At 35.2% G+C, this 72,089-nt stretch overlaps 8 protein-coding genes across 8 annotated transcripts; 3 read left to right on the top strand and 5 right to left on the bottom strand.

Moving 5' to 3' along the window:
* Nucleotides 1-1,554: 1,554 nt before the first annotated feature.
* Nucleotides 1,555-2,570, bottom strand: LOC145600169 (putative receptor-like protein kinase At3g47110). Its single transcript, XM_081656068.1, has 2 exons — nt 2,289-2,570; nt 1,555-2,156 (listed from the first exon to the last, which is right to left on the bottom strand). Exons 1-2 carry the CDS (start codon nt 2,395-2,397, stop codon nt 1,747-1,749), a joined length of 519 nt encoding a protein of 172 aa, XP_081512194.1. The 5' UTR covers nt 2,398-2,570; the 3' UTR covers nt 1,555-1,746.
* LOC145600324 (wall-associated receptor kinase-like 14) lies at nt 2,406-4,410 on the bottom strand. The gene is made up of 3 exons (XM_081656239.1): nt 3,693-4,410; nt 2,509-2,945; nt 2,406-2,420 (listed from the first exon to the last, which is right to left on the bottom strand). The coding sequence occupies exons 1-3, from the start codon at nt 4,408-4,410 to the stop codon at nt 2,406-2,408; spliced, it is 1,170 nt and encodes a 389-aa protein (XP_081512365.1).
* Nucleotides 4,411-5,852: 1,442 nt separating this feature from the next.
* On the top strand, nt 5,853-8,996 carry LOC145600323 (uncharacterized). The gene is made up of 2 exons (XM_081656238.1): nt 5,853-8,502; nt 8,602-8,996. Exons 1-2 carry the CDS (start codon nt 5,853-5,855, stop codon nt 8,994-8,996), a joined length of 3,045 nt encoding a protein of 1,014 aa, XP_081512364.1.
* Nucleotides 8,997-9,955: 959 nt separating this feature from the next.
* On the top strand, nt 9,956-19,759 carry LOC145600322 (uncharacterized). The gene is made up of 9 exons (XM_081656236.1): nt 9,956-9,961; nt 12,367-12,423; nt 12,527-12,574; nt 12,951-13,915; nt 14,954-15,025; nt 15,125-15,214; nt 15,289-15,338; nt 15,438-16,319; nt 16,422-19,759. The coding sequence occupies exons 1-9, from the start codon at nt 9,956-9,958 to the stop codon at nt 19,757-19,759; spliced, it is 5,508 nt and encodes a 1,835-aa protein (XP_081512362.1).
* A 14,083-nt stretch (nt 19,760-33,842) lies between these two features.
* On the bottom strand, nt 33,843-34,866 carry LOC145602597 (E3 ubiquitin-protein ligase ATL6-like). The gene has a single exon (XM_081658779.1). The coding sequence runs from the start codon at nt 34,857-34,859 to the stop codon at nt 33,858-33,860; it is 1,002 nt and encodes a 333-aa protein (XP_081514905.1). The 5' UTR covers nt 34,860-34,866; the 3' UTR covers nt 33,843-33,857.
* Nucleotides 34,867-42,700: 7,834 nt separating this feature from the next.
* On the top strand, nt 42,701-43,961 carry LOC145603139 (protein MIZU-KUSSEI 1-like). The gene has a single exon (XM_081659271.1). It carries the CDS (start codon nt 42,701-42,703, stop codon nt 43,481-43,483), a length of 783 nt encoding a protein of 260 aa, XP_081515397.1. The 3' UTR covers nt 43,484-43,961.
* A 5,968-nt stretch (nt 43,962-49,929) lies between these two features.
* LOC145602608 (putative glucan 1,3-beta-glucosidase A) lies at nt 49,930-53,840 on the bottom strand. The gene is made up of 10 exons (XM_081658789.1): nt 53,348-53,840; nt 53,135-53,250; nt 52,916-53,035; nt 52,163-52,351; nt 51,692-51,850; nt 51,261-51,430; nt 51,003-51,158; nt 50,471-50,823; nt 50,195-50,374; nt 49,930-50,100 (listed from the first exon to the last, which is right to left on the bottom strand). Exons 1-10 carry the CDS (start codon nt 53,439-53,441, stop codon nt 50,015-50,017), a joined length of 1,623 nt encoding a protein of 540 aa, XP_081514915.1. The 5' UTR covers nt 53,442-53,840; the 3' UTR covers nt 49,930-50,014.
* A 2,346-nt stretch (nt 53,841-56,186) lies between these two features.
* On the bottom strand, nt 56,187-57,928 carry LOC145601802 (uncharacterized). Its single transcript, XM_081657879.1, has one exon. It carries the CDS (start codon nt 57,750-57,752, stop codon nt 56,541-56,543), a length of 1,212 nt encoding a protein of 403 aa, XP_081514005.1. The 5' UTR covers nt 57,753-57,928; the 3' UTR covers nt 56,187-56,540.
* Nucleotides 57,929-72,089: the final 14,161 nt, after the last annotated feature.

The following is a 72,089-nucleotide window of genomic DNA, read 5'->3' as shown; positions in this document are numbered from 1 at the left end:
ATCGTTTCAAATATTTTGAATTGAATAGCAACATGTTAGATATTTTCAAATGTATAACTAACCAAACAAAGACCATTGTATTTATGATTTACTGGAATGTTCACCTTAGGCCTTAAAGCCGTCAATTCATTATTCATCTATCATTAGTGCTGTCAAATTTCAAACCGAAACCGTATTACTGTCCGAAACCGACCGACCCAAATGAGAACCGAACCGATTAAAAATCGATTTTTTTGAAACCGAAAACCGACCCGAACCGTATTTTAGTAAACCCGAAATCGAATCAACCCGAATAATGTTAAACCGTATAAGAACCGAACCCGTTAACAAACCGAACCAAATATAAACCGAACTGAAAGAAAACCGAACCGAAAAGAACCGAACCGTATCAAACCCGAAACCGGTTCCAACCCGAAACCGTTCAAACTGGCAAAAAAAACCGCTTACACCGAACTGTTAGCAAACTGCTACCCGTTTGCACCGAACCATTTAAAACCGAACTGGTTATAAACCGAACCGTTTATGAACCAAACCGCTTCTAAATCGAACCGTTTACAAACTTTTTTATATAATTAAATGGATTTTTTTTTGACGGGAATATAATTAAATCGAACCGTTTACAAACTTTATTTTTTGACGGGAATATAACTAGTAAGATCAGTATGACTAAACTTGAAACTGAACATAATATGTATTTATAAAATCAATGAGAATTTGTTTATAATATGATGCCTAAATATGAAATGATTAGCGACTTTATATAAAACTTGTGAACGCAAAAGGTTAGCAAGTACTATCAAATTTCAAACCAAAACCATTTAACTGCTTGAATCCAAACAACTCGATAAACAATTTATTTTTTGAAACCGAAAATCGACCCGAACCGTAATTTAGTAAACTTGAAATGGAACTGATATGAATAACGTTAAAGTGGTTAAACCATCGAAGAACCGAACAAGTTATAAAATGAACCGAAAAAGAACCGAACAAGTTAAAAACTGAACCGAAAAAGAACCGAACCAGTTAAAAACTGAACCGAAAAAAAACCGAACCAGTTAGAAACTGAACCAAAAAAGAACCGAACTGTTTCTAACCCGAAACCGTTTCCAACCCGAAACTGTTTGAACCGGGATAAAAACCGTTTACACCGCACCGTTAACAAACCGCAACCCGTCTGCACCGAACCGTTTACTACCCGGACTGTTTACAACCCGAACCGAATTTAAACCTCTTAAGAATAAACCGAAACCGAATCAAACCAATAACCATTTAAACCGAACCAAAACCGACCCGTGAGACAATTAAACCGATTCCAAACCGACCCGATTAAATACCGAACCGATTTCAAACCGAACTGTCAAATCGTTTTGACAGTGCTATCTATCATGCATCCGTGTGTATGTGATGCATAACCTCTAAGTAGCATATACAAGTAACTAACTAATCTTCTTGAAAAATGAAAGTGATATTAATAAGAAATATATTAATATTTCTAACGAATTATTCTATAACAAATACCTCCAATTGATGCATATAGAATTTTGAAAAAAAAAAAAAAAAAAATTCATCAAAATCTTGTGGGAAACTGATAAATTAACTACTAACAACAACCGGATAATCATTGATTGATCACTTATAATTGGTTGATCTAAGACATTTCATTTGCTTTCGTACTAGGCAATACTTACGAAACAATCTCAGAGGTGATTGCATTTCTAATAAAACACCTCATAGCTGCTCCAAATTTTAATACATGTATCGTTTGATGATGCGCAACTCTTCAAGAAAAGTATCCTTTGTTACTTTTAGCTCTTTGATGGCATCTTCGATTTTTATTCGATTTTGTGGTGAATCTACAGAACATTTTAGTCCTACCTTAATGAGAGATTTTATGCACTTCATTTTACAGACATAAGTTGCCGAATTTTCATCTTGATTCCCATTTCCTTCACCATCATCACTATCATCTAGAAGCCTAGGGTCAACTACCCTGGACAATCGGTCAGTCGATAATGCTTTCTTTGCATACTTGTGAAGGTCTAAACCTTCCTCGAACATGTCAGCTGTGGGAGATTCAGCAACCATCATTTCTATCAACACAATGCCGAAACTATAAATGTCACCTTCCTTAGACACTCTGCTTCCTAGGCCGTACTCTGTCCCAATATATGAAGAACATAAGAAAATGTGACATTATTTTGTTAAATAATATGTACTACGTATTAATAATGATGCATCGTTTAAGAAACAGAAGTACGAATTAGTTAATAAGTAAGTCATGGAGTTACCGGGAGCAGCATATCCAACAGTCCCTTTAATCGCAACTGAACTACTAATACGTGAACTTGATTGTGAATGAAACCTTGCTAACCCGAAGTCTCCAACATGAGCAACCATGTCATTGTCTAGGAGAATGTTGGCTGGTTTGAGGTCGCAATGAATTATTGGAATGTTACAACAGTTATGCAAATAATCCAGTGCACATGCTACATCAATCGCAATGCTTACTCTTTGAAGGAGGCTTAAGATATTCTCAGTATGTTGAACATTGTGAATCCATTGTTGAAGATTTCCATTTGGCATGAACTCGTAAACTAATGCCTTAAAATCATTGCCTTGAAAGTCAGTACTCGAGCAAGCAGTAATGATCCTTAAAAGGTTCCTGTGACGAATATTTCTCAACACTTTACACTCTGCCATAAAGCTTTTTGTAGCTCCTTTGAGATCAATGCTGATGACTTTAACAGCTACAATCACGTTTTTATTGTGTTCGAGGTCAAGGACTCCTTTATAAACCGAACCAAAATGACCTGCACCAACTAAGTTTTCTTCCGAGAATCTATCTGTTGCTTTCAAAAGCATGTCATAAGATACTTTTAAGAAGGGCAACTTCAAGTTCAACATTGATCCTTGAGATATCTTGTTCTGTTTTCTCCTATATTGAACTAGGAAATATATTAATGAAAGTACCACACCAACCAAAGAAGCTACCATGATAATTAAGGTGACTACCGAATGTAACTTGTGCCGCCTTTTGGACTTGTTGGTTTGGCTATCCGGCAAATGAAGCTTATCCCCACTATAACTTTCTTCATTTCCAAAATATTTCTCTCCATTCAAATCCACAAAAATTACCATATATTATATTAGAACCTATCCTAGACTACCAATTTCTTAGTACTAGCAACATTTCTAATAGACTACGGGTCTGTTCTCATACGTTGAAATTCAGTTCTGTTCAGTTCACTTCAACTCCTAATTTCTTCTCTTATAAAATATTCATTTCAGTTCAGTTCAGTGCAGTTTAGTTCAGCCGAGTTCAATCAATGAGAACAAGACCTACCATTTGTTTTTTAGTACTCAAACGCACTGACTTACATTATGGGACTATGTGTGTTGACTTGCAATCTTGTATTATGGACTACTTAAAAAGTATTCCTTATTTGATTGGCTGTCTATCCAACCACTTGACAATATTTAATGTCAAATTATGATTAATCAATAAGACGGATGTTAACTCATTAACAACTTCACATCCTCATCAAGCACTTTATAAACTTTAAATTGTTTTTAAATTTAATCACAATGTATTAGCGATTTAACGTTGATAATAATTCAAGGAATTGAACTATTGACCAAAGTAACATGAAAACATGATCGAAATCTTAATAGCAAAAGATATTAGCACTAACCGTTACGGCAACCCTCTCCGTCGATAAATCCATCACCAATGAAACCCTCACCACACTGACACCGGAAACCGGAAGCTCCGGCAACTTGAATACAACGAGCCTTTTCATGACACCGGCACTTCCCATTAATCCACCAACTAACCTGAACCGCCTCGAACTCAAGCCATGTATCAGGGTTACCTCCAGAGACAAAACTGTCAACAACAATCGACGAATACAATAAATCACATTGACTGTCAGTGACATCCTCGTACCTCAGAATTTCACCTTTTAAAGTACCGTTCTTCGAATCAAAGCAGCTCATACTCTCTATCTTCGAACCACACAATGCAAACCTGCTTTCCAACAAGCTCGGTGGTATCATGCACCCTGTAAACGGCTTGACGCAGTTCTGTAGAAGTATACCGTTGAGATTGGTTAAAGCGTAGTTTTTCCCGAAAAGATGTCGGATTTCTGATATCGGACGGCTGCAATTTGGAGGGAAATTGAGTATGATGGAATTCCATGTTATGCTTCGGATATCATAACCTTTGAAAAACATTCTACCGTTGGATTTGCAGTCCAACTGAAACTCGCAATTTTCGGAGAATCCGAAAGGGTACTGTACTTTTGTTCCTAAACATGATCTGCTACTGCAGTTTCTTGAAATCTCAATTGCTTTTATTGCTGATATGAAAGTCGTCAAAAGGATCACCAAATTGTAGATTATAATCTTCATTTTAATTCTATCTACATTTTTTTTTTTTTGCGGTGGTTTGCATTTTTCTAATTTTTGTCAAAAGAACAAAGACTTGATTTTGCTATGGTGTTTTGAAACTTCCAAAATAAAATAATTTTGTCCCTATTATCATTTTATACGTGTATTTTAAAATTTTGATCAAGACAAGTTAATCGTTATTGTTTGCCATAAGATTTGTTCTCTCTTTATTTATTTATTTCTATTTTATTTTGTTTATTTATTTATTTTTTTTTTTTTTTTTTTTTTTTTGAAAAATATCTCTTTGATTTTGTTTTACTTAAAGTGGGGTTGATGAGTGAAAAAATAATCGAATTATTAATGACGAGTATTATGGTGGTTAATATATGCATTTGTAACATAGAACAAATCCAAAATTTTCCTTAAAAAAAAAAAAATAGAACAAATCCAAAATAACAAATTATAAAAACTACTCTATTATTATCCCATATATCAAGAAAAAATATCGAACTAATATAGTTGAAATCAGAAACCTTAAAGCTAGGTCGATCTTAACGAAGATAGGATTAGAAAATTACTTCTCTAAGTGAATGATTAAAAAAACACTCAAATTAATTGAAATGGTAATGTAGCAATAAATAGGTATTCCCTTTGCAATTTACTAGTCAATATTCATCATCAATAAGAATTTGCGATCATATTGGATATACTTAATACAAGATGCATGGCACATGGCCCATAAAAGAATATTTAGAATGGTCTGAACAGATGGGCCTTTTGGGGAATGGACCTTAATCAGTGATTAATACCACCCAATGGTCCCAATGTTAAAATGTCCATAGCCAATTACTATCGCAGCCAGTCAAAGTCTTCGGTATCATCCCAAAACTAAACTTACCTTATATCACTAGCTAACAAATAAAAATGTTACTTCGTATTAATTTAATTATATTATCAACCAATGTATGATATGATACAAGTACAAAAATTACTATTGGCAATCTCAACCCGGTGTGTAACGGCAGCTAGGGGAGAAGAAAAAAGAAAAGAAACTAAACTTACTTTTCAATCTCTCATATTAGTCGTATACTAAAGAAAATTTTAGGATCATGATTTCTCTATGTCCATACAATGAAAACGAAGTTATTCTGTACATTTATTATAAATTATAATCCAATAATGTGAATTGTATTACCTTCCTTTTATAAAGTCATCTTTGTTAATTAACAATAACAATAAAGTGTTGTTGCATTTACTTTACTAACCACGTCCTAGTCTACATTCTGTTAATTAGTAGTTGTCGTGTTTGATTGCTCTTTGAATTTCGTCCATTGTATAACATCCAATATGCATTTTACTACTGTAAAAGCTGAATATTTTAAATTCATTTTGATACCATAAAACACCAAGCTAGGCACTATAAAAATCCATCAAATAGCCTTCATTTGTGATATATTAGAGCCATGAATATCATCTGCCCATCTATATTCATTTTAATCACCCATTGCTTAAGCCTTTTCGGCTCGGTCTTGTCAAGTAGTAGTGACGACCTTGTTGCACTCTTAGCCATTAAGTCTCGAATTACTCATGACCCTCATGGAGTTTTAAACTCTTGGAACGACTCTCTTTCGATTTGTGAGTGGCAGGGTGTCGCTTGTGCCACCAAGCTTCCACATCGAGTCATTGGCTTAAATCTTCAACACAACGATTTGGTGGGAACTTTATCACCTTATATAGGAAACTTAAGCTTCCTAAACAATATTTCCTTAGCCAATAATACTATTGGAGGGTATATACCGCCTCAAATAGGTCATCTCACAAATTTAAGGTACCTATCTTTAGAGAACAACACCTTTGAAGGCCAAATACCGGCCAACTTATCGCGATGCTTGAACCTCAAGACACTTCGTCTAGGAGGCAACCGGCTTACAGGAATCATTCCATCTCAACTGAGCCACTTATCTAGCTTAAAGGTTTTATCACTTCATAAAAACCAACTCATGGGTGATCTTCTCAACACAGTCGTTATGAATTTGACATCTTTGCGACAACTGTCTGCATCATTCAATTCCTTTGAAGGAAGCATTCCACACAATATTGGAGCAATGCTAAAAAATTTAACTTTTCTTAGTATTGGAGAAAATAAAATGTCAGGTACTATTCCTCCTTCCTTTTACAATCTTTCTAACCTTCAAGTCCTAGATTTGAGCCTTAATCAATTTCATGGAACTCTTCTCCCGGATATCGGGTTTCGACTTCCTCAGCTCACCATATTCCACATAGGTAATAATTCCTTCCATGGAAATCTCCCATCTTCTCTCTCAAACCTTACTCAGCTTGTGGACTTAAGTGTCTACTCTAACAACTTCACAGGAAAATTCATATTTAGTGCTATAAATATGCCTAATTTGGAAAGTTTAGATGTCTCCTCCAACTATTTAGGGACAGGAGAAGTGGGGGACTTAAGTTTTCTACAAACTCTTGTTAATTGTAGTCAATTACATTTTTTACAATTAAGTTCCAATAATTTTGGTGGGATTTTGCCAGATTTTCTTGGTAACTTGTCCTCTAATTTGACCGAGTTAGATTTTGAACTTAACCAAATCTACGGAACCATTCCTATAGGATTGTACAACCTCGTAAACTTAGAGCGACTAAGTCTCCAAGGAAATCGACTAACCGGACATCTTTCTCCTCTAATAGGAACAAAGTTAACAAAATTACAAGCCTTTAATTGTATGAATAATAATCTCCATGGACCTATCCCTTACTCATTAGGAAATTTATCGCGATTGAGTTGGTTGTACATGGGCTATAATAACTTTGTAGGTATGATACCCTCAAGTCTAGGAAACAGTACAAATTTATTATATGTGTCACTTAACCAAAACAACCTCACTGGAGCTCTGCCTCCTCATCTATTCCATGCTTCGATGATAGTTGAACTAAATTTGCACCAAAACCGCCTACAAGGAGGTATCCCGGTGGATATTGCTCAACTGACAAATTTAGTGGCATTCGACGTATCAGAAAATGACTTATCCGGCGAGCTCCCTAGTAGCCTCGGTAGTTGCATTAGCCTTGTTGGACTATTTATGGGAGGGAACAATTTCACTGGGCCTATCCCTCAATCCTTCAAGTCTTTAACTAGTTTGAATTACTTGCAACTATCTCATAACAGATTATCTGGCCTAATTCTGAATTTTTTGGCTAACCTTTCATTGATGACATTAGACTTATCTTATAATGAATTTGAAGGAGAGGTCCCTAGAATTGGGGTTTTTGCCAACTTAAGTGTCATTCTAGTTGATGGGAATAGCAAACTTTGTGGTGGGATTTCTGAGCTTCATTTGCCTAGATGTCCGAAAACAAATGGAAGAGGTAGATTGTCCGTTGCTGTGATCTTGATTATTGCAGTGGCTTCGTTGATTGTTGGTGTATCGATAGTGGCATTAGTATACTTCCTGCTTTGTACGAGGAGGAAATCCGATAAACTGTCTCAGAGATCACTGTTTAACATGGAGCACTTCTCAAAAGTATCATACGCCATGCTTCTACAAGCAACAGACAATTTCTCGGAAGCAAATTTACTTGGTGTTGGCCATTTTGGTTCTGTTTATAAAGGAGTTGTTGATATCGACGGTACTATGGTTGTGGCTATTAAAGTTATCAATCTTGAAAGGGAAGCAGCTACAAAGAGTTTCATGGCCGAATGTGAAACATTGAGAAATATTCGTCATAGGAACCTTCTTAAGATTGTCACTGCTTGCTCGAGTACTGACTTTCAAGGTAATGATTTCAAGGCATTGGTTTACGAGTTCATGCCAAATGGGAATCTTCAACAATGGATTCACACCGATCAACATGAGAGAACTTTAAGCCTCCTACAAAGAGTAAACATCGCGATTGATGTGGCATGTGCACTAGATTATTTACATAACAGCTACGACGTGCCTATAATTCATTGTGATCTAAAACCAAGCAATATTCTTCTCGACAGTGATATGGTTGCTCATATCGGAGACTTTGGATTAGCAAGATTTTATTTAGATACAACTGCAAATAATAGTAGTTCAATTGCTGTTAAAGGGACTACTGGTTATGTTGCTCCAGGTAATAACACAACCATAATGCTTAAGTAGTGAAGTACTAAATTTTATGTGTTAATTGTTGGACATGTTTCTCACCTTAAAATGTTCTGTTTTTGGACAGAGTATGGCCTAGGAAGCATAGTATCTAAGGAAGGTGACGTTTACAGTTACGGCATTATATTGTTAGAGATGATGACCGCAAAAACTCCTACTGATATGATGTTTGAGGGAGGTTTTGACCTGCATAATTATTCAAAATCGGCATTATCTGAGCAACTAATAAACATAATTGATCCAAGGCTGCTGGATGATGGTGCTAGTGCAAGAAATGAGAACAAAGATCAAAAGTTGGTAGGAAATGACAGCAGTAAAATGAAGTGCTTGAAATATCTCATTGAAATCGGAGTAAAATGCTCGGTGGAAACACCACAAGATCGAATGAGAATCGAAGATGCTATCAGAGAGTTACAATTGATAAGGGACATCCTTCTTACAAACTATGCGTCCCCTGCCTAATAAACTTCAAGTTACATTGTATTTTATTCTTAATCTCGATAGTCTTCTTTTTTTTTTTCAACCACAAATTAAACATTCAATGCATGGTTCGTGCAGACGGATGCACGATCCACATGGTGCATCTCTTCAAAAAAAAAAAAAAAAGCGGAAAGAACTTGCATAGAAATATAAAGAACATTTTGTTTAAGTGAAAAGAACATATCATAGAATTAAAGAACATTGTATAGAAATGTAAAGAACATTTAGTTAAAGTGCAAAGAACATGTTATAAAATTGTAAAGAACATAATGTGCAGTTAAATAATGTTCTTTATCTTCATGTTCTTTGATTGTCAGAATAATGTACTTTTATTTGTGACATATGTTAATTGTTTATTTTGAAATGTTTTTTGTATTTTGTCTTTAGATTATGGTGGTTGAATAAAAATAATATTATTACATTATGTTATCATAAGAGGTGATAAAAAATTTGGGTCGGGCTGGGCCTTAACATAATATCTTGTGACCATAAAACCCGGAAAATGTAGTGGGCTTTTCGGGTTTTTTTCGGGCCGAGTTTGGATTTTTTTAACTAAAAATGCATTTTTTTTTTTTAGGCTTGTCTAAACCCGCCCTATTTTCAGGCTGGATCGGGTCGGGCCAAAGTTGATCACCTCTAATTATCATATTTTTAATTAATACTACGGATGTTCTTTAGATATATATAAAGAACATGAAGTTAAATGTTCTTTTTTTTTATATAATATAGGTATTGTTCTTTAGAAAACAACTATATGTTCATTACAATACAACTATATGTGATGTTCTTTATAAAATAGCTATGTGTTTTTTACAAAAGAGATGTATGTTTTTTACTGAACAACGGAATGTTCATTCTGCGCAATTTTAAAGAGAAAACGGATGCACGGAGCATCGTGCATCCGCCTCCATAGAAAAAATTTCATTAAACATATAGGTCAAATGCAGGTAGGTCATGTATTGTATTACAAAACATTGACAATATATTCCATAAAATCAGATTGTGTGCACGTTTTTTTTTTTTGTTTTTTTTTTTTTAATAAATATGCTGTAAGCAATCTAATATATATATATAAAGGGGAGTTTTTTCCCGAGTTTTTAGAGAGCCACGTAGGATCTAATTTTCTTAGTGCGCCACGTAGGAGTATAAATCTTAGTATTAGCCAATTAAATAAGAGATTATTATAATATTTTATAATTAAATAATTCAAATGCCACGTAAGCAAAATTGGCAAATGAGATTTTTAAATTTTTTTCCGAGTTTTTAGAGAGCCACGTAGGATCTAATTTTCTTAGTGTGCCACGTAGGATTATAAATCTTAGTATTAGCCAATTAAATAAGAGATTATTATAATCTTTTATAATTAAATAATTCAAATGCCACGTAAGCAAAATTGGCAAATGAGATTTTTAAATTTAAATTAATTAAATATAAAATATTATCTTTAGATATTAGGAATTTTATCTAGATATATAACCAATTTTAGCACATAAATTAAAAAAAAAAAATCAAAAAACCCGTACATTGCACGGGTTTTATCTAGTATAATTATATAAATACAAACTTCCGTGAGGTGGAGAGTTGGTGGCGGTGTACATAATTTTCAATTTAACTGAAAATTTAATGTCATTTGTTTGGGGTGCTTTTTTTAAAAATCATCTCAAAGTTAATGTCTGATTATTTAATAAATGACTAACCAATTATATCAAAACATGTCAAGTTAGGGGCGGATCCAAGGGAGCTTACCCGGGACTTGGCTTGCTCTTTGCCAAAAATGAGTAGTATTAATTGTTGTGATAGATAATCCATATTATGAGTTGTTGAGTTGATTTTATATCTTGAAAATGACATTGCAGATTTCGTAACGGACGTTTCAACAACAATTACAATTCTAATAAGAAAAAGGTTGATACTCGTACTATCAATCTCAACATAATCATATAGTGTTACCATATATATAATCTATAAACCATATAAAAGTTCAACTCAGGCATCACTGTTCACTAGCAACAGTGCCTTCTCAATGAACAGTGAAAACGTGAGCTATTACACTCTTGCCCCCGATGTGAAAAACTTCCCAGTTTTGCCCTTGGTTGTGTTGACTGGAATTTACTTGCCTTGGTGGTTTTCCTTTTACTTGCATGGGTGGGTTTATGTGTCTTGTCGTGTCTGACTGTCAGGGAAGTTGAATTTTTAGGTTTTTTTTTTTTTTTTTTTTTTTTTTTTTTTTTGTGTTTTTTCCCTTTTTTTTGTTTAAATTTTAAAAAAAAACAATAAGAAAGTACATTATTTTTTCCACTAAATGGCTATTAAGAGTTGACTGATTTGTGATTTTGGTTTTTTAATTTCGGTAATACATGATTAATTTATGTGTGTCATGTCACTCAATATGATTATGTTAGTGTAATTGAGTTTTGGGTGTGTTGCATGTACGGGCAGTTGGGTGTACTTGCTATTACTGTTTCACTGTTTGGACTGCCTAGGTCGGTGATATTGAGATTATTAGCTTAGTTCATTTCTCGTTTATATATATAGTTAGATATAGAAATTTCCATTTATTTGTGGTTTGTGTGGAGGATTTTGAAGTAGCTGTGATCATCAGCTTTGTCTCTGTAAGTGCAATTTGCTCTGTTGTTTTGTTTCTTTTTAATGTTCTTTTTTAAATCTCGTTTATTTTATGCACTGGTACTTTATTTTGTGTTTTCCTTTTTTCTCTTTTTTTCTCTTTTTTTTGTTTGCCACAATTAATCGTGAAATTATAATTATATAATGGCTTGAAAGAATTGCTTGATTTTATCGTGGGAATACGTTGGTGTGCATTGTTGGTCGTGCATTAATGTTTTTGGGTAGTGTTTTGGTTCTTTTTAGAGGATCCTTACTTTGAGATTTGTATGTTTCTTGCTTCTTATATATGTTGTATGGCATTTTAAGTCTATTTCATCTGTGTATGCTTTTTGTTTTTTGTTTTGTAAAAAAAAAAGGGAAAGGTTTCTCCGGGTTTTCTCTCTTTGCTTCGTATTGATTGGAGTTATGAAAAGTAATTTGGCTTGACAGATTGTATTTATATGGTGATGTGTATTGTTAGTTGAATGTTTTTGGGTTAGTTTGGGTAGTGGATGCATTTTTTTTTATTAGTTAGTTGCTTAGTTTGTTTCTTGTATTTGTTTCTTGTAATTTTTCAAGAATTGACATATGCTTGCATGATCTGTCTGTGATTGAATCCAACTGTAGTACTTAATTGTGTGTTGTCTTTTAACTTTGTTTTTTCTTTTTTTTTCTGTTTTTTTTTTGTGGGTTTGGGGTTGGGGGTGGGGTTTGGGGTTTTTCCTGTGTTTCTTGGTGTGTGTTTCAGGTGCGTTGGAAGCATTGTGGATCTTTTTGTCGGTTTTGGGTGCTGATCGTTTTCCAGGTGATGTGTTCTCTGGTGCATATTTTTTTTACAGTCTTCTGTTCTTACCTGCTATTTAGTTTGTGCATTGCAGTGTGTACTTCTGTGTTTGTGGTGTATGTAGGACTGCTGGCGTTCTGGTTTTAATAGCTTTGTGTTTGTTGGTTGGAAGGTATTATGGTTGCCTTTCATTCTGTTTTTGGTGTGCTGTGTGTTGTTGGGGTGTTTATGCTTGCTTTTTAGATAAGAGTTTGACTTTTTTTATTGAGTAGGTAGAGACATTGAATGAGAAAAGTAGATGAGGCCAAAAAAAAGGGTGTATAGCTGTTCTATGGCATTTTATCAGGTTTGAACAAGCAAAAGAATGGCATATAGTTCATTCTGTTTGATATAGACTTTTATGAAGGATGTTGAATAGTTTTTAAGGCTGTGTGTCTTGGAAGTAGTGCCTGCCATGGTTTTGCTATTTGATTGTATGTACTTGGGGAATGTCTGCTGTTGCTATGCTGCAGTGATTGCATGTCTAAATGTGGATGTTGCCATTACAGGTTATGGCTGCAAAACTCAACAAGGTTTATATCCCTTTTGAGCCCCTGTTGCTAAAGATAACTGCTTGGCTGCAGTTCCCAGCACCAGTTTATGGCTTCATAGATAGTGCTAGGAATAATGTCTGGGTGCAGGTTGTTCGACCAAACAGTCGATCACGTTTAACGTTCTTTGGTGGTGTTGCAACTACAGCCCAGGAATCCCGTGAAAGGGCAGCTCATAAAGCTGTTAAAAAATTGATGTTCCTTTTTGGTGTTAAGGTAGCTGACTTTACATATGACCAGATTAGGCTCCATGAGTTATGTATGAAGCTGTTTAAGAACAAATGTGCTGAATTGTTGCAAGAGAAAGGGAAATCTGTTAGGGCAGTTGCAGGGGAGAGCTCTGGACATAGCCTAAGCTTGGCCAATGTACATGTATCTATTGATTATGCAGAAGTGTTAGTGATCGTTGTGCGAAAAACGGGTGCATCTGTAACAACAATTGAGACTACTTGGGTGGAGGGACATGGCTTTGTCTCATGGGTTATGGTTAGTTGCCCCCGTAGTAATAGTGCAATGGAATGCATTTTTAGTGAGTTCTGTGCTTTAGCAAGCGCTGCTGAGCAGATGGCTTCGAAAAAGGCTGTGTTTTATTTAGCTTGTAAGTATAACATTGAGATAGTAGATGCTAATCATGGAGCTACAGCAAAGATGAGTAGAGAGTGCTACTTGCTAAGGGAGAGGTACTTAGTTCTAAAGGCACATCTTCGACGCCTGGAAGATGTTTCTCCACAAGGTGCTGTTACACCGTTGGTAGTTCGTGAGGAGAATGCAGCCCCAGTTGATGAAGGAACCTGTGATCCTGTTAGAAGCGCTCTGCCAGCTACTCCAGCTAAGCGTAAGAAGTTATTGCAAATGGCTCATGAAAAAGAGTTAGAGGTGGGAACCTCAGAACAGGCAGTATCTGGTTTGCTGGAATTAGGACGGTTGTTTGGCAGTTCTAAGTCTACTTAGTTGGATATGCTAGGGAATAGGGGATGACGTGTTTCATGTTCTTTTGTTGTGTATGGTTAGGATCGGTTGATTATTCCTTTTGTTTTGTATTATATTTTTGTATATACAGCGTTGTTAGGCCATGGGAGTTGTTGGTACTGTTCCTAATGCTGTTAGGATGGACACGGAGTGCTATACCCATGTCTGTAATGTAGGGTGTCTAAGGCAGCATATATAAGATTGCTGCTTCTTTTGGTGTAATGGGACTGAGGTTTTAAATATGTATGTAATATTCCTATATATGTAGTGAATTGTTACATTTTGAATTATATTATTTGTCGCAATGAGCATGTTGGATCATGTGTATTTATTACTGTTGTTGTTATGCTAATACTGAATATTTCTTGTGAGCTTTATGATCTATAAATGGAATTAAATGCATATTATTGTTCTTGGGATGCAGATTTCTAGCGTATATACTGTGGTACGAAATATCAGTGTCCTTGTTATTTCGTCTGGAAGTTGACGGCAATTGGTGGTGGCTTTGGTTATGGGTATTACTGTCTTCTCGTCTAGATTATGGTTTGAAATATTTTGTGTGATGCAGTTGGGTTCTGTTAGTGTATTTGTTAGTATGTGCTTCTAGCGCTTGTAGTTTATTCATTACACAAACATATTATGAACTTCGTAGATTGTCGGTATGGTATTCCACGTTTATCCCGTAAAAGTTGCAGCAGAATGAACAAGGCTTCCAGGGCATCTCAATTTGCAACATATAGGTAGCTTCTTTATGCATTGTTGAGACTTGTATGTATAGAGCCTTTTTTGATGTACGATGTGTTCTAAATAGTAAATCGAATTTGTTTCATGGTCAAATGCAAGTGGTCAACAAGTAGGACAACCTTCTTCTTCCCGGATTTCAAAACGAAATCGGCTTCTCAATGGGTCCTTGGAGTTGCAGTCTGATAGGTATTGTTATATATTTAGAGATGTTTGTCTTTTGTGTCTGAAGTTTTTCTAAATGCGCCTAGGTATGTGTGCAGACTACAGTCACCTTGTATACCTATTGTGTCTGCCAGTGAACTCACGCAGGAATCATTAAGGTACTGGCCAGTGTTTTGGAGAGTATATATGTTGTCTCTGCTTTAAAGGCAGATGGTTGTTTTGTTTGGTGTTTATTGTAATATTTTCACTGCATTCAGTAAACAGCAGGGACTTGAGAGGCTACCGAAATCACGTATGACTAGAAAAAAACGTAGTCTTGATGAAATGGCGGAGATACTGCCAAAGAGGTACATGATTTGTTAACTGGTGCTGTGTTTTGTCTACTTGATATTAGTTGTAATGTTGTTTTCCTTTTATGCAGTGGCCCAATGCACAAGAGAAAAAAAACACATTCTAAACCCAAGCCTCAGTGTAGGTTGCTGAGAGAACTGCTGTTTTTTCTTTATAACACATCCTGTATTATTCTGGGTTGGTTGCTCATTCATATGTATGGACTTTATATTTATGCAGTTGTTCCTGCTGCTATGTCTGGCCAGCCTGTTCCAATTGCACCTCTGAAATTACCGTCTCCTTCACAGTGTGTAAAATGTGGCGCTAAGAAGTTTGCTTTTGAAACTTTGAAGTTCTGCTGTGGTGATGGAGATATTAAAATTGCAGCAAATGAATACCCTTCAGAACTGAGACGATTGTTTACATCAAAGGATGAAGATGCGATTCACTTTCGAACTTATGCTAGGCTGTACAATAATCTATTTGCATTTAGTTCCTTGGGAGGGAAGTTCGGTGCAGGAACATATAAAGGCATTTATGTATTTAAGATGCATGGGCAGATGTATCATTTTGTTCCAAATTTAGTGCCTGATAATGGTGCTGCACGATATTTGCAGTTGTATTTTTATGATGGACAGAATGAGTCTAAAAATAGACTTAAATGTTTTACAGAAGTGAGACAAGACATAATTGATATCCTTATGCATGTTTCTCGGCAGAATCCATATGCAGTATTTTTCCGATCTCTGAGAGAAAGGCAGCTTACTGTAGACACGCGTATTGTTTTGAATCAGAGTACAGTGCTAGATCAGCGTGTCTATAATGCTCCTGCTGTGGATGATGTTGCGGTTATATGGCCTGAAGATGCATCATCCAGTCAGAGTTCTGGTCCTCATATCTTAGTATATGGAGACGGTGAAGAATCCCATAGGATATATCATAACTATGGCTGTTATGATCCACTGCAGTATCCCTTATTATTTCCTCGTGGAGAATGTGGTTGGACTCAGGGATTAAAGAAGTTGTCTCATGGTACTGTGAGACGAACTGTTCCATTGCCAGATCCTATAATGTCCTGTGCTGTACATAATGCTGAGGATTTGCTGAATGAAGAGGATAAGAGTAAGTGTCCATTTAGTAGCCTAAATGTACTATATGCTATATGTTATTGTCTATTGTTTAATTGATAGGTTATGAATAATTATGAGTGATTTTATTATGCAGGAGCATCTAAGAAGAACACTAGAGCAGATAAGTTCATCTCTGCAAGAGAGTACTACGCCTACAAGTTGCAAATTCGTCCTGAAAACCTGTTGTTGAGGGCTGGTCGGTGTTTCCAGCAATATATAGTTGACATGTATGTAAAAATTGAAAACACGCGCCTGGATTATTTCCGGAATAATCAGCAAAGTATACGGGCTGACTTATATCAGGGCATTTTAGACTCATTAGACTGTGGAGAAACTATTGCTCGTAATGTAGGACGTAGGGTTATATTACCCCCAACATTTATTGGAGGACCTCGGGATATGAAGAAACGGTACCTTAACGCTATGGCTTTGGTTCAGCGGTATGGCAAACCTGATTTCTTTATAACTATCACCTGTAATGCTAACTGGGCTGAAATAAAAGCAAAGTTGGCTCCTGGTGAAACAGCACAGGATCGTCCTGACTTAGTAGCAAGGATTTTCAGAGCAAAATTATTACTTCTGAAGAAAGAAATAATGGAAAAACAGATATTTGGTGAGGTTTCTGCAATGGTGTATGTAGTTGAGTTCCAGAAAAGAGGGCTGCCACATGCTCATTTCTTAGTCATATTGAAATCAGAGTGGAAAATGAAATGTCCTGCTGACTATGATAAGTTTGTGTGTGCTGAGATACCATCTGTTGGTGATAGCAGCTTGCGTAAAACTGTGCTTGCACATATGATGCATGGTCCTTGTGGTGCATTAAACCCAGAGTGCCCATGTATGCGCACCAAAGCTGGTACATTGGTCTGTAAAAATAAATATCCAAAACAGTTTTCAGATGAGACTACTAACAATAAAGATGGTTATCCTATCTACCGAAGGCGTGATACTAGAGATATGGTAAAGATACGCGGCACATATCTTGATAACCAATGGGTTATTCCATATAATCCTTATCTTTTAGCACTGTTTGATTGTCACTTAAATGTTGAGGTATGCTCAACTATTAAAGCAGTGAAGTACCTATATAAGTACGTATATAAGGGCCATGACAGAGTGTCATTTAATATAGTTCCTGGTGAGGACTCCTCTGTTGATGAAATTAAGCAGTTCCAATCGGGTAGATGGGTATCTCCTTGTGAAGCTGCCTGGAGAATATTTAGCTTTGACTTATTTGAAATGCACCCTCCAGTTCTACCATTGCAGGTACATTTGCCAAATGCACAGACTGTGCACTTGCATCCTCATGAGAGATTACGTGCTGTTGTTGCTAATTCTAAACGGTCATGCACTCAGCTAACTGAATTTTTTGCAGTAAATGCAGCCGTTGAGGGAGGTACAGGGCACCTATATGGAGAATTCTGTGAACATTTCAGATGGGAGGCAAGTACTAAGCAATGGAAGGAAAGAGTTCTGGATAGATTTTCTGTTGGTCGGTTGGCATTTGTATATCCTGCAGAAGGGGAGCGTTTTTTCTTACGCTTGCTGCTACTTAATGTCAGAAGTCCAACTTCATTTGAACATCTTCGAACTGTGAATGGTCATGTATATCCAACTTTTCATGATGCAGCCTTGAAATTAGGTTTAATTGAAAATGACGACGTTGCAGAATTAACATTGTCTGAAGCTTCAGAGGTGCAAATGCCAGATGCTTTGCGGCGTTTATTTGCAACAGTACTGATGTTCTGTGAGACAGCCGATCCACCTGCTTTATGGCTTAAGTTCTACCCTTTTTTGTCCGAGGATTTCAGTCATAAATATACTAACAATGTATTTAAAATTCATCAGTTAACCGTGCGCTCTATTGAAGGGTACCTTGAAGCTATGGGGAAATCACTGTCAGCATTTGGGTTAGAGCACTTGAATGCTCAGACCGATGTTGAGTTCAGAAGAACAAAGGATATTATTGATGCTCTTGATGCTCCTATCCCAGAAGAATGCCTTTCATGCCGGTGCAGGCTAAATGTTGAGCAACATGCTGCATTTTCATGTATTATGGAATATGTCATGGAAGGGAAATCGGGTGCTTTTTTTATTGATGGCCCAGGAGGGACTGGTAAAACATTTTTATACAATGCTTTGTATGCAGAGGTTCGACTCATGAACAAGATTGTTCTGCCAACAGCAACTTCAGGTATTGCTGCAGCGAATATTCCTTCAGGGCGCACAGCTCATTCAAGGTTTAAAATTCCACTTGATAGTGACGCTTCATTGGCTTGTGATGTTCCTAAACAAGGCAGTTTGGCAGCATTATTGAAGGAAACTACATTGATAATATGGGATGAAGCGTCGATGGCTAAAAAACACAATATTGAATCTCTGGATTTACTGTTGCAGGATGTATGTGATAATAAAACGATGTTTGGAGGTAAAATTGTTGTGTTTGGAGGTGATTTTAGGCAGGTGTTGCCAGTTGTTCCTCACAGATCAATGAAAGAGGCAGTGGAAACCAGTATTGTAACTTCATATTTATGGCCTAAATTCATCAAATTCAGATTGGTAGAAAATATTAGAGCTCGAGAAGATTTACCTTACTCTAAATTCTTACTGGCTTTAGGCAATGGTGAGTTACAGGATTCAGAATCTGCTTATATACAATTGCCAGATCAAGTTGCACAGTTTTGTGACAATGAAGAAGGTTTGGCTTCTGAACTGCTGAGAGCAACGTTCCCTGAAATGATGCAGGGTAATTTCTCTACTGACAGTTTTATCAATCGGGCAATTTTGACACCGTTAAATGATGAGGTGGATTCCATAAATGCATTTATGATAGAACAGTTTCAGGGAAGGTCTGTCACGTACAAAAGTTTTGACATCATGTTGAATGATTCGTGCAATATATATCCTACAGAGTTCATAAACAGCTTATGTCCAGGTGGAATGAGCCCTCATGAACTTGTGCTCAAGGAAAACTGTCCAGTTATCTTGCTGAGGAATCTGCTTCCTTCATCTGGTTTGTGCAATGGCACACGTCTTACCTGTAAACGTTTCTTTCCAAATGTCATTCAGTGTGTGATTGCTACTGGACAATACAAAGGAGATAATGTTTTTATACATAGAATTAACTTACGGCCATCTGCATCAGTGAATTATCCTTTCCAGTTTGAACGAAAACAGTTCCCTATCAAGTTGAGCTTTGCAATGACAACCAATAAATCTCAAGGTCAGACTCTAAATCAAGTGTCCATCCACCTGCCACGTCCGTGTTTTTCTCATGGGCAACTATATGTTGCTTTGTCCCGAGCTAAGAAAGCAAAAGATGTTGCTGTTTTTTATGCTAATCCTCCAGAACAGTATCCACCGAAAACTGTTAAGAATGTAGTTGCTTATGAGGTGCTACGACAAGCAGGCATTACTCAGGACAGTATATAGAAATCTAGGTAATAAATAACTCTTAAAAGATCAGAGTTAGGGAGTAGGCTTTGTTGATACAGTTTAAAACTGGGCATATAGGATATGCTTCAGCTGTCTTGCATTTTTGGGCTTATCTGTATGAACAGTCCATTTTATTGCTGGAAAATAGTCATTCTACATGCATTCATTATTTGAATTCATGTCTAGCTTAGCTTAAAATGTGTATGTTACAGCTTATAATGCCTGATATTATATATAATGGATCATACTGGACAATTATGTTGGAGCAGTAGCATTTGTATAGGAATGTAGTTCACAGTTATGCATTACGGTATACTACATGATCATCCATATCATTGTTTGATTCACCATAGGGTTAGTAAAAATGGTGTCCTCCCACTGATCCGAAAAAAGAGCAACAAATTGGAAATTGTATAGTACATAACCTAACAGTTTGAGTTTACATACCAGATATCTCTTGTCTAAACAATTACATAAGCCTACAGCTCAGAGAAGACACTAGCAACAAACTCAACAAAAACAGAAACAAGGATAAAGGAAAAGTAGAAGAAACACTTAGACATTGAAAGTACTTGTAATGCGCTCCCTTAGTTGAGACAGAATAACACTTCAGATGGATTATGGCCAGACTTATCCTGTCTCATATGAACTTCATCGAGTACACATTTATGTGTCATTATCATCATCTGCAATAATTAACACTTGGATGTGAAATGTTCCGTAGCCAATGTAGTGTATATTAAGAATATCACCCTGCATCACTTCATTGTCAGATACAAACTTTTCCCATCCAGTATACAGAAACACAGCATGAATTTCACTGAAATTAGCACCTAAAATTTCCACCTCCCATACTGCACCTCTGTCACAGTGCTGCAGGCACACAAGACCAGAAAAGTTTGACAGGAGAGACTTCCAACTGGCTGGTAGGGCCTATAAGTAGAACAGAACACATGCATTAATATAAATATAATCATATACAGATGCATGCTTAGAAAATGGTCATTTATATCTACACTTTCGATGAGATGATATATGCGCAGAAATTTTATAAATAATAGCATACAGGAATTTAGACTTGTATGATTTGATTATTTACAAAGTATGGAGATATACCAGTGCATTTCTGTAGCAGTTCCGGTATTCAGTAATGTAGTTTGGGACACTTGCACTCATCTCTTCACCTTCTGCAATAGGAATTTGATACCTTATGTCTTTAATTCTGGTTGATTGTTTGTTTATTAGTTTAGATTGTTTCTGTTCTGATTTTCTTTTTGTGTTGCAAGGATATTAATAGAACCAAATTTGTTATGGAGGATAATCATTTAGTGCCTATCCCTTTTATATACAGGTCTTACAAATGCCGATATTGAAAGCCTGTTTCCTTTTGTTTGGATTCCTCTTATATCTAAATCTGCAATTATGCATGTGTTGAACTATTTACAGTGTCAGATATGAATGTCATTTCATATCAATAGGCCTGGAGAGTATATATATAAGGCATAATATATAATGCACTTGGCAATGAAATTAAGCATGGCCTTGATTATTGGATATAACAGATTATGAGTTGTAGAGTAATTTGGGTGTCAGTGAGTTGTATCACTCCTCTTGTGTTACAGTTAAGATTCCAAATGTCCTTGAATGGTCTATCCAGAAAACCCATGAGATTACAATAGTGCTTTTTGTAGTATTATACCACAGATAGACTTAAACCACTTGCTCGATTTCAGTACATGTACACAGGTATACCTAGCAATAATTATATGAGAGGAAAATTATGCTAACACTTTACTGTGGATTCACCCAAAATACTGACTTTACAACTGTGCTATGTGTCACTGCATTGCTACTTATTTAGTAAAACTGGAAATGATGGATCTCTAAAGGTCATTAGCTTTGTAAGTCGCATGAGATTAGGACAATACTTATATGGTTACTGTGAAGGCCAAAAGCAATCATACATGCAAAGTAGTTGTCATCATTAATATTACTCTCATTCAGACTATTACATTCAAGAGATTCAATTTAACTGAAATCTGAAGCATAGCTTAACTACAATTTAGTGCCAGATTATTTCTAGCACAATAGGATCATTATTCTGCAGGAAGACACCTCCAATTGTTCCAAATACTATATTTCTATTTGAAAACACCTGCATCACTCCTTCTTTTATTCTACTATAGATGTTGCCATTGTCCTTATAGCATATCTCAACAACAGCATCCCATGTTCTGTCACCGTGTCGAACCTGAATTGCTCTATGTGTCTCAACCTGAGAAAACACCTGGTTACCAAATGTAGGGGGAATATCCTGCACATATTTGAATTCTTAATCAATAACAGTGTTACCTAAGTTTTACATGAATAATTGGCATAAGTTAAGCAAAGAACAGGATCCACAAACCATATAATCTCTTTGGAGGAATGCTGGTGTGATCCTAAACGGGAACCATGGCCTATTGCCAATCCCCAAATACTCCTGAAAATGAGCATCTAAGTTGGGGATTTCATTATTTTGTACATTGCTTTGTCTAGGTTCACGAGAACCAAGCCTCTCCACCATTGAAGCCGTATAAATCCGTACATAAAACTTTCTATTCCCACCATAATAAAGCATGAGAGTTTCACCTTCATGGATGTGATTGTCATTCACAAATATTTCCCAGCCGAAATCAAAACACATGTACTGTCTGTTTTGCTCTGTCACCTTCAACAACTGAACGCTCCATGCTCGCCTGTTACTCCCACGTATGACTTCCACTGGACTATGCACACCGGCAAGCATACTATTCCAATCCTCTGGTAATTCCTGCAACACATTGTTCCGAATAGCAACAAGGTTATGCAGCACAATAGGAATACTGAGGCAGCCACAGATACTAATTACTGATATAGGTTATTCTAAGATAAAAGAACATTATGTGCATGAGTTCTGCCTACCAGCTCTTGCACAAACTCATCTTTGAAAAAAATCAAACAACTTGGCATATTCCTGTAGAAACTCATTGCCCCTGTAGTCATGCAATTAATTAATGCGTTATTAGAGATAAAGTAAATGTAGCATCAATGTGATGCATGTATATATGTATAACAGGTTACATTTTCCATTGAAAAATTCAACACAAGTACAATCTAAACATTTCAAACAAAGTCTATTATTAATAAATTGCAGTTCACTTTATCTTTATATAAGTCTACCAAGTAATGATAACATGAACTGAAAACAAATCACCTTACTGTATGGTCAGGCTTCAAGAAATAACGACAACTGCCAGTAGCTTGTCAAGCAATCTTTTTACAGCTTTGAATTTGATATCTTCTCATAAGCAGGCTGTTGGGAAGCCACAAGGCAGACTTCTTTTAAAGGAGCCACTAATAGGTGCTTTCAGAGTAGTTATTTATGTCAGTAACTACAATTTAGCACTGCATTAATACTTATTAACCACATTCAAGGCATTTTATTCATGAACTATTTACTGCTTGATTAGCAGTCAAATGTTCACAATGACTGAAATCCACATACTTTGAACAAGACATTATAAAACCTTGTTCATATCCATAGCATTTCACAATTGTACGTTTACAAACAAGTAATTAGTTGAAGTTAGGACTTACTTGGAAATTGAAGCGGTGGTTTTTATACGTTTCATTCAATACAGATCATGAAACTCATCTTTTCCATTTTTGTGAAGTTTAATGTTTTATAATGCATGCACTTACTTATGTAGAACTGTATATTGATGATACCTTATAATTTAAACTCCATAGAGGGTCATATATATTACTTTCTGGTAATATATTTCTGCCCTTTCCTGTTCCATGGAACAATAAACTTGGAATATTTATTTATTTTATAATAATGTATGCAATTATATGAATTTCATAATATAGTTTAAAGTATTACATGATAATAACTACTATGATTGAGTACCTTAACAATCCAGTTGGATACAATGTGACACCATGCTTTGACAGTCAGAATCTATAAGAAATCTATGACTTCAGTGTCTACAGGGGGAATCTTACTGACAGTAATTCTAGGTGAAATTTGCATTGATGAATACTGGACACGTTTCAAACGGATTATTGCCACTCAGTAAGCAAGAACTACCTGCTTGATGACATGCCTGCATATGTAATTATACAGTGTTGCAGTGCAGTCAGGTGCTTAGTTAAATTAGTCATTATGATCATGTGAGTACATTGATTATACGGAAATGTCTATGCTAATCCATCTTCTGGTGTATCGCCCCAGGGTACTTGAACTTTTTAAAGACAATTTTGGTTGCATCAAACAGCACACCATTGATTATAATTTAGATTTATGCATGACATAGACACTCAATGACTACGAATATAGCTTAGCGTTTGCATTATAAAATAGTTCCAGCTGCAATATGAGCTTATTCATCACTCATATTAAACAACTCAAGGAGTTATGTCCAGCTCAACAAACCTAATTTACATGTAACAAGGATACTCGCTATGAGGCCTCTGCATTATTTATGCAGCTGTTTGTGAGCCTTACAACACCTTATATAATACAGTACTACTTCCTTCCATCATTTTGGATACAAACAGATTAAAACTACAGCATAAGTTCCCTACATAAGTAGACTAACCAATTGTTATAATGGTTAAACACTTTATCATATTAGATATAATGCTTTAAAAAAATAGGTTTTCAATTGTTACAAACAAAACTAAATTTTTAAATGCACATATACGCTTAGTCAATTAGGTTAATGAGTAGTGCGCTATTATAGAAGCCCATGGCTTATAAAATGCATACGATCACGAAATGGACCATAATTAAAAACTAAATATCTCTAGCCTAATAAGTTAATTTTTATTAGATTGCAATTGATGCCTGACATCAATTCACAATGCATATATGAAACTCACACAAAATATTGTTTTGGAATTCAATATGTTTTCTTATCAAAATTTACAAAATTACTTACCATAGAAGTAAGGAGAACTTATGGTCAAGATACTATTGCTTATTTATTTACTTTATAGTACATCAATGTCTGTACTTGCTAAGTAGCAACCACAAGTTAATACAAAAAGAGAACCAATTTAAAGATTTTAAAAATATAATTGCAGTTCATATAAATCCACAGAAATTATGTATAAAAACAATATAAAACTTTTAAATATTTTTTTCCAAATTTGCCATTAGATATGTATCTTACCAAATCTTCTCACCCCTTACTTAGCACTGTTTTGAATTTGACCAGAAATATATGATATCAAAATCTGAAATTACACACAATATTTATCAAATAAAAAGGAGAAAAAACAAGAGAAATACCTAACCCCTTTGTTTTTCTACTCCCTCCGTCCCCAAATGATAGTCCCTTATGGCTTATTTTTAGTCCCAAAATGATAGTCCCATTTGCTTTTTTCAAGTACCATTAATATCAATTTTTTATCAAAATTCTCTCTAATTACAACAATATTTGTGCAAATTTATCTTTCCTATATAAATTTTGTTTTCCAATGTACTTTTATTACTTTCTATCTTTACTATTTTACATACCCAATGTAAATTTATCTTTCCAATGTAATTGTACTACTTTTATTTAAGTTTCTTAATTCCCGTGATTTTTGCCCATAAGGGACTATCATTTGGGGACGGAGGGAGTATTATTTTTTCGTTGTCCTTCTTCTTAAGTATAACAGAACAAAGAACAAGGGGAAAAGAAAACCAGAGTTGAAATCAGTAGAATGAAATAGAGCAAAACTAGAGTGTACTATATTACTGTTGAAGCCACACCTCAGTATGGGATGTTTACTGTGCGAATCATGTATAAGTACAGAACTAAGCAATTGTTTGCTTAATTGCTACTCATTACTTACTTTGACTGTCTATAAATAGCAAGCCTAATTTTGCTACAGCATTGCCATTTCCAATCTGATAGCTCTAATTTACATTGAAGGTGCTCCTATTTTCCATAGCATTTTCAATTAAATTCTTATGCTGCATGATCTGATAATGTATATATCTATTTTTGCATTTATTATACCTAACTAAATTGCATATGAAAATAATTAGAATATTCACTGTCATGTCATGTTACTATAGATTATACACTACCATTTATTTCAAAGCTTTTTCTGTATGGTGATATCATGTATTAAATTGTCTATTGCTTTAATCTTATGTCACTGCATACTAAAAGTAGATTTGATTCTTCACTATGAAAAAGCATTTTCCTGGAATATTTGTTAGATTATAATAATTTTTTCTGATAAATTCTTTTGACACAGATATTCCCATTTCAATCCTGTTTAGATTGTTTCCATGCATTTATGATTAGGCATAATGTGCATAGATTAATAGCTATTTTAGATAGTTTTGTATGCAAAACATAAATTCATGTAACGACAAATATACAATGCATCAGCATCTTAAGAACGGAAGGCCATTAAGTCTGATTACATGTAAAATTAGTGCACAGATGTTGAGACAAGAATGAGATTGTTTACAGCTTAAAGGTTCAAATACACATTTAAGGTAACATTTGAATGCAAACATGTTCATAATCTAACATAAGCATGAACTGAAAAATGGCTTACACATGTGAATCTACCCGTACATCTATACAACCTATTTCTCTGGTTTTTTTAACATTTCCTGATCCTTATATCATCTATAGATCCTGTTTATGAGACCATTTGAGTTTAGAATCTGGAAATACAACCACAGTAATGTTATAATGCTTATAGATATGCAATTTATATGCTCCCTTTCTTAGAGCTTACCTGTGAGCAATAACTGAACTTCTTTGCTAATCTTTCATGTTACTTTTAGACAGTAATTGATCTACACCATGAAGCTTGAATCGGTTTATTTGGATGAACTCAATACACAAAGCAGAGACTACAAGGTCAAAGTAACGGTTGCTGAAAAAGGCCGCCCTCGAGAATCCCCAAAGAAACCAGGACTGATCTTCCAAACTTTGATCATGGAAGATGAAAAGGTCAGTATATAATTACCATGAATCTCATTCCTTTCAATATTCATGTGCATGATTACCTGTAAAGTCCTTCACTTTGTGTAATAGTATTGGTATTTGATGACCTGTTAAGTAGAGTAACTAAAAAGTTTAAATATAACTATCTAATCTGTCAATTATCTCCAAAGCTATGACTGTCTAATTTATAGTTATAGAATTTAAATATAGCTATCTAATATATGAAAAGTAGTGATTAGATATTGATACATTTTCTACTATGGATATATATAATGTGCTTGTTATTATTAATTTAAGATTCTATTCATATATTTTTCTGCTATTCTGGAATAAGCTGCTTATACTTAATGTATTACACAGAAGAATAAAATGAGGTGTTCTCTTTTTGGAGAACAAATTCAGGCCTATGAAGATATCCTGCAGCCAACCGGAAAGTATGAAATATCCAAAGCTACTATAGGTGTTATCGATGATCAGTACAAGTTCTACAACGAAGAGCTTCCATACCAGATGACTATTGGATCTCAGACAGTCGTGCAACGTTTGAACTCTGAGTTTGGTCCTATTGTTCCTAATTACCAGCCCTTATCAACTATCCCAAGGACAGCTGAACCAGAGGACAGATTTGGTATTCATTCTAAAATGGTCATTAAATATTCTTATGTACCTTGGAAATTTTTTTGCTTGCAGAATAATGTTACTATCAATTGTGTTTTATGCAGATGTTGTAGTCGTGGTGCTTTTTGTTGAGGAGCAACCACGCATGATTACTACCACAAGAGGACGTGAAAGTCCAGTTCGTGAAATTGTTGTCACTGACACAAGGTAGTTCATAACTGCTCGAATATTCATAGGTTAAATTGTTCAAAATGCTAACATTTAGATCTCTCAAGTACTAACTACAACTGTTCTATATATCTGCAAATGTACATGACAGTCATGACCAGTCAATCACCATTTCAGCATGGAATGATCTTGCTATCAAGGACTGTAATGCATTAAACAACTGGGCTGATAGATTTAATGTTGTAGGCCTCACTGCTCTTAAGGCTCAGAACACTCCAAGAGGTGAAACATATCATTAATCTTACCTTTGTTATACAGTAACAGATTTTTATCACACTGATATGATCTAACAAGTGAGCTATAGCAGGGTTCATTCTAAGCACTACTATGTCAACTCGAATAATTCATGAGCCTCATGGAGATAGGGCAAATGTACTCCGCGAATGGTATAGGAATTATGTTTCCTAATGTTTACTTGAATTTTATTATATGCATTATGACTGATTATCAAACTACATTTATTGCAGGGCAAGAGTGTATCCACAGGTTTTGCTTGACAGACAGGCTAGGGTGCTTACTGTCAGATTCCCTAATGAAGAGAAAAGAATGTACACAATTGCAGAACTGAGGAACAAAAAGGTTGTACCATCATTGAGAATTTGTGAAGTGATATTCAACAGTTAATATTATAAAACCATTAATCTATACCTAATGTGTAAATTCTTCTGTAAATGCAGCCATCAAATACTATGCAGGAAGAAGTTGCATGGATAGAAGTCACCATTCCAAATGCTGAAATGAACAGGGTTCATGCCTATGCTGGCTGTCTTGAATGTTCCAAACGCACCAGTCTTCCTGTAGGAACTCGTTATCGGTGCTCACTCTGTAAAAAAGGAGACACTGTTTCAGCTCATAAGTAATATATATATATATATATATATATATATATATATATATATATATATATATATATATATATATATATATATATATATATATATCCCCTATCAGTGTCAAGAGTATATGCTTTAAAATGATTGTAATTGAATTGTATTCATGTTCAACAGAGTGACCTTCAAGTTTGAAGCAGTGGACAGTACTGGAGCCATGTCATTTACCACTTTCAATGACGACACAGAAAGGCTCTTCAGGAAATCAGCATCTGAGATCTGCAGTATCAAGAACACTGTAAGCAACCTCCGGTTACATTTATATTTCTCTGTTAAAATTATTTGCTATAACTTTAACCGTGCCATAGATTTTGCTCCTCATTTATATTCATTCATTGATGGACCTTATGCATGTTCTTGCATATATGCAAGTAGTTTATATTATAGATAAGATAAATATGCATAGTATGATGTTATTTGTACGCCTCAAACTATTAAAATGCAGTTTCACTAAAATAAAACTTTTATATGAACTGCTAATCAGTTAATGTTAGCTATGAAGATTTTATGTTCTTCTTTTTGGTTAGCTTTTTTGTTATGATTAAATATACGCTGCATACGTGTTTCAGGAGAACCTAGAAGCTTTTGCAGCTATACAACATATCCTCTGCACTCGACCATTCTTTATAAAGGTTGGACCTACAAACGAACTGTCGATGAACAATGTGCTCATGTGGACTCTTAAAGGTGTTGAAATAATAGATGAAGCACCACAGCCAGCTCCTGAATCAACAGTTGTTGCAATGGACACAGACCATGATGATTCTGCTATAACTGAGCAAGAAGCAAGATTGCACAAAGAACTGATGCTAGAAGAGACTGCACACGGAAAAAAACCTCTGATGATTGATTTGAAATCAGTTACTCCTGCATCCCAAAACCCAGCAGATACGAAGCATGCTAAATTGGCTGAATTTACTCAACTGCAAGAAATGAAACTAGCTTCTCAGGAATTTGATGTCGATATGTACCTTCTGTCTGATTCAGATTCGGAGCCACTTCGGCTTCCACAGATAAACACCCTTCCAAAAGAAGCACTTCCAAATTGGACTAAGCTTTCACGCAAACGCAGCCCACCAAAGAGCAAGGAATCTGCTGTCCCTGCTACACAGACAAGCAATGCTGATGCTGACATTCAACCTAGGAAGAAGGTGAGGACATCGCTATTCCAAGAAGTCAATCTGAAGGAGACTACAGATGATTTGGCTTCCCCTACCAATCAGCTTGACAAGCCATAGTTCTGCTCGGCCCAGATAGTATATCATCATAGACTGTTGCTGCTACTATCAATGAAGAATAAATAAGACTATATTATGCTGTAAATGTAACCATGTCCTGCCTGTTTATAGACAGGCATAAATCTTTTGGGAGTTTAATAGGAACAAGTGTTATTCAGTTGTTCCCAATAAACACCAGATATGTATATAGTGATGCTGCTAGATATCTATGAATATAAGTTGTTAGCATTTTGGGAATGGGAAACTAAGAATGCACTGACAAGAGTGCATTGTACAAAGCAGTATTAATATGTTCTGCCTTATAATGCAGAACTGTTTTATGTACCTGTATCCTTAAATCAGGATACTTATATATAATAGTATTGGTAAATTTTAGTACTCCTCTTGTTCTGTTTATTAAAAATTCACTTACTACCTTTTTTTTTTTACTTATATGCACTCCTCTTGTTCTGTTTATTAAAAATTCACTTACTACCTTTTTATTTACTTATACACAGCATATTATACTAAGTATCCTACTGTTAATAGTTTTGCTTATATAACATGATCGGCAAATTCAAGTTTTGACCTGCATCTTGATTTAATGTGCTATTTTAGCCATGTATAGATGTCCATTAACCCAGAAAATATTTGTAAATACGTAGATGTGCTTCAGGAAAATAAAGCATCTACGTAGATGTTAAATGCTAAAATATTCTATATAAAATTTAACAACCACCACAAAAGTTCAATTTTTGACCAGTTGTAAAACACATACTACAATACTTAACATTGCCACAGAAGCAATTACGTGCAGAAGTCTAAATACAGCTTCAGCCTGCTAAGATTCAAAATCCAAATTACTTTAAAGCTTAGGAAGAAATACACATCAAATTGAGACAGCCTAAATTATTAGCATTTGCACCAATATCAGGGCTTTATATAATGAGGCATTTCATAATGACCTGCTTCATTAGTAGTTCATATACTAAAACCGTTGCTTCTTATCGTTAACTGATGCCACACTATGTTCTGACTTCGTTTCTGCAGCCTCTTCATGGAGATGCTGTCCACCTCTCCTAGCAACATCAACAGCATCCTGCAGTTCCTCCATCCTTCTTCCTGTCTGCAAGATATCCTTATCTACTTGCAACATAGACTTCTGTAACTCAGCCATTTCCACCGCCAGCTCATTCTTCCGAGTCTGTAGATTATTTAATCGACGGCGTAGCAAGGCTATTTGTATCCAGTCAGCGTGACCAGAAAAAGGGACATTTCTAGGAGCTACAGATGATGAAGATGCCTTGTCATTCCCACTTGCCATTGATAAGTTGCACTGTCCTTTACACAATATACCTTGAGAAGTATAAAAGTATTTTACCATTCAGAAATTATGAACATCGAGATTACAGAAGATCTGGTCTTTTATAGAGTTCTAAGCATTGATTGTTATGCAATGTACCCATATACAACCTTCCAGATTCTTATTTTAAACTATATCATATTCCATCTGTATACAGTGCACAACATGTATCTTGAAACTGTCTCTCTTGAATTGTGACTACAAAGTACGATTCTTTTTAATTGAAAACAAACCCACTCAATGCTGTTGTTAGAAAGCACTGATTTTGTTAAACTCCCAAACTGCATTGCATATGACATAGAATCTAAGATTCAATGCATAATGTCTACTAATAGATTTAGGATCAGGACAGAAATGTCATGCACCTATCCCTACAGTCCAAGTTCAGAATCATAACATCGAAAGGTGCACCCTACATGACTACAATCAAGAGGCAGACCCTCCCAAACAACAACCCTAAAAAAAAAAAACAAAAATAGCAACAAAAAACAAAAAAACAAAAAAAACAAGTAAAGAATTGAGAAAGACCAAAATAAACAAGAGGGGAAAAAAAAAAAGAGACAGACCAAAAGAAATAAGAGGGTGAATGACAGTCACAAACAATAGATATTATAACAAATCCATTACACAGCAAGACTTAATAGTAATCTAAAGTTCATTCAAAACCTTATTAATAGTATAGGCAGCTACACATGATCTAAGACAGCTCATAGCTAGACGATTAAACCTGAGCTAAATTGACATCAAATACTATAGGATGACCTTCCCTATATTTGAAAAGCGCAGCAGTATTCTTGTGAACATTATAATGCTCGATGAACTTCCTAACTCCATTCTTCAGAGAACACTGGATAATCTTGTTTTCCTTCCTCACAACTTTAAGCTCGACGTCAAACTGTGTATCAAAATGCTGTAATTTAACCTTGGTTGTTGAAGGAAAGCCCATGAAGTGTGCCTTTGCAAATGACAGCGGAACATTCTGGCAATCAGAACAGCAAGTTAAACCACCACAAACAGCAATCCACCATTAAAATAGAAAACAACACATTATCATATATATAAGAAATGAAGTAAGCTACATAACATATACAAGATAACCATATAGCAAACATACAATTATGCTTTGCCGGAAATACTCCTTAGTGAAAGAGAACTTGAAGCAGGCTTCACCGCAGACCCTTGAAAGTTGATCAAGCCAAGTATTTGCCTGAATCATTTTAGCAGATACTCCTTCAAAGACTGCCTTACGCCCACGCTTCTTCCCAATCCCACCACTGTCATAACTTTGTCCTGTTCCTAAGCCCCATGGCACTCCAGTGCAATAGATAATCTGAACTGTAAAGGTGTTATCACCTTCCCATTTAAACATTAGTACATCTCCAATATTTAGAGCATTCTCATCCACAAAGTCTGACCACCCCACATCAAGGTACTTCTTCCAGCCAACATCAGCTTCCTCATGCACTAGAGTCACACACCACGATTCCTCACCGCCATCCAGTAACAATTCAACGTTTAAAAATCCATCTTCCAATACCTCTTCAAAGCCAACCGGAACACGCTGTAATATATAAACAATTACACACGTAAACAACAACACAGTAATTATTCTCCACAATACACCACATATAAATTCAAAATGAAGGCATCTGCTCATGAACCTAATACATTGTCTTACCAGTTTTTCTAGGTCAGTTCTTTCTAAACGAACAGCGAATATCATTGCAGTTTCATCCATGCCCCTGTCGTCAATGATCGGCCAAATATACAGCAAACAAAACCCTTGCCACACCACAATAAAACTCTGATATTATATATCTTAAATAGTGACACCGCTACATATACATAACCCTAGGCAACTCAAAAGACTCCTCGTTTAAAAAAAAAGGATGAACAACGATCACAGGAAAGAAAAACACAGGCAAAACAAAAAAAAAGGTAAATATAAAAACTTTCAAAATGAAACTTATCGTTTTCAGAATTCATTAGCATTAAATAAGTAATAATACAGCCACATTAAACACACATATATCAATTGTTATGTCTCTTTGATTTACATGGTTTTATTTTTCCAAATGTGACCTACAACAACATTATTATTCCTTTTAAAACAATCGTGAACAAAAATATCCACTGTTATTTTAAAATAGATTACAATGTTTTTTTTTATGTGATAGTTCAATATACATAGCCCCTGTTGTATCATGACATTCAAGACTTGCAATTGCATTTGTACATTGTACATGTCAATTACATGTCACATATAAGCAACGGTATAGCCTTACTACAGCAACGCATCATATTTATGTATTAGGTGATATGCCAAATGATCGCTACCTGGCCTTCGATGCACTTTAGTATCTCGAGTTGAATATTAAGAGCAATAACCACGTAATCAACAACATCATAGCATCTCGAACGATAGTCATGGCATAGGATTGGGGGGGCGCGCGCATCGCGCGCGCACCAACAACTAGTATTATTGATATATACAATTCACAAATAAAATTAAAATTCTATTCTACTTCTCGCTCCGTATAATTTACTCAAATTATATAGTAGCTTGATGCACACTCATTGTACATTATTCTAATTAACATGGTAGTATGTACAACATTTTCTAATAACTCATTTGGCCCAATGACATGGACAATGACTATGATTAAATTTACATACACATCACCATGAAAGAAATGGGTTAACTAATGTAACTTGTGAAATTTAATAACCCTATAATAAATAAATAAACTATATAATATACAATTATTGAATTATGAAAGGGGGTCTCAACACTCAAACAGGAAGCCGAGGTAAACCCTCTACCGGTGTTACAACCGTGCCAAAAAGCCTCTTAGACCCCGAAACTGAATCTCCGTCACCACCATTATTTTTCGATGTCCACCTAAACGAACGCCCGAAAAACCGTCCATATCGACTACTTCCACTACCTTCTCCTCCACCATTTCGATACCCTCGTCGTGAACTCGACACCCGAGGCAAAACCACCAAGCTAGCTGATCGGTTCAGCTTCGGCCGAGCCACCATCAACTGCTTCCGAACCTCATCCGGCAACCTCAGCGTAAACCGCTCATGATCCTCACTCGATCGAACCAATGAATGACCCGTCGAGTGCGATCTCGGCACTCTCCCCTTCGGTGGCATAGGTAGAACCGTAACCTCCACCTCATAGCTCGTGGTTCCTGACTCACCCTGCGTCGAGTGAGGATTATTCTCACTCGACGGCTCGGGTGATTCAGGAACAAGCTCAGCTCGACAAACCGGGCAAGTAGTATGAGCAATAAGCCAAGCGTCGATACACTCAGGATGAAAGACATGATCACATTTCGGTAGCAAACGCAGCGTTTCATCCTTTTCGAACTCGTTAAGACAAACCGCGCATTCGAGTGACCCTTTACCGATCTTCAACTCCTTTACATCGGAGTATAAAAATGTCGGGAACGTGTCGATCACGGATTGATCAAGTCCCCGTTGGCTTATTCTTACTATGTTACCGTTTCGGGCGATACTGGTCGTCGTATCGCCCGTACTATTAGTAGAACATTGTTGGACATAAATGGAAATACATCCGGTGATGAAAAACCCAAGGACTAAAACAATCACGATCAAAGCCATTGATGGGCTTACTCTACTATTGTCCAACCCATTATAATCGTTGTCCGGTGAATCTGACGCTTGTTGCGCATCCACCACACGTCTCGGTATCAAGAGGAGGATTAACAGAAATGAAATAATAGTGTAGAGGTGGTTGGTAGTGCAGCAATGGCTGGTCTTCATTTGGAAAGAAAGATTTTTTTTTTTTTTTTTTTTTTTTTGGGTAGTTTTAATGTAAAGTGTTATTTAAAAAATTAAAGTATATAAATGGGGATAGGAGTTGTCGTGAGAAGGAAGAAAGTGGGGTCCAAGGGAGTCTTTGCTTTGGCATGTGATGACGTAATAAGTGAGGAAGATTTTGATAGGCGGCTTTTTTTGTGATTAATCGGACGGTGGTGATGCGATTGATTTATTATAAGAGGGAATTAGAAGATTGACTTTATCGGATATGTATGGGAGTTGAAAATTGACTTTCTAGATCAATCCCGAAATATTGACTTGTAATATTGTATCAATCTAGAATTCTAAATTCAACCATGCATGTTTTTTCTATTTTGTTGATGTAAGATGAAGGTTCGAATGAGATATTAAAATGAACAATAAGAAATATTGTTTTGTAATATAAGGTCACTAATCTTATACAACCTATTCGTATAATCAGATAGCTAGCTAAATGTTCTAGCCTGATGCTTTGAAATGTGTCTACTTTTGATTATGATGGTTATGGTGTGACAAACTGACAACACATGAATGCCTAAGAAGAAAGGGTTAAATGTTGTAGTCCATATATATTTGAATAGGACCGCTGTCATTAGTAGAAGAAAAAGATAATGATAGATAGAATATATTGAAATAGAGGAAAAGGGTGAGAAATGGAGTGAAGATGACTTTTGCTCTTTTAGGAGGGTTGTTCAATGTTCATTGCATTGTTCTTTTAATGGGTTTATTTAATTAAGTGATTTTAAATAGTTAATGGTATAAACTACTTTATAAATTAGTTCACGAGTTTGCTTCCAAGATAGTGTAATTTGGGTTAGAAGGGTGCTTCCAAGTCACGCACTCTTTTGAAAATATGATTGATGTTATATAATGCTTCCACGCTGCACCTCTATTTATAAAATACTTGTAGAATGTTGATTTTTTATTTGTTGATACATATGCATCCACGTTCCACTCTTACTACTTCTATACACTCATAATGAAACCATATAAGAAAGAAATTTTGTATTTTACCTCCATAAAAATCGTAAAAAAAATCCTTAATCAGGTAGTCGTTTTTAGAGTTCGACATATGTTATTGCACATTTTATAATATTTTCCTCGTCAAAATGTCTTCTTTACCATTAGACAGACATTTAGTTTATACATGGAGTAAATTCATTTTAGATTCATCTCAATTTATAATTTTTTGATTTATAATATCAATTTTAAAAAAAAATTTACATATTTGTAATTAATATTAGTATTTGAAACAAAGTATTTTATAGCGTGTTATACAAGACCTCATAAAAATCACAAGTGTGTAAAAAATGTCTTTCTATTTTATTAACCAAAACTAGAACTCATTTCACATGTGGTCTACTGACCTGCTCACAATTATCTCACAAAGCCCGGCCCAATTAGGTCCGTTGCAAGGCAGCTTTCTTAAAACCAGATCCTATCCACACTGGCTAAATATGCGGTCATAAACAATCTTGTTTTAGAGTCTTAAAATGTTTAATGCAATCTCTTTTAAGCTCATTGAACAAGCCAGGCACATCTAGTGATCTAGATGCTATTAAAAAATAAAATTGCTCGATGCATTCCCCTCAAAATAAAAGTTGCTATTGGGCCACTGAATTTCATTTTAAAATGATAGAGATAGAGACTTTGAGAACTAGAGTTGTCAAATCGGATTTGTGGTTTGGATAGGGGCTGGAAACTAATGGGTCAAGTCACATCAATATTGGATAAGTTGGGTTAGTGTTTCCATTAGAGTCAGTGTAAATCGGTTAGTCACCTTGAATTCGGGTGAACTCAAATTAGCCACCTTATGAGTCTGAGTCTGAGTCGATTTCAGTTTGGGTGATTTTGATTCAAGTCAGAATTAAGAAAAAAATTTGACATACTAATTCAAGTTTAAGATGTGCTTTTACCAGTTTGCTAGGTTCAAGTCGAGTTTTGTTTAGATGAGTCTGGAATTCTAATCAAGTTTTAATTGGTTTACTGTGGGTCTAGGTCTGGGCTTGGGCTTGGGCTTGGGCAAACTTGATTGGACTAATCCCAATCTTTTATTAGGATATAATCTAAACAATTCACATGGCCCATAAACTGTGTTGAACCAAACATAACCAAGAAAGTTAAAAGTTTATAAGGGCATAGTCTAACATGAGTATGATTTAAAGAACTTAAATAGTTACATGTCAAAATTAATATTATTTTTAAATTGGGTTTTAAAAGTCAAGTCATTTGCATTTTCATTAGGTTGTTCCTGGGTCAGATGCATGTTTGATATGATTTAAAGTTTTTTACTTCAAATCGTGTGTTGGGTTTCTTCCAGTTGATTGCGAATTGGCTTAAATCTTAAATTTGCCTATTAATTCAGATGATAGGTTAACGTCATATTTGTTCAATCCGATTTAAAGAGCGCAATTTATTTCTCAAATATAATAAAGTTGGATTGAATTAAGATTGATATCATTCGATTTCTCAGGTCAGATCAGTTTTTAACCGCTCTATTGATAGCTTGATAGATCTATAAAATTTGGACTTTTGAGTGTTCCCTCTCTCTCTCTCTCTCTCTCTCTTTCTCTCACGTTGACATGTTGGAAAACTTCCAAACTGTAGTGTTTCCCCAATAAGCATCAGAGATTGAGTAATAATTATCAAATTAAACAGACAAGATTATATATATGTTAGCAACCCAACAACATTATAACTACACCTGAGATGGAACACACTATACTTTGTCTTAGATTTGGTCTTTATTTTCCTACTCAACCCACCAACTACATATTTTAGTTAATCTTTATTGACACAAATTAGTTGAGTACATGTGAACCATAAGAATAATTATGAAAAAAAATTATTAAATCAAAGTGCACAACATAGATTTTCATAACTATATAATTCAAAAGTAGATTTAATTAAAAAAATAAAATAAAGGAAGCAAAGTTACGATTTGCACGTCGACACGTCGTTTTATTGGATGCAACTTTAAATTATGTAATTAAACAATGGCTTCAATAATATTATCTACACCCGTCTAAATATAATAAAATGGCTTCAATAAAGCCGCTATTTATGCAAGTCAGCCTTATTGTATTAGTTTTGTAGGCCAGGTCAAATGTTGTTAAGGAAGAAAGAATTGTTAATAATTTAAATGCGGAGCATACTACATGATCTGTTAAGCTATAGTATTTTGATTCTTTGTCAATTCTTAAATTTTGAGGAGATTTTAAGGGTACTGAATTGCATGTATATACACATATGGAATTATGTGACTTATATATGTGGTTATAAGCTCAACTATGTTATTCGAGGGTGAAGATCTTTTACCCTCCCCCTATCGGAATAAATGCTCCACTTAATGACACTAAGATTAGCACAACACCACTCACAAAGTACCAATTGGAACAAAAGAAGACAATTATATTGGTAATGAGGGATTTTGGATGCTACGTCAACTAGTCAAAGCAATTAAAAAAAAAAACGAAAAAAAAAAGAATGAACACGGCAAGTAAATCAAATTAGCACACACCACACCATGAACCATATCGGTCGGCTAGCTTGTGTGCATGCACTATATACGTTCTCCTTCTCCAGTTCTCCTAATCCTTATTACCATTTACCAAGGAGAAAAACATCTACAATATAAATAAGGGAAATGTCTTTTAATCTTTTTGTGCGGACTAGAAGACTTTTTTCAAAATAAAACCCATGACAAGCTTTGATTTGAAGTTTTTACTTCCAACTAGACATTTTGAGATAAACTTAACAGTTAATTACTTCTTTGAATTTAGACATGAAGCTACAATCAATTCTCGCCAATCTCAGCTAGATCGAATTATCTAACTTTCCCTGTTTTAATGAATTCTCCTGATATATTTTTCTCCATACAGACAAAGCACACCATATGTGACTTGTAGAGTGCCAAATAGTGAAAAGGTGGTAATAAGTCCTTCCCCTTACAAGGTCACACAATAAATGAGTACATTTTGCGCCTTGGCTTGGCGGATATGATATAGGTTAATTGTACTATAGCCATGTTAAAAGGGTCAATGCATGATTTATGTGCATCATATGATTGGAAAAACCTTGGTCATATATTATATGAATAAGGAATGTTTTCTTTCAAAATAACGGAATTGATCGATTTAGCGCGGGGAAAGGGACGAGGAGATCGAACAAAGTGGGTCGAAGCATGTGGTAAAGGAAAATTAAAGGTGAAGCAAAAGAACATGAATGGAAAATTCCAGCTAGAAAGCCAAAAGAGGAACAAATAATGAACTACTATCTACTATTAATGCTACGTTTATGGTTCGTAATTTTATCATAATTTTATGTATACTTGCTTATAATTTAGTGGTCTACATTGCATCCAACAAACCACATTAATATTTAATCAACTCTACATTTATATATTTTCTTCCCTTTATTAACTTTGAAAAAAAAAATCAAAAAAAAAACTTTAGTATATGAAATCAATTTCAAAATTACCATTAAAATCTAGAAAAGATAGAATAATTTGTTTCCAAAACATATTCTTCTTGCTTGTTGAAGGAATCTAATTGTTGATATCCAATCAAAGTAAGATCAATGGTTCACAACATTTGGTGCATGAGAATGTTTGAATTTCCTTTTCTCAACTCCTATTAATCATATTTTAAAATATTTCATTAATATATAACCTGTTTCTCTTCTGCATGTCCATGGAGTTTTGAAAAATCCAAATATCTCAGAGATAGATAGAGAGGTAGGAATTTCTCGAACGAACCGCACTCCTTCGTAGTTTCCTGCTGTTGCGGCCGGTGCTCGTTTGCGCGCGCGTGAACCAACCCAATGCTTTTGGCGCCAAAAAGAATCCTTCTTTGATTTTATCTTCTAATTTAAACAACCCTAAGACTTTGGAAGATATTATGTTATCTGGAAGAGGATTGGCAAGAACGATAGAGTCTGTGTCTGTGTAGTAGCAGTCATCCCTTGATATAAATGGGTGCATGTAGATCCTAGCGCATGCAGTGATTGCGGCGGAAAGTTGAACTGCGGAGTTCTTTGGCTGAGCCCAATGAAAGCTATCATCAGCCGTAACAGTATGATAGGATACCATGCGGAACCTCAAGCGTGCCGGGGGACCAAGCAGGGCATAGCTAGCGGCATAGGAGCCGACTCGGCGTCAGCGGCTTCGTGCCGCACTGGAAGTGAGAATGCTGACATGAGTAACGAGAAATCCTGTGAAAAACACGATCGCCTGCCAGTGGAAGGCTTTCTGCGTTCAGTCAATCTACGCAGAGTGAATCGGTCCCTAAGGAACCCCCGAAAGGGCTGCCGCATTGGATACCTCCTGCGTAGAAGCGGACTCCCACATAAGCACGCGAACAAGGGGCAACAACCGAAGTCAAAACAAAGTCTAAGAATTGGAAAACACATGCTCTTATTATACGTTAGACGATACCACCCCCTAACTCTTCTTTCCCCCGCAGGCGCTGCAGCAGTGGGAGGGGGGCACAACCCTGACCGCGTGCCTTCCTGTTGTCCATCGACTACGCCTTTCGGCCTGGCCACACTATGTGGCCACTTTTAAAAGAACAATGTAACCCTTATAATACTAACCAAGTAACTCTTATAATACTGGCGGAGTAACCCCTAATCCCTTATAACACTAATTAAGTAACCCCCTTTAATAGTGACCAAGTTACCCCAATTACACTAACGAAGTAAACCCTATTATGGCTAGTCACACCATACCATGTGACCAGCCACATGTAATTTGTGATTTACATATATTACAGGGATAAATATATAACACTATCGTGTTAATTATCACATGTATTAGCACAGGGGCTATTTAGATCATATTTTAGATAGCATCCAACCAACAACTTACACCCTCACAATGTATTTCTAAACTTTCTTTTTTCAAAATTTTCCACATTTGTATAAGCCAAAATAACATATAGTAGACCATAATGCCTTTATTAAATTAATATTCTCTTCTTTAGAGAAATTGTCGTTTTTCTTAAAATTGAAATGATATGAGTATCTTTTCCGGGAACACCGTGTTAATTTGGAGGGGAGTATAAACATCCTTTCGTCAAGAAAACGCCAATTATTTAATGTTGAAACTTTTTATATTTTGTTGTGTAAAAAATATCCACACACTAACAGACACTTATTTTTGGGGTTTTGGGTGGCAAAATGTCTTTAAATCATTAATTTTTCCAACCATTTTTTTTCTTTCGAAATGACTAATTGTACGGTACTCCCACGATTCTTCCTCTCTATATTATTGTTATCGTTGTTATATTATGTACATTCCCACAATTATTCCTTTTCATTATTGTTGCAATCTAGGATGAACAAATTTGCACATATACCCTTTATTTTCAAAATATTTTCATAAATTAATTCACAAATCAAAATTACAATATAACGGCATTCTACAACAAAAATAGCAGTATAAAGTATATTTCCACCCTCTTTCGGAGTTTTTATTATTTCTATAATGAATAATACAAAAGGAAATGTTTATTTGAAGGTAGTCTAATTTAGCTTTTATAAGAAAACTAGTAAATGAAACGGAGTTTGTCATTTTTGAACATATCCTAAAAAGGAGGATGAAGAATTGTATTATATATTTTTATTCAAGATTAATCTTCACTACTTTTCTTCAAAAAAAAAAAAAAAAAAAATCTTCTACTAATGTAAGTATGTAACTGTTTCAAAAAAAAAAGAAAATGTAATTAAGTATGTAACACATACATGCACAAAAAGCAACTAGCAACAATTACCACAATTAAGGGCCTGTTTACATTTACTGAACTAAGCTGAACTGAACTGAACTGAACTGATTGGAGCTGAACTGAACTGAACTGATTAGAGCTGAATTGAACTGAACTGAACTGAAATGAATATTTTATGAGAGAGGAAAATTAGGAGCTGAACTGAACAGAATTGATTAGAGCTAAAGTGAACTGAACTGAACTGATTGGAACTGAACTAAACTGAACTGAACTGAAATTAAGTAAATGTGAACAGGCCCTAACTTTGCAAGTCTCAGAGAGCGATGTTCTTAGAATATATACTTTCTATTCTCCTAGCTTGTTTTTCTAAATCGTAAAATGCGCACAAGTATATAAGTGCGTAGTGACTAGAAAAATGATATTAGTACCAATTGTAATTCAAAAATTTTAAAAATATTGATTGAATATAATAACATTACAAGTAAAATTTTATGGTATACAATGTATAATGAAGTATAATTTTAATCTATTAAAAAAACTATTTTTGTATGTTGAATGTGTTCAACCTAATGAACCTAATATGTCTATTATCCAAAAATAATACTTCATAGAATATTACTTAATTTCCTACTTTGCAAAGTAAGGTTGAATATATTCACAAAACACTTGATCGACATTTACACCTCATTCACGCAAACATTACTAGGAAAATTTTATTTAAGTACATTTAAAAAGAAAAACTGTCAACTTTGCATCAACATATATAATAAGGAAAAAGAGCATCAAAATCAATGATCAATTGAATGATTGAAATCAAGAATAAATTAAACTTAGCACCTTCTTCCACTAATTGAATCATTCCACTATAATTAATGTGATTAGTGTCAAAAGATAAACTAAATAATTACCCATTAGTGGGCTAACTAGATTCTCATAAACCCACATAAACCTTTTTACATTGCTAACCTCATCATTTTTATTCATATCCCTTTCTCTATATATAGGTGTACCACACAAAGTTCTTAGTAGCTCCAACAAACAAAACACATACATACATCACCTAAATTTCTACCAACAACCACCATGCCCACATACCGAAATATGGGCCCCACCCACATCGCCACCAACGTTACCACCGTCGAATGCCACAAACAAGTTCGAACGTGGCGGCTCCTCCGTGCCATCATGGAGCTCCTTATCCCTACATGTAATTGCACCTTTGTCCAAGAACAACAACAACCTAACCACCAAATTGAAAAAACTACATCAAACCATCATAACCCTAAACCAACTCATTCTAGAACCTCCTCAGCATCCTCATCCTCGTCCTCATCCTCATTCTCCTCATTCTCATCCTCATCCTCGTCCACATCCTTCCTTACAGGAACCATCTTCGGGTACAAAAAGGGCAAAGTAAAGTTTTGCGTTCAAACAAACTCGAACGCAGCAACCCCAATCCTCCTCCTAGAGCTAGCCGTCCCTACAACAATCCTAGCTCGCGAAATGCGAGGCGGACTATTGCGAATCGCCTTAGAATGCTCCTCCATGCCTAGTACTAATGACCCTTTTTCTCTTCTCGAAATGCCGGTTTGGAAAATGTACTGTAACGGTAGAAGGGTGGGTTTCGCCGTAAGGAGGCGGCCATCGAAGGCCGATACCGAGGTTTTACGGAAGATGAAGGATGTAGTGGCGGGTGCCGGGGTTGTTAGTGGTAAAGAAGTTGGATGTGAAGAGGATGATATTATGTATTTAAGAGGAAATTTTGAGAGAATTCGTGGGTCGAATGATGCTGAATCCTTTCACTTAATTGATCCTGATGGTCATATTAATCAGGATCTTAGTATCTTTTTTCTTCGATCTCGATAATCGTTAATCGTTAATCGTTAATCGTTATCGTTATCGTTGTCGTTGGATGAAATCATCTCCTATGGATACTCACTAGTCCATGCTATATTTGCAAACTTTCATTTGCATGGGGTTTTTTTATTGGGTTGAAGGAGGTTTTTTTTTTAATATATTTTTGTCAAATATTATTTTGGTAATTTGGTAATCTCCCAATTAGTTGGTTGATTGTCTATCAATTTTCTCTTAGTTTTTTAGCTGCTAAAAGAGGCTTACTCTAAGTGCTTTTGGTAGTTGTTGTCATTATAGAGAAAATTTGTATGTGTATTAATTAGCTAAAGGGGGTCTTGTTGCTAGCCAATTTATGTAAATGATTTATTCATGAATTGAATTGAAGTATTTTGTGGATTTGAATACATGAACTATATAGTTCGAAATCAGATTGTTTTTATTGCTTTGTTTATTACTACGTATTTATGACAAAAAGAAATAAAACAGTAAATTAAAATAATTTATATAGTACTCAATCATCAAGCAATACTCTCAAACAAAGGCCAATGAACTTGCTAGCTTGGAGGATAGTTAAAAGATAAGAGCATGCACATGCATGCACACTACACTTTTTTTTCTTTTTCTTTTTTTTTTTTTTGAACTTCAGGGGATTATTGAACTTCAATATTAATACGTTTATATGGTTAGTCCAATCCAGTGCCGGCAATAAGAAGGCTTAATTAAGAAGCTAATATAACATAACAAGGCTTCTAATTGAATAGGTCAACTAATATTTAACTTAATTGGCTTAAATTTTAAAACTGTGGTAACATTCAAGATTTGCAATTAAATCTATATACATTACTGAAAATTCTACAATGTCATTCTTTAAAAATGACACCATAAAGTGTTGACATGGCAAAATCTAATTGGCTTATATTTAATATTTTTATTTTTATTTTGAATTATTTTCTATGTCCATAATGTATTAAAATTGTATTTATATCATGTATTTTTTTTTAATACATGTATTATTTTATATCACATTTATTTTTAAAAAAAAAAAAAAAAATTGAAATTGTTCATCATCAATGTTCGTTCTTCATTCATCTTCATTTATCCACCCATTCCCAAACATTCACTGTTAATGTATTCTCATCATTTTTCTTCATTCATCCACCCATTCCCAAACATTATTGTTAATGTATTCTCAATTCTTGCACCAAACACATACGAAATAGCTGGGCAGCGAACAACCAGATGATAATCACGGATTTTCTACCGGAGAAGAAGAACAATTGCCGGAAACCTTGAGCTGCTGCCGTGAATGCCGAAAAGCCGCCGGGTTGCTGATCGCAATATTGGAAAACCCAATAAAAATATGAATTAAGAATAAGATTTGAAAACCCAATAAAAATTCGATCTTTGGAGGATTTGTTCGTTGGTCGGAATTTCGGTTTGAGTTCCGTCAATTAAGATCACAAATGAAGAATTATGATGAACAATTAAGAACGATGATGAATATTTGATTATCTAAATTTTGATTGTATAATTTAATTTTCTGGATGATTTTAAAAATTAAAAATAAATTTTCAAATACTTGATTATGTATTCTTTACAAAAAATACATGTATTTTCAATTATACATATATGTATAATACATTTTGATTTATAAAAATAAAGGAAAAATTGACCAACCATAACATGCCACATCAGCATGTTATGGTGTCCTTCTTTGAAGAATGACACAGTAGAATAATCCTATACATTACTGTTTTTTGTGACTCTCTCTAACTACACACAATAAAAGTACACTGCCATCCCCAAATCTGTGGATTCATTATATACCCTCGTCTAAGCATACCTTCAATGTACAAGTTTAAATTTGAGTTTATAATTTTGAATAAGTAAGAATTATATGAAAATATATATCACACTTTTTTTATGTTGTTGATCTGATAAAGGAATATATGGCACTTTTCATTGTATATTGCATGTATTTTACTATTATACTCCGTTAACACTGTATATTTCCTTCATTTTGGAAAATTTGTTTTCCCGCACGCTCCTTATCTTTATTTGTCAGTAAATAATATGATACGATTCATGCATGCATGTCACGTCTTTCGTTCTCAGTTTTCACTAGTTGTTGCACACTACGGACGCAGGCAAATTAGCATGATTTGGTCGTGGTCAAGCATTGTCGTGTGGCATCTATATATACACAAGTACTCTGAAAGTGCTTCTTTAGTCCTAGCTTTTCAAAATTCTTTTCCATGGTTTGTACGGACTACATAGTCTATCAAAAGATCAAGGAAATATCACAAATATATACATCAACGGCCTATTTAAGAAGAGGTATTTATGATAAAATATAGTAATGAAAATGTGTCATGTGTGTAATTTAATAAATACGGAGTACTATAATAATACATACAACTCTCATTTCAAATATTACTTCCTCTCAAAGTGTTCATGTTCGAGCTGTTTATAATTTTCTCACAAGAAGTGCAAAAAGAATTTTCAAATTCGAAGAGGTAATAAAAAACTTTTTGGATATAATTAGTATGTAAGTAGTGAATGCTTGCAAATACTAAATTGTGATTCTAAGTAATGTAATGGTCTAATGGATTTGGACGCTATGTGAACCACACACTAATTTTCCACTAAAAATGATGTAAATAGCAATTAAAGTGATAATTATCGTCTAATAATGTTAGGAATTTATTTCTAATAATCTTTCTCCTCGTAATGCAATAAATTTTTAAGAATGTCATTGCACCTTTTTCTCTATCATAGTGGAATTGTTTTATTATGTTTGTTTGTGATTTTTCCCCACATATTTCACAAAAAAACAGATATTAAGATTTTTGAGTGGTTGATTTGCCATAAATCCCATGATAATTAAAGAAAAAGAGGTTTAGGCATGAAAAAGAAATATATTTAATGGAGCCCATTTAGCACTATTATAGGGCCTTTACCCAAAATAATTCGACAACACATAATACTTTGCTGGTTACACTCACTCTACTCTGGCCCATTTGTGACGGAAAATGGGCCCAAGTGGTTTGGACTTTCTCTTAGAAGGCCTGCTATAAGACAATGGCCATGTCTTATCGATTTAACCTTTTTGTGCAAGATCCTATCAATCAATAATTTTTTTTATATTTCACTTTTTAAATTTTAATTAATAGAATCCTGTCATTCATTTGTGTCATTTCATTGCACTTTATATATTTGTTTAGCCAAAGTAGACAAATTCACACGTGTATTTGTGCCCACAAAAACAATCGTGCCCCTCCAAAAACTTGCATACACAAATCATTTAATTAATGGAAATTCTCAATAGTAACCTTGTAGTTGTGTAACCTGATATTATATTATTACATATAATATCATTTTTGTAAAGGGTGGAGTTGGTTGTGGCTGGGTCTGTTAGGGGGTTAGTTTCAGGTTGGGGTGAGGGTGGTGGTGGAGGTGGCGGTGTTTGGTGTTTTGATGGGTGCATGAATGAGTATACTTCTTTCATTTTCAACTTGTAATTGATATGTTTGACATTGTTAAAACTCACCTTTAGCTGTCTAAATAGATTACTACGTAAGTACTATAAAATATGCATACGGAGTATTTGAAATCTTGTTAGATTTGTTTCAATAAATTATTGAATTTTTATAATTTATATATTTATAATTACATAAACTGAAATTTTCTTTTCTCCCTACAGGCGGATGCACGATGCTTCGTGCATCCAGTTTTGTTTTAAAAAAAGGCGGAATGAACATATAGTTGTCCAATAAAGAACATTTAGTTGTTTTGTAAAGAACATATATTTATCTTATAAAGAACATCACATATAATTGTTTTGTAATGAACATATAGTTATTTTGTAAAGAACATATAGCTTTTGGTTCTTTATATATATCTAAAGAACATCTGTAATATTAATAAAGAACATGATAATATAATGTAATGAATATTATTTGTATTCAACCACCATAATCTAAAAACAAAATTTAAAGAACATTTTAAAACAAACAATTAATGTTATGTCACAAACAATCAATTATACTGACAATCAAATAACATGAAGATAAAGAACATTATTAAATAGCACGCATGTTCTTTTCACTCTAGGTATATGTTCATTATATTTTAATAGTAGCTTAGGTTCTTTTCACTTAAGGTATATGTTCATTGTATTTTAATAGTATGTTCTTTTCATTGTAACTATATAGATATGTTCATTATGTTTCTATAATATGTTCATCCGCTTTATAAAATATGAAAAAGAACATTTTACTGTATTTTAATGTACATTGTATTACTTAGATCTACAACTTTAACTGAATTTGCTAATTTATTTGCTTTCTTTTTTAAAATGTAATAATTTGTCGGTTTTCTTCAAGAACTTCATATAGTTTCTCATTGCAACACCAAAACCACATAAATCACAAATTTACACCAAGAATTTGCAAAAAAACTACAAATCGAACTCAAATTGAACAACTATGCATGTCGAAATTGTACTTACCTTTTGTTTTCGTCAGCCATCTTGAACAATTTTGCACCAAGAAGTTTGAAATTATTGATTTCTTTATTAAGGTTTGATGAAGTTGAAGTGGTTTTCAATTTTTCTTTTTTGAGAGAGAAATCTTGTAGAGAGAGAAAAATTCTAGAGAGAGAGTATAGTTTAAAATGATTTGAAATTACTACATGGTAAAAAAATAATTACTATTTATCTTTTTGCATTTTTACAAAAAAGAAGCTCAATATAACACGTGTACATTAGAATTGAACAGTATGTTCTTTCGACAACCATGTACATTAGAATTGAACAATATGTTCTTTCTACAACCATGTACATTATGATACAACATAATGTACATTCCGCAGCGGATGCACCATGCGGATCGTGCATCCGCCTGCAGGAACAACCCATTATACATAAACTAATAGTTGAAATTATTGACAAACATGCAAAACGGAGGAAGTTTTTTTAAAAACTTACAAATTTCTATAGACTATAGCTCTTATCTAATGGCAACAAATTTAGTTGTTATAGTTAGTCGCTACATAGTCGTCGCAAGATAAATGGTGGACTAACATCCATCATGAGTAATCTGCTCTCTATGACTCTATCTTATATAAAACTGTATCATATTCGTTTCCTTTGAATGTACTTTGATGTTTCTTATACAAAATAATTGCGACCAGTTCTATCATCACTCTAAAGGCTCCTTTGTCCTCTCTTTTTTATCAGTTTTAATGGAGTGTTTAAACATAGAGTAGCTTAGTAGGTCAGTAGGATGTCCTTTATATGCGAAATATCTCTATATTGAAATTTGAAATTAATAGGTAGCAAGTGTTTTTTTCCCTTCCTACAAACCTTAGAGATCATTATTTGAAACTTTGGGCCAACAAACCAACATGAATAAAAGTGGGCCTTTATTAACTTATTTGGACTTAGTAGTGTTTATATTTACCAAATCCGGATTTCATGAGATATCCGATACTTAACCGTTATTGATCAATAAACATGCATGGACCCAATCTTTGCTGGTGGTTGTGATATGCAGGGCAACATTGTCCTGTCATCCTTAGTAAACCACCAGCAAGATGGCAATTGCACCAAGGCTTGCAGACCCAAATAAACGCCTAGGAGTTCATGCTCAACCCAGACGAAAAAGAGTTTGTTAGTATACTATATTTTTGAAAGTATAGATAGATGTAGCAGAAGCTAGGTAATTCCAAAGAGTCAGATATGGTGTTTCTTGGCCTAGTGACATTCTATGATCCGCCAAAGGACTCTGCGAAGCTAGCTTTATGGCGTTTGGCTGAAAAAGGGGTAGAAGGAAAAGTTTTGACTGGTAACTCTTTTAACTCTTGCAATTAGGATTTGTGAAGAGGTAGGCATTGATCAGTACAACTCATGTAATCACTGGACCCGAGCTTGAGTTGCTTGACCCTGACACGCTTTCCATGAAGCTGTCAATAAAACAATTGTACTTGCTCGGTTAACTCCAACTCAGAAGCAACGGATGGTTCAAGCATAGCAGAATGGAGATCATGTTGTTGGCTTTTTAGGGGATGGGATTGATGACCAGCTGGCCTTAGAACTTAGAAGCTGCTAATTTAGGGATATCTGTTGATCACGAGGTTATTTTTTTCAATGTCTGTTGACTGTTATCAGCAGAAATTAACTTGTATTGGCACTCATTGACAACATACAAGAGTTTTATATGATAGAATTAGGATTAAAGAACAAAGAAAAGCCGCATTCAAATTTCTCTTCAGATTTCGTAAGAATAATGTAAAATGATGCCTGTTACAAAATGTGATGCAAGGACAAGTAACTGCAAGTCAATAGTATTGGCACTCATTGACAGCAGCCTACATGCCTTGTTTTCAAGGTCTGTTGACTGGTACCAGCAGAACATTTACTTATATTGGCACTCATTGGCAACATACGGGATTTTTGTATGATACAATTAGGATTAAAGAACAAAGAACAGCCGCATTCAAATTTCTCTTCAGATTTCATAAGAATAAGGTAAATGGTGTCTGTTACAAAATGTGATGCAAGAACAAGTAACTGAAAGTCAATAGTGCGAAAAACATTACATCTGAGCCGTGTGATCTGGGTGAGCTGCCTGCACAATAGAAGCGCATTTACGAAAACGTACACTATCAGTATCTAGTTCTTCTGAAGCATGACAAATCGATGGGAACTATAGATATACTTACTGAATTCAAGATAGTGGTTTTTAATGTTCCATTCAAAATCCCAGTGCTTCCTGTCATTTTTTATTGTCCAATAAGCCCATCCAAATGAAGCAGCATTATAAACATCTAACTGTGCTTTTCCAAAACTCTGGTAGTCTTGTTCTGATCCGCTTGTTACATTCCATTCATTCACCCATTCACCTGAAACTCAAACAAATACATTCGTAAATGTCTGAAGCTTTTCACAAGGAATTCTCAAGGAAAATTGGCAGAAATTGTTGGTTTTTTCTTAATTACCAATGAAAAGAAGTGGACCACTTGCATTGTTAAGTTGTTGCAGTTGAGCTTCCCTACTCTTGTATATGTAGTCAATATTCTGAGCTGAGCTCATATTAACAAAGAAAGTGTCAAAAAGATTGTAATAATGCAGGTCCACCACAACATTTGTGAAGCCTATGTTAGCCTGATAAAGTTCAAGAGGATCTGCATTGCCGATTCTCTGGCAGACTATAACATAAGCTGTTGGGGAATACTTTCTCACTGTCTCATAGCCTTTTTGGTAATAGGAAACTAAAATGTCAAGAGGAACTCCTGCAGCCGATGGTTCATTCAAGAGCTCAATTCCCAGCAATGCAGGGTGGTGTGCATATCTGCAAGAACAAAAAAATTCAGCAAATTGGTGATTCAGAAACCTAATGTGGTTTAAAAATGGACAACCAGATAGTTTTTGAGGCAATTAGGCTTCATTCTTTTCATCTGAACGGATTTTTTCAGAAATATAATGTTGTAAGGTGAAAAGAACAAAGCCCAAGAAGCGTGGAGGGTTTACCTGGAGGCCAAGAAGTCAATAACATCCAATGTTTTATCAATATTATCTTGTGACTTAGGCCAATCAACTGAACCGTCTCTGCTTGCACTATGTTCCATTCCATTTTGAGAACCAGGGGCAGCATGAAGATCGATTATGCACTTGATATTATATGTTCTGAACCACAAATGTAACATGCTTGTCAATACAAAGCAAAACTCAAAATTCACCAATAGACTATGTACTTTACTACTTGTAAGTATTAGAGCAAAGACCTACTGAGCCCAGGAAAACGCATTGTCTAATGCTGCCAACGATCCCCCAATGAAAGGTGCAGGAGGATCAGGATCAAAAGCAATCCACCAGCCAACAGGGATCCTCACCGCATTTATCCCATGTGTACTAATAAAATAAAAGTCATCTCCGGTGATAAAGCTGCTTCTATGTTCCTGTGCTTCAAAAGGAAAAACAACACACGTAAGAATCAGAACAAATTGTGTGTTTTCTGAACTTCTTCATTAAGAAAATAGACTCAATACCTCACAGGCCAAGGAACCACTAAACTACTCCCTTCGCCCCAAATTAATCTATTGCTTCACAGTTTACAGGAAACTTTTATCTGTAAAGTTGAGGCTCACTTGATAACTTAAAGCATTGCCCCCCATACATTACAAGAAAGCAGATTAGAATTGCTAACAAATACAGCATACCTCCAGAACTTCTTTGGCCTTGGCATGTCCATATCCATTTGCAAGCTGGAAATCGCCATTAAGATTATTGGACACGATTGTCATCTCAAACGTGGCTGCATTATCATCCCATCCCGGCGTTCCTTGATAATCTGCTGTAATCTGGCTTTCTGTCAGAGCCTAAATTGTGAGGCCAAACCACATAACTCTTAGTAACCAACATTCTGAGAAGAGATGCCGACTCTGTGACTCTTGGCATAATATTTTGAAAAGCAAACTAAATTTTGCAGAACACCAAGCAGAATAATTTCTTAAATGTGTTAGAAACTGGAAGTATATTATGTATAAACACATTAGTCCAAAGGAAGAGTTTTGTTTCCCCTTCTTGTTATTTTCCTGATCATTTGTCATATACTTTGAAATTCTCTGTTAGAATTTTCTGATGATTACTGGACAACCATTAACCCGGTGATAAGCTTAAGATGCAAATACCTGCAGGTATATGCCACTCTGAAGTTTAATATGAACTCGGCTACTATTGTAAAGTCTCTCTATGTTAAATGTTTCATTGGTTGCGGGTGCATCTGTAGTAGCTGATACAGAGCTTCCTTGACCCTCACATGTCCAAAATTGCCCTTGTGTGGAGCGCAATTGGAATTCTTTCTCGGACACTCTCCATAACTGCAATCATTTTGTTGAATGCCTTGAACATTACTTTCATCAATTGAAAATTCAAATATCAGTAATCATCAACAATCTTTTAAAACATAGAACCATGAGTAACAAAATCCTGATTATATTTGCATATTTCATCACAACAAAATGTTGAGCAATTCAGTCAGAAAAGTTACTGACCAAAAAATCAGGCAGAAACAACCTTTCAGATTGCTGTAACTTAGCTAATTTCGAAGATTCAGATGACATGTTATCTAAGTAATCTAACAGAAAATAGTTCTTAGTCATATCCGGAAATAAAAAAAAGTTGCATATCCATGATCATAAACCAAGATAACCAATTTCCATTACTCTATCACAGAAAAACTCATTAACACACAATTACATACAAGGTTTTCTGATTCCTGTTCATAATCATATACAGTTAAGCGCACCAGCAATAACGTTTTCATGTAGCAAATGAATACAAGTACCTATCAATCCAAACCAAACCAAACCAAACCAAATCGTAAAAATGTAAGTAAAAACTACACTTTCAGCTTGTAAGTGACAAAGCAGCAAAAAACGAACCCGAAATGTTTCCCAGGAAGAAGGTATATCTCTACTGACTGAGACATTTGAGCCACCTCCATTTTCAGCAGAAACATACTTCTGCAATGTCACAGACTTAAACTGCACCTCTGTCCCATCCTACATTGCAGTTGAAACACAAGCATAAACAAACAAATTCACTATAATTTAATCATACAAAAAGAAACATCAAACAAATCCCAAGTCAAGAAATCTCACAAGCATATCTCCATTGAAAATTCCATCAAAAAGAGAAGGTTTAATCCACCCTTCAATCACCAACCACCCTCCTAAATTCACTGCTCTAACTTTTGAATTTCCTTTTATTCCTTCAACTTCATTCAATAATCATCAAACAAAAACATGAAAATCATTGATCAGAAAATTCATATCAAAGCAAAATGTAGCTAAGTTTTTAGTAATTTTTTTTACCTGATAATGCAGCAGAGAAGAGGAGACAAAAAGAAAAGAAAATTGCCAAAACCCATTTCTGGAAAACAAATTCCATGTGAAATGTACAATTCATCTCCTACAAGATTGGTTCTAGAAGAAGAATATCATAAAGTAAGAGGAAATTTATCCAAACTCGTTAGGAAAAAAACCCCACTTTGAGCAGAATCTTGGGTAATTCCTTTCTTTGAGATAAATCAACCCCAACAACTATACTAAGAATGATAAAATAATTAACGGCTTTAAACAACGTTCATGTATGTGAGACTGATCAGTTATCATCACAGTACTTACTATAGAAACTTTGAGAATGCTCATAAAAAATTACTACGTAGCATTGCAATAAGGAAAAGGTTATTAATAGATGATTTTTTTTTTTTTTTTTGAATTACTTAAATAAAAAGAAGATGGTAGAAGGGAAGAAAAGAACAAATATGGAGCAACTTTGGAGCAACTTTAGAGGAACAGAGAAAGCCCGATTATTGCTGTTGTTGTGTGCCATGTTAGGCTATTAGGATTATAAGGTTTTTGATTGTTGATCAACCACCTTAGTGCAGCTGTAAAGGCATGCTTATCCTAACCGAATCAACATTTTTTTTGGGTAGAAGGTTCATTAAATTGACATTTTTTTTCTTTTTGGACAAGGACAAATTGAAAGTATAATGTCATGTAGCTCATGTTCGAGTAAATTTAAAAAATAATGGTAAGTTATGGAGTTCAATTTAGCTAGTTTAGATTAGAAAGGCTTTGTGTTCATAGAACGCACTTTACCTTATACACCAATGTGCTAATTTGATGTAGAAAGATACAGTAAGTGAAAATTATTATATACACCTAGGTATAACTTATAAGGTGACCCAACATTTTTTTTTCTTTTTTTTTTTGGTGATTAAATGCAAAATTCATCTAATGAACAAAAAAATATTCTTAGGTACACCTTAAACAATTACACCCGGGTATACATTGGTTTTTTTAAGGTTGTCTCGCTCAAAATTGAGAATTCACTAACCCCCCTCGCTCAAAATTGAGAATTCACTAACCCCCCCCCCCCCCCCCCCCCCCCTTCTCCATAGCGACCTTGTGGGCGACATCTAACGTTCAATAAGATATAAGGGAGCAATTAAAAATAGAGTAGGAACAAAAACTCCCTAGAAATAACTAATTACTTGTAATAATTAAGGTATCATAGAGCGTTAATAATACATTGCATGAGTAAACTATTAATCAAAAGATTACTAAACATCTTGAAGAAAAAAAAGACCTTTTTTATCATGAACTACTGTGTTATTTAGTTTGAATTTTGTCAAGTATTGACCCTTTTTTTCCTTCATGCAATACATGCTACCTATCTACATTGTTCCTCTCAGTCCCTTCTTGCGTTCCTCTCAGTCACCCTCAAAATTGTAGGTCGGTTCACTTGATAAGACAGCCCTACCCCATATGAAGATGCCTCACCCCACAATGAGAAATGACCCAACATGGTCGTTATCGTAGAAATGAGAAAAATGGTATGTTTGTTTAGAGAGACGGGGATAAAACGTTTTTGCATCCTATTCCCAATCTAGATCAAACAATTGAAAAAACATCAATTTCCCCTTACTCCGTGTATCAAACGCTTCGTGAAATATGGACAAAAACCAAGAAAAAAACAGTACCCTGTTTGAAGGAAAAAACAACAATGATGTCAAGCTGCTGACAGCTTTTAAGTTCAAATCTGCTCTTTGGTCCTAATGTTCATACCTCTCTAACATCAAAACTAACTGCGCATACATTTACACACGCTTCAAGGAGAAAAACAGGGCAGACAGTCTGTGCTTGACGTACTCCGCTAGTGTACACCAATTTGAATCTTTGTTCTGTTAAACCTTAATCATAATGAGTGTTCACACCAGCAGACATAAATCCCTGAAACTGAACTATTTTAACAAGATCAAACAAAGACAATAACATATGAAATAGCAGACCTAGCAGTAAACAGAATTCTAGATTATATCATACATAATCTTAGGATATCTGACAAGTTTTTGTGAAAGGAAGACGGCTTCTAATGCATCTATAGTTGTCCTCTCGATACACTGACAGAGAGCATCAGATCTGCTTCTGTTTAGCTGAGCACTGAAAATAATTCAAGTACTACCGAGTGGCGAGTTCACATACTCTCATTACTACGAGTTTGCAAGTAGTTCCTACAAGTAGATCATGATAGAATAATTTCTAGGATGAACTCATAACATGATGACAGATTTTTCTAAGATCAAACACAGCAGAATTTCAGCTACAAACGTACACCCTTGGTTCTAGGAGCTTCAATTTTGTTCAGACAAGTCGCTCGAAAATTTTACAGCAGAAATAACACAAAATAACATCAAGGAGAGTAAGTTCTGCTGAGACATGTGTGTCTGACACGAGTGCATATTAAACAGTCTAGTTATGCCAGTAACTTGAAGAGCCAGCCTAATCAAGCCATACATTCAAGGTGGACATGCAAGCGCTGATTCTAAATGGGAGTAAGAAGGATAATCAAATTGAAAATGAACGACAGCACATTAGTTGACAAAATATGCACATAACATTCAATGTACTACGCAAGAAACTAAGAAAGGTAAATCTATCAGCAATGAATGTTGGCAAACACAACACATTCAAGCATTAACCACTGTCCACAAATCGAAATAGACCTGATCAAATTTTTACTACGAAAATGCAATAATGCAAGGCAGACCTAGCTGTAAAATTTTCACTACAGCAACCAAATAATCCTTAAAATAGCATAATATCAAACTTTCAGTAAAAGCTCAGCTGCTGCAGCAAAAACAAAGCATAAATTGTAATTCTTGATGCCATTATATTGTATCATTACTTATTGAGTGCAAAAATTGCAGAGGCACTCTACTCATAAATAAGTGGCTTCAATTTGAGTAAAGCACACTTGTTGACATAAATTTTTATCATATTTACATTAATTTATCATATCATACCAACGCCCTATATCTTCATTACCTACATATGCTCCAACGTCTGAAACAGCCCTCGGCAACAGGCAATTGGACCAGCTTTATATTCCTGAGAGTTCGGTATGTTGGGACCATAACTCACCAATGTACAGCAGTATAATCATTGGAGGCGGTGAGCATGTCTTATTACATTAGCAAGATGTATGATCAATCCAACTTATTCACAAAGGAAGAATTGAGGCCTGGCTTTTCGTCCTGCGAAATGAAAAGAACCTGCTACTCGAAGACAACGATCTCTTCATAGAAACAGGACCCTTCTGCAATGATAGACCAATAGACGAACTCTTCATCAATAAACCTGACATGCTCGATCCCCTCTTATTATTTACCCCTTTCCCTGAATCAACCTTCTTTTCCTGCAGAACAACCCCAGAATTCCCACTACCAGAACACCCTTCATTGCTACTCCTATCACTAGAACTCCCTTCATTGCCCACAACAGCACCACAGGCTGCAGAAGCAGCTACAGCATCGAACGAAAACGACCTCCTAACCGGCTCCAAACCCTCCTCCACCCCTCGAAACCGATGATTCTCACCTAAATCACTATAAATCCTTAACTCACGATTCTTCTTCAGAATCTCAGCTATCCTTACACCCTCCCCAAAAGGCAATCCCCTCAAAACATCCTCCCCCCCTCCCCTCGAATTTCGATCACTACACTCGCCGCCTCCCCTAGACACTCCCCCTCCATCCTCCTCCTCCAAATTAACCCTCACACCTTCCTCACCAGAACCCGAACCACTCGAATTCAACCCCATTACACCAGAATCACCCCTCTCAACCTCATTCACAACAGGAGCCCGGCAAAGGGGGCAATTCTTATGAGACCTCAACCAAGTATCAATACAAGAAACATGAAAAGCATGACTACACTTTGGCAATAACCTAAGATCATCACCTTCCTCAAACTCAGTCAAACAAACAGAACAAGAAGAATCACAACCATCAACAAAAAACCCATCAATTTTTTTATACTTAAAAGCAGTTATTGAATCAATTACCGATTGTTGAAGCCCAATTGTTGCGATATGCCAAATTGGGTGATCCACAATCGACCCACTATCGTTCATCGAAGCATCATCGGGGCTCGCCGGAGAAACCCCTCTTCTCCGGTCAGTAAAACGAACCCTCAAAATGATAGTACAAGTCGTAAGAAGAAGGAAAGAGACCCCCAGAATACAAACAGTAGCAATCAAAAAGGGAGCTATATGACTCTGAGAAGACGGCGGCAATGGCGGCGGAGGTGGCGGCGGAAGAAGAGGTAAGGGGTTGTAGATGATGGGGTAGCAGTCGGGAAAACAGGGTTTGGTGAGGTTTTCACAGCTTGGAAAGATGCAAGAAATGACGCCATAACCGGGAGAATCTGCCATTGATGGAGCTTCAAAGAGATGAAAATGGTGGGATTTTGTTAAATTTTTGAGGGGTTTGGAATTGGAATTGGAAATTGCATGGTGTAGAATTCAAAGAAGTGAGTGCGTTTCAGTTGGGTTAAAGGGGAAGTTATGAATTTTTCCTGTAAAAAAGTCAAAAGGGGGAAACTTGAAGTCAAAATTCCGCGTATAATTAAATGGAAATTAAATAAAAATGGTGGGTGGAAATTTTACTGATAAAGATGGGAGGAGAGAGAAAGGAGATGAAGAAATACGTGGAGTTTGTTCTCCGAGATTAGTGGTTTTTAAGTTGTGTTGACTCGAATGAATAATACAAGAGGGGGGGTGAATTGTATTGTGGAGGAATTAGGGTAATTTTTGCGGAATTCTTTAAGAAACTTAAACAAAAACTTTAAAGTGCAAGAGAGATTTTACGTGGAAAAAATCTTGGCCCTAATCAAGAAGAAAAACCACGACCACAAGGGATTTTAAACTCAATTCTTAATAATAATAATAGGGCAAACAACCTATTACAAATTAAGAATCTAAACTCAAGTTCCTCTACGAACTTAAGTTCCCCCTCAACTGATCCCTCAATCAGTTGAGCTCTCAAATCTCTCTCTTTCTCCTTGCTTCACTTAAAGCAATCTAAACACTCTAGAGTTTACCCAAACTCTACCCCAATACAACTCAAGTTAAAACTCTAAGATGCTAAGTACAAAGACACTCAAGGACTTAAGTGGATTTTTGACTCTTTTCGAAAAGCTAAGAATTGTAATGCTCAAGTGTGCTTTTCAAAACAGAAAACTAATCCTATTTATACAAGAGGAAAGCAGTTGAAAACCTCACGTCTGCCTTAACTCCCACTACACCACAACTTCCATAAAATTAGGAAGTGTAGTTCGTGGATGCTTGGGCAGCAAGCTGAAGCACACTACAAGGAAGTGGTTTACTGCTTCCTTTATTTTTTCAACCTCTTTGACCTAGTAAAAAGACGTTTTCAAAATCAGTTTTACCAAGTCAGATTTTCCAAAATATTAGGATAGAATTAAAACAGAAAATAAGATATTTTTACTTAAAAGATAATTTTCCGAAAATAAGATAAAATCTTGTTAAAGTATGGAAAATAAAATCTTTTATAAACTGAAATTAAATCCACTTAAATCCTATCAATTAACAATGTACTTAGCAAAAATACAAGAAGCCTAAAATAAACAATAAAGATATACAATAGACTTCTTGGAACTCAGTGAAGCTTCGACTCTGGAGCTTCAGTTCCTCACTCAAGGAACTTGACTTCTGATTGTCTTCTATGCTTGTCCACAGCTCATCCTTAGACCTTGTTCCATGCTCCATTCTGACTCTAGAACTTCGTTGCATATAAAACCTGTCAATTCATCAAAGCTAATAGACAAACGTTAAAGTCCTTATGGGTTTGCTTAGGTTCCTTGAGTCATCATCAAAACTTAAGATCAACAATATTCCCCCTTTTTGATGAATGACAAACCTAAGCAAACTCATAAAATAAAATAAGACAATCAGAAAAGAAAAAAAATTAAAATGAAAATGAACTAAAATGAACTAGCTAAAGTTAAACAAGGAATTGAATGAAAGTTATACCTTCTATTTTTAGATGGATGGAGAGCTTGTCAACAATTGAGTTTGCCTTCTTTTCCCCCTTTTGGCGTTCATCAAAATTAATGCACACAAATATACATATCTAAACACAGCACCATGATAATGGTTTGTGTCCAAAGCATAGAACAAAGCACATATAGGCAGAAATAGTATGCAAATAGTCATAAAGCAAGCAAGCAACATCCATATAAACAAACTGATGTTCCTCCAGAACATCAAAAAGCAAAATACCCTATTTTAAGTGTTTACAGACCAAAAGAAGCAAAATAAAACAAAGTTTTCAAACTAAACCAAGTTCAAAGATAACTGATTCATAAACAGGACAGAAAGAAAATAGGATTAAGCTTCAGGGGCAGTAGACTGGTGCTCTTCTCCAGCATCTTCAATTGGCACTTCTTCAATCACCAAATCCTCCAGCTTCTTCCAGAGATCTGATTGCCCTTGAGATATGGTTGAAGTACTCTGCTGGACTGCTGATGTGAGCTCAGTAGAAGCCTTTGCCAATTCTGACACCATCTTCTCCAGAGACTCAATCCTCTGAACTAGAACAGGCTGAGCATCAACAAGCCTCTGCACTGTATCCTTAAGAGCCCTCAACTGCAGGGTAGAGCTGACAGAACTAAGACCAGTCAACCCCATTTCATCTTCAACTTGAACTGTACTCTCTGTAAATGTGCCCTGTTCCTCCTGAACAAAAGTTCTCTCTTCTCCCACCCCCTTTTCATCACACAAATCAACTACTGCAGTTGATTCTGCTTTATCTTTTCCCTTTGGCCTAAATGCCAACCTTGTGCTCTTCCTCTTCCCAGCAACAGGAGTGCTCTTTGCAGGCATTATGAGCACTTCCTTTGCTTTCTTTTCTCCCTCACCCTCACTGTCCTCCCCTTCCATCCATCTATCCAACTCCTCTTCTTCCATTTTCTTCACGCTACTTTCATCCTGCTTGGTTTTTGGGAGAGATTTGGAGAGGAATTGGGTTACTCCATTAACAACAGTCAGGTTTCCGGCCTCAAGGGTTCTTGGTTGCACATAGCTTGAGGCTTTCATAATTAGTCATGGAGACACCACGACTTTCAAGGAGAGTGATTAGCAAATTTCCATATCCAACCTTCAAGTGGTTGGCAAGGCAGTGAGTGAGGTGCTGGATCATTAGGGAAGGAAAGTTTATTTGTATCTTGTTTTCAAGGCAGTACATTAGCACAGCATCAAGGTGATTAGCCTCGTTCCTGTGTTGGGTTCTTGGAATTATGGCCATGTGGACAAAGATAAATAGCAGTTTTTGAATGGGAGAGAACAGGTTATGGTTGGTTTTCACTCTGGAGGCTTTACCCCCAATTGATTCAACAATCTTTTCAATAGGAACATCATCAACACTCAATTCAGTTTCACCTTTAAAATACTCATCAAACCCCTCATTAGGAGTTCCAAACACAGCAGCCAAATCATCAGCATCAAAACTAATTTTCTTATTTTTAACTCTGCTAGTACACACACCATTCATATTCTTAAAATTTGCACAAAATTCTTTTAACGGAGCATGAGCAATCACATTGTCATAACATTCACTAAACAGCTTAATCCAATTTTGAGCTTCAAGAATATCAAGAAGTTCAGAATACTTACTCATCTCACACCATTTGAGATTAATGCAGAGACCAGCGATGAATCGATCAGAGCTTGCTTCAAGCCTCTTGACAGCAGGTGACTTTGATTTTTCCCCCTGAATCGGTTTACGAAGTTCCTCATAGTCCAATTCTTCTTCAACCTCTATCTTCCTCTTTTTCGAATCACTGCGAGCCATGGGTTTGTTTTGTGGGGTTTCAATGATGGCTTGAGTTAAGGTTTCAGTCTCAACTTCCATGGGTGATTCCTTTTGGGGTGAATTTTGAATTTTTGGTGAGATTTCCATGGGAATTGGAGAAGAATCACTGAAGACGAGTGTGTATTTTACGGAGTAGGGTGGTGAGGAACAGTGGTTAGGGTTTGGTTTCATTTTATAGTGGGGTGAATTCTGAGAGGTGAATTAGGTCGGTGGAATAGTGTAGAAGGTGAATTGAATGTGTTAGGTGTCGTTTGAAGAGATATGGTAAAAATGCTTCTCACTTGGTCAGATTAATCTTGAAGTGATTTGACAAGGAGGTCTAGATTAATTGTTTGATCAGAAGGGAATTAAATGCGAAGGTTCTAGGGTATTTGAATGAAAAAAATTCAGTAGATAGATTTGAATTCAAAAAGGATAGATATTTTAAGGATAATTCAAAAATTCTGAATATATGATAAGATTTTTCAAAAAGATAAAATTAATTAACTGACTAGCTAATTAATTTATGAATGGATAAAACGAAATCTTAAGAAATTTTTAGGAGGAACTTGGAACAAATCAACATAGTTTGTTAGTAATATAGATAAGCAAGTGCAATTTGATTTCTTCACATACAGCCACAATCCCATATGCATTGCCATACATTCTAATACTTAGGACTATGTTTTCACATATACACATTGTGTAAGATACATATAATGCATGCATAATTGACTTATACCTTGGGGGAACTTGAGGTCTTCTTAACTCAATTGTATCATACCAAGTTCCATGCGCATCTTTTCAAATTTGTCCCTGCTCAAAGGCTTAGTAAGAATGTCAGCAGTTTGATTTTCAGTTTCACAAAAAACTAATTTAATTAAGCTTTTTTCCACATTATCCTTAAGGAAATGACGCCTTATGTGAATATGTTTCACACGAGAATGATGAACTGGATCTTTTGAAATGCATATGGCACTAGTATTATCACAATAGATAGGAATGCAATTATACTTCATACCATAGTCTCTTAGTTGTTGTTTTATCCAAAGTACTTGAGAACAACAGGCAGCAGCTGCAACATATTCAGCTTCAGCAGTTGACAAGGCCACTGTGTTCTGTTTCTTGGATCCCCAAGAAACTAGGCATGGCCCGAGAAACTGAATCATTCCTGAAGTACTCTTTCTGTTCACCAAATCCCCTGCATAGTCAGCATCTGCAAAACCTTTTAAATCAAAAGTATCACTTCTAGGATAGAAGAGACAAAGATGGTCAGTTCCTTTGAGATATCGTAGGATCCTTTTCACTGTTGTAAGATGTGACTCCTTAGGATTAGATTGAAACCTTGCACATAAGCCAACACTAAATGCAATATCAGGTCTACTAGCAGTTAAGTATAAAAGGGATCCAATCATACCTCTGTATTTAGTTTGATCTACATTAGTTCCTTGTAGATCTTCATCTAACCTTGTGCCTGTTCCCATTGGGGTATGGTTGGTCTTTGCTTGGTTAAGATTATATTTCTTCAGTAGTTCCTTGACATACTTTTGTTGGTGAATCGCAATACCTCTTTCTGTTTGTTTGATTTGTAGTCCAAGAAAGAAGTTGAGTTCCCCCATCATGCTCATCTCAAATTTACCACTCATTAGCTCAGCAAAGTACTTGCACAAGTTTTCGTTAGTTGCTCCAAAAATAATATCATCAACATATATTTGAACAACTAGTAAGTCAGTTCCTTCAGATTTTAAAAACAAAGTTTTATCTACTTTAGCTCTTTTAAAATCATTTTGAAGAAGGAACTTAGAGAGCCTTTCATACCAAGCTCTAGGTGCTTGTTTCAGCCCATAAAGAGTTTTATCAAGCTTAAAGACATGATTAGAAAATTGGGGATTTTCAAAACCAGGAGGTTGTTCCACGAACACCTCCTCTTCAAGAAAACCATTTAAGAAAGCACACTTAACATCCATTTGATATAGTTTGAAACCCATAAAAGAAGCAAAAGCAATTAAAATTCTAATAGCTTCTAATCTAGCAACAGGAGCAAAGATTTCTTCAAAGTCAATACCTTCTTGCTGATTGTAGCCCTTCACAACAAGTCTTGCCTTGTTTCTTACAATTGTTCCATATTCATCCAGCTTGTTCCTGAATACCCACTTGAGCCCAATGACCTTTTTGTGTTCAGGTTTCTCTTCAAGATGTCAGACCTTGTTCCTCTCGAATTCATTGAGTTCATCTTGCATGGCAATTATCCAGTCAGCATCCTTTAGTGCTTCATCATGATTTCTTGGCTCAATAATGGATAGGAAGGCTTGGAAGGCACAGAAGTTCCTCATCTGTGATCTGGTCTGAGTTCCTCTACCAATATCACTTATAATAAGATCTGTTGGATGAGAGCCTTGATATTTAAATGGCTTTGGATGAAACTCTCTAGTAGGAACTCCTATTTGAGGCACTTTTTCTTCAGTTTCTTCTGCATTTTCCTCGTTGCCAGATTCTCCATGATCTTGTTCCTCCGGGGTTTCTTGATTAGGAACTTCAGCATTTTCTTGATGTTCTTGCTCAGGTTCCTCTCTTACTTCCTTGGTTTGCTTGGAGGTTTCTTCCTCTTCTTCCCTCTCTCTAATCATTCCAATTTCATAATCATTATTGTCTTGTTCCTGTACATTCATAAACATATTAGATTCATCAAATATCACATGAATGCTTTCTTCTACACACAATGTATTTTTATTGTAAACTCTGTAAGCCTTGCTATTTGATGCATAGCCAAGAAACACAGCTTCATCACTTCTTTCATCAAATTTTCCTATGTTCCTTTTCCCATTATTATTATGAACAAAGCACCTGCATCCAAAAGCTCGAAAGTGAGAAATATTGGGTTTTCTGCCCTTAAACAGTTCATAAGGAATCTTATTGATGATTAGTCTCATCATAACTCTATTAATAATATAACAAGCAGTATTAATAGCTTCAGCCCAGAAGTTCCTTGGAAGACCACTCGCTATGAGCATAGTTCTTGCCATGTCTTCTAGAGTCCTGTTCTTTCTTTCAACAACTCCGTTCTGTTGAGGAGTTCTTGGAGCTGAAAAGTTATGATCCATGCCATTTTCTTTGCAAAAGTCATCGAATCTTGAATTCTCAAACTCTGTTCAATGATCTGATCGAATGTGGATAATTTGATTTCCACTTGACTTTTGAACTCTTTTGGCAAAGGACACAAATTCATCAAAAGTTTCATCTTTGCTAGACAAAAAAATCACCCAAGTAAATCTAGAAAAATCATCAATAATAACTAAAACATATTTCTTTCCACTTCTACTTTGAACACGCATGGGACCACACAAATCCATATGAATTAGCTCCAATGTCTTTGTGGTGCTGACCATGTTTTTGCTTTTAAAAGAAGACCTGACTTGCTTGCCTCTCACACATGCATCACAGATATGTTGTATGAGGAACTTGATTGAGGGAAGCCCTATAACCAAGTTCCTTGCTCTAAGTTTATCCATGAGTGAGAAGCTAGCATTTCCAAAACGTCTATGCCATAATAAAGGATCATCATTAATGGCACTCAGGCAGGTAAGGTTGTTCCTTGGAACGGAATTCAGATCCACAATGTATGTGTTCCCTTTTCTTGTTCCTTCAAGAACAACCCTTCCTGTTTTATCATTAATGATGTTGCATGAATCAGAGGTAAAACTTACAGAGTTTCCTTTATCACAAAATTGTGATATGCTCAGCAAATTGTGCATCAAACCCTCGACCAAAAGTACATTTTCTATTGAATGAGAACTGGACCTTCCTACTTTTCCTTTAGCAATTACTTCACCCTTTTTGTTGTCTCCAAAGGTCACAGTTCCTCCTGGATAGGCCTCTAGTGAGAGAAACTTTGATTTGTCTTCTGTCATATGCTTTGAACAACCACTGTCGAGGTACCGCGTGTTGTTCCCCCTCACTAGGACCTGCAAAAGAACTCATTGGTTAGATTCAGGAACCCAGGTTTCCTTGGGTTCCTTGGACGTTGAAGCAATATCAGATTTCTTTACCCAAACTTGCCTAACATTCTTACTAACTGACTGTTCCTTCTTGTTACAAGTAGCAACAAGATGACCAGTTTTACCACAGAAGGTACATACTTTATAGTTAGGCAGGTCTACATCTTTTTTCTTGCCCTTATGCTTAGAACGTATGAATCCTAGACCTTCAGTTCTTTTGGTTTGAGCATTCTCAATCCACTTGGGAATTCCAAACTGACTAATGCTTCTTTCTTTTCGAAGCTCAAGTTCCTTCTCCAACTTTGCCTTTTCAATTCTTAACTCGTCAAGATCAAATTTTAATTTTTCAAAATCCTCATTAAATTTCGGTAAAGATTCAGAGGAGGAACTTGGGGATACTTCAGTATTAGCTAGTTTGTATTGAGTCAGTTCTACATTAACCATGATACTTTCAAACTTGAGTTTCTCATTCATTTCTTTTAAGAGAAGATTCTTGTCAAAAAGTTCAAAAAATCTGCTTTGCACATCAGTTCGTTGATTCTCAATCCACGTACTGTGTTCCTTGCAGACTTTGAGAGTTCTTTGACATTCACCTAGACGAATACTAGTGTGAGTCCACTCATCTTCCATTTCAAACACTAAATCAATGAGAGCATCTTTAGTATAAGTTTTAAGCACATTAGGATCAAGGAATACCTCTTTAGCAAACTCATCATTGTAAGCCTTTTCATCACGTTTGGCCATCAAACACAGATGAGCTGTTTCTTCTTCAGGTTGTTCCTCTTCATCCTCACTTTCAGAATCTCCCCACGCAGCAATCATAGCCTTCCTAATGTCTGTTTTATTGAAAGGAGTTTTGTTGTAGTTGCTCTTAACTTGTTCCTTTGCCTTCCCTTTACCTTTCTCTGTATCCCAAAGTGGACACTCACGAATGAAGTGTTCAAGAGATCCACATTTGTGACAACCAGAGTCAGCCTTTGAAGTAGAGGGTTTCTTGGTGAAGTTCCTTGTCCTGTTGTTTCGGTTGAACATTCTTTTGAACCTTCTCACCAGCATAGCAGCCTCTTCTTCATCGACTTCATAGTCTTCTTGATCTCCAGCTTTGAGAGCCAAGCCTTTTCCTCAGTTTCCTTCGCTGTTGCTTGTTCCTAGGTGCAACTCATGAGTCATGAGGGAACCAGCAAGTTGCTCAATGTTGAACTTTGTGAAGTCCTTTGTTTCTTGTAAGGCTGTTACCTTGGCTCTCCATCTCTCATCTTGAGGGAGGCTTCTTAGAACTTTTCTGACCTGCTCATCAATAGGGATTTGCTTTCCAAGAGAAACAAGCTCATTAATAATGTTAGTAAATCTAGTTAACATTTCCTGAATTGATTCTTTTGGTTGCATTTCAAACCGTTCATATTTTGACATGAGCAAGTCAATTTTAGAGCGTTTCACTTCGTTAGTTCCTTCATGAGTAACTTGAAGTAAATCCCAAATCTCTTTAGCATTTTTACAACCATAACACGATTGTGTTCATGGGGTCCAAGGCCACAATGAAGTAATTTAACAGCAAGTGCATTAATTTCCATTTTCTCAAAATCTTCCTTATCAAACTCAGACATAGGTTTAGGTACTACCTCATTTTCACTGGTGGTTTTGGTAATTTCAAAATCACCAACTTCGATAACTCTCCAAACCTGGTAGTTGTCGGCTTTGATAAAAATCTCCATCCTGTTTTTCCAGTAGGTATAGAATTTCCCATTGAACATAGGAGGACGTTGCGTAGAGTAACCTTCTTCCAGTTTCTCGTGATTGTTCATCTTGATTCCAGGAACTTAACTCGTCAGGGTTTCCTGATTTCTTCGAGGAACCTCACTCTGATACCAATTGTTGACTCGAATGAACAATACAAGAGGGGGGGTGAATTGTATTGTGGAGGAACTAGGGTAATTTTTGCGGAATTCTTTAAGAAACTTAAACAAAAACTTTAAAGTGCAAGAGAGATTTTACGTGGAAAACTTCTTGGCCCTAATCAAGAAGAAAAACCACGACCACAAGGGATTTTAAACTCAATTCTTAATAATAATAATAGGGCAAACAACCTATTACAAATTAAGACTCTAAACTCAAGTTCCTCTACGAACTTAAGTTCCCCCTCAACTGATCCCTCAATCAGTTGAGCTCTCAAATCTCTCTCTTTCTCCTTGCTTCACTCAAAGCAATCTAAACACTCTAGAGTTTACCCAAACTCTACCCCAATACAACTCAAGTTAAAACTCTAAGATGTTAAGTACAAAGACACTCAAGGACTTAAGTGGATTTTTGACTCTTTTCGAAAAGCTAAGAATTGTAATGCTCAAGTGTGCTTTTCAAAACAGAAAACTAATCCTATTTATACAAGAGGAAAGCAGTTGAAAACCTCACGTCTGCCTTAACTCCCACTACACCACAACTTCCATAAAATTAGGAAGTGTAGTTCGTGGATGCTTGGGCAGCAAGCTGAAGCACACTACAAGGAAGTGGTTTACTGCTTCCTTTATTTTTTCAACCTCTTTGACCTAGTAAAAAGACGTTTTCAAAATCAGTTTTACCAAGTCAGATTTTCCAAAATATTAGGATAGAATTAAAACAGAAAATAAGATATTTTTACTTAAAAGATAATTTTCCGAAAATAAGATAAAATCTTGTTAAAGTATGGAAAATAAAATCTTTTATAAACTGAAATTAAATCCACTTAAATCCTATCAATTAACAATGTACTTAGCAAAAATACAAGAAGCCTAAAATAAACAATAAAGATATACAATAGACTTCTTGGAACTCAGTGAAGCTTCGACTCTGGAGCTTCAGTTCCTCACTCAAGGAACTTGACTTCTGATTGTCTTCTATGCTTGTCCACAGCTCATCCTTAGACCTTGTTCCATGCTCCATTCTGACTCTAGAACTTCGTTGCATATAAAACCTGTCAATTCATCAAAGCTAATAGACAAACGTTAAAGTCCTTATGGGTTTGCTTAGGTTCCTTGAGTCATCATCAAAACTTAAGATCAACAAGTTGAAAACCGGTGGTGAATATTTAGATTGATGTAATAGTGCGTTATCTATACTTCTTTCATTCTTTGGAGTCCGAAATACTAGAAGTGGACTAGTAGTAGTCTAGCATGTCGTATGTCGTTTGTCGTACATGTAGGTTAAGGGCATGTTCGCATTATTGAACTGAACTGAATTGAATAGAAATGAAATGAATATTTTATGAGAGAAGGAAATTAAGAGTTAATTGAAATTAATTGAAATGACTGGAGCTGAACTGAACTGAACTGAACTGAATTAAGCTGAAGTGAACAGGCCCTAAGTCGGGTTTATATTGATCATATTAGTAATTCGGGTACATTGTATGTTGATTATGATGATATAAGTTATCTAAGAATCAAAAGATCTTTGTTGCATGATTATGATCTGATCTTACAAATTGTCTAACTATTAATGTACATGATATGATTATATTACCAAAATCTCATATCTAATTCAACTACCAAAATCTCTAAATTAAATCAAAGTTTGTTTTCTCCCAAAGTTGATATTCAAGATCAATTTAATCTCTTAACACACACGACCAATTAATATAGAAAACTAAAATACAAAATAATATAACAATGAATGGGACTTTAATTTCCACCCATTTATTTTTTATTTTTTTCATTCATCAAATTTTTTTTTTTTTTGTTTTTTTTTTTTTGAAAGATCATTCATCAATTTGAACTAAACCTAGTTTTTTTTTTTTTTTTTTAACACTCACATGCACTACTATTTTTTCTCTCTTTTTATCTCCTTACCTCTCTTTTAAAACTCTTCTAAATTTTATATTATTTGTATACTCACTTTATACTTTTTTTTTCTTCTTTTTAAACTTTTATTCAATAGGTTATCTTGCTATGCTCTTATACCTTATCGATCGGACGATTTCTTATGACAATTCATGTTAACCACATCAAATCATTTTAGGATTCGGACTTTGTATTGTTGTTGTTGTTGGAACTTTACACGCAAACAAACAAACAAACAAAAACCACTATGACGCCCTTCTAAAATTTGCTTATGGAGGCTATATTGTTCGAAAATTGAGAGAGAAGAAACAGAGTGTAATACTATAAAGTTGTATGACATCAAACAAAACTTGCCAAAATAATTTTTTTTCATTTTAATTTGAGATGTACAAAAATATAGAGAAAAAAGGAAAATGTTCCACTTATTGGCCCATATAGTGCATGAGAGGTTAAATCTATAGCCTGCACACCTTAATTATTTTTATTTAAAGTATAGCACTCACATGACATAATTTGAGCTTAATTTAGTCTATCATGCTATTCGAGCGAGGTTGTATATTACCCTAAATATTGTTGTTTAAATGGTTATGCTGCCTTTTGGCCCTTAATAGTCATCTCGCCCTCAATTAAAACCTCAAAGTCTAGATCTTAGCCTTGAAAGAAACATGATAAAAGACAAACCTTGTGAACTAATCATCATCCATTTCTCTACCTAATGTTACCAAATTAATTTAATTAATATATTTTTTCTTTATTGCACCAAAAGAAACCAATTTAAAATTTAATTATTAACACAAATTTTTAGGCTTTTAGTGTTAAAATGGGCGGCGGCTCTATCTTTGAATCGTGGTGCAATTTTTCTTTATATATAAGAGTAGTTTGTTTATACAAAAAAATAATAATAATCCTTGAGTCGTTTAAATCACTACCCAAATACGAAGTATCAACTAACAAACAATAGGTAAAGTACGTCTGTGATAAGTACCCCCAATCCAAGCATGCTCTTAATGACTAAATACTCCCCAACATGGCAACATAGAGTACTCTAATAGTGTAGTTAGTTGAGTTAAGATGAGCTAGTACATGGGCCTGTAAGCTGTTTCATTAATTTCCCAGTAAAAATTAGAAAAATTGATAGAATTAAAAAAATTAATCAAACTTAAGACCTCATAATTAGTAATTGCATGCAAGGTTGGATCCATTTGGAACTCTATGCTTAATTTAGCTTGTTATTACGATATGGAGCCATTGAGGTTATCACTCTCGACGTAAATTTCAATGAAGAGCAAGTTGTAGGCAATGTGGTGATGATTTCATGGCGACATTCCTTCTTATGAAAGGTATAAGAGGATGTTACACTCACCTCAAAGCTAAGTGCGAGAATTAAGAGCACAAAAACCAGCAACTCACTCCAAAAACAACTTGTAATTGTTAATTAAATTCCCTAAATCTCTATGTATTATAATTAACGTCGTTGTTACTTGTTAATCAAATTAAACAACAAAACTACTATATCATATATATGCATGTTTAACGTTAATTAACGCGATAATTCAGGCAGCCTCAGCTCCAAGCTAAATCCAAGCAAGATCAAAGTCCTAGACTATTTCAACTGCATGCTTGCACATCTAAGAATGTTCAAAGAAAATAAAATGGCTTAAAGTTGACTTGAACTTCTCAAAGGTGACATATTTCCAAAGTAATTTTAGATCGAAAAACATCCATAAATATTTGATGAAAGCACGTCACTAGTATTAATATTTATATACGCCTGCCTTTAATTCTTAAATTTTTTTTTTTTCCTGGAAAATTCATATGCGCACAAGTTACATGTAGCTATCCTTGTGAATATTTATCATGCACCTAATATATCCTTCAATACTTATAAACATTAATAATACATAATGTCTTACAAAGTTACAATCTTGTACAATCTCATACAAGTACTTCGTATATATTTATAATGGAGACATTGAACTCGAACAGCCCAACCCCGGCATAGCATCATATTAACATCCTCAAAGGGAAGCCCAACCCCGGCATAGCCTAATTGCTCACATGCAAATATGCAATCATATCATAGTAGCACACATACATCATATTTGTGAGCATAAGTCATTCATTTCTTATATTAGCGTGTATTTCCGTGCTTAAATTGTGTTGTGTCTTGTCATGCTTCTAAAAGAAAAATTGAGGCGTAAGCCCAACCCACAACTTGGCATGCACAACATGTAGTATACTCGTATAGTATCATGTCTTTTCATGCTAGATCGTGTCATACTGTCATACTATAAACAATGTCGTCATTGTTAGCTCTTCACCTAAGATTAGTTATTGAAAAGTTTTTGTTAGTAATATAATTTTGCAAATTAAAGTAATTGGTATATGAAAACATAGTGATTTAATTTATAATCTCATGTTCACAAGATATTACAAAAGTATACAACCATGCATCACTTGAGCTTAAATCTAGTTTGACCATTAAGTGATTGTTTAGAGTAATGAGTTATATTGGGTATATATCAATTTTATTTTTATTTCATGAATTTTTTTGGCAAGGAGTATGTCCAATACCATTGTTCTATTGAAAATACAATCTAAGAAGACAAATTGAAGTCGTCAAGCTGGGCTGCTGGGGCCACAACACAACCGACCTTTAAAAGAACACTTCATCATCATCATTAGGAAAATAATTAATTAGTGGCTAGTTAATTAGTTATCCTTCATCATAGTTATTTATCTATAAAAAATTGGTATAGAAATATCTATATTTATTAATCAAATCAAAATCTCTTACCAGATGCAATGCATGGAATTGAAATAATATGATTTGATTTAGATGATGTGGGAGATTGAGAAAATTATTTGGATATGTGGACACGTTGCAACATTATAAGCAAAAACAGTTTTCCAAATTAAATTAATTCAAAAATTAATGACAAAATTATATCTAATCAGTGTTATTAATATTTATAATTTCTCATTTTAACATCTTAGGTAAGGTTTGCAACTTTGCATATCATTTTCAGATACTTCGTATTATTATCTTATCCCCTAATAAATAGTCGGAGAAAGGATATATTATAATTTGATACAA

Source organism: Chenopodium album, chromosome 21 (genome assembly GCF_948465745.1).
Source record: "Chenopodium album chromosome 21, dcCheAlbu1.1, whole genome shotgun sequence".
NCBI lineage: Eukaryota > Viridiplantae > Streptophyta > Magnoliopsida > Caryophyllales > Amaranthaceae > Chenopodium > Chenopodium album.
The sequence above is the reverse complement of the archived record's forward strand: the minus strand, read 5'-3'. Positions and strand labels throughout refer to the sequence as shown.

What these genes read in the sequence shown, in the direction of transcription:
- LOC145600169 (XM_081656068.1), bottom strand. Translation starts at nt 2,397, where the DNA reads ATGGTTGCTCATGTTGGAGACTTCGGGTTAGCAAGGTTTCATTCACAA. An exon ending in TGTTGGATATGCTGCTCCCG is followed by an intron (nt 2,157 to 2,288) that starts GTAACTCCATGA and finishes ATATTGGGACAG; the next exon opens with AGTACGGCCTAGGAAGCAGA.
- LOC145600324 (XM_081656239.1), bottom strand. Translation starts at nt 4,410, where the DNA reads ATGAAGATTATAATCTACAATTTGGTGATCCTTTTGACGACTTTCATA. An exon ending in CGGAGAGGGTTGCCGTAACG is followed by an intron (nt 2,946 to 3,692) that starts GTTAGTGCTAAT and finishes TATATTTCCTAG; the next exon opens with TTCAATATAGGAGAAAACAG.
- LOC145600323 (XM_081656238.1), top strand. Translation starts at nt 5,853, where the DNA reads ATGAATATCATCTGCCCATCTATATTCATTTTAATCACCCATTGCTTA. An exon ending in TACTGGTTATGTTGCTCCAG is followed by an intron (nt 8,503 to 8,601) that starts GTAATAACACAA and finishes GTTTTTGGACAG; the next exon opens with AGTATGGCCTAGGAAGCATA.
- LOC145600322 (XM_081656236.1), top strand. An exon ending in GGGTGCTGATCGTTTTCCAG is followed by an intron (nt 12,424 to 12,526) that starts GTGATGTGTTCT and finishes TGGTGTATGTAG; the next exon opens with GACTGCTGGCGTTCTGGTTT. An exon ending in GGTTTGCTGGAATTAGGACG is followed by an intron (nt 13,916 to 14,953) that starts GTTGTTTGGCAG and finishes AAATGCGCCTAG; the next exon opens with GTATGTGTGCAGACTACAGT.
- LOC145602597 (XM_081658779.1), bottom strand. Translation starts at nt 34,859, where the DNA reads ATGAAGACCAGCCATTGCTGCACTACCAACCACCTCTACACTATTATT.
- LOC145603139 (XM_081659271.1), top strand. Translation starts at nt 42,701, where the DNA reads ATGCCCACATACCGAAATATGGGCCCCACCCACATCGCCACCAACGTT.
- LOC145602608 (XM_081658789.1), bottom strand. Translation starts at nt 53,441, where the DNA reads ATGAATTGTACATTTCACATGGAATTTGTTTTCCAGAAATGGGTTTTG. An exon ending in CTTCTCTGCTGCATTATCAG is followed by an intron (nt 53,251 to 53,347) that starts GTAAAAAAAATT and finishes TATTGAATGAAG; the next exon opens with TTGAAGGAATAAAAGGAAAT. An exon ending in AAACCACTATCTTGAATTCA is followed by an intron (nt 50,101 to 50,194) that starts GTAAGTATATCT and finishes TCTATTGTGCAG; the next exon opens with GCAGCTCACCCAGATCACAC.
- LOC145601802 (XM_081657879.1), bottom strand. Translation starts at nt 57,752, where the DNA reads ATGGCAGATTCTCCCGGTTATGGCGTCATTTCTTGCATCTTTCCAAGC.